Below are 71,729 nucleotides of genomic sequence, written 5' to 3' on the forward strand. Positions count from 1 at the left end.
CTGTTCATGTCACATGAAAACTGAATGTGTAAACTGACACATTTCCCTCATTATTCATAACCTTTGACTCCTGTGTGCCCCTGTGTACAAATAAGTGCTGCAGAGTGAGGATGCCTCCTTGTGGCCAGGTTGGCCAGCACAAAAACAACTTCACTTGAAAGGTCATGTTTAGAAAACTAACATCTATGTGGCTAACAAGGTCTAAAATAACAAAATCTGTCTTACCCAATGCAACAGTTTGTTTCTGAGGAATAGTGCGTTAAAGTTTGTTTGAAATATTGCATCTGGTGGTTGAAGAGAACTTCCCTCTAAAGGTTGACAAATCTGAGGCTGCACTAACATCCAATCTGTTGCTGGGTTTCAACGTTCTGCTTTTTTTTCTTTTGCAGCAACTATGAAAATATGAAATATGGTCATAAATCAGACATCCTTTTAACATCAATCACACAAGATTAAATTAGAGTTCTGATAAAGTGCTTGTCATACTGCAATTCTTGTGATTATACTCTTGTTTAAAATCCATGGGACTAAGTAACAAACACATCACAACCTGACATTGAACATTTCACATATATATCCTTACTCTATGATAGAAGGTTAATATACATATATGGTGTTCAAAAAGGTCAATAATGGCAGAATACTTACAGCATTAAACAAAGTTAAGGCCTAAAGAAAGGTGATGCAGTTGCTTTATGCTCACATTTTCTTTCCTGTGTGGTACTGTGTCTGTATTAATCGTGGTTCTCACTGCTGAAGGTGCTATAGGAAAATATTAAAATAAGACAAAAAACATCACTCAACAGGATTAGGGGAACATGCATGTGGAGACTCCAAAACTGTCTGTTTTCTTTTCAAATGACCAGATCCATAAACCCGATCAATTATGATATGGCCATGAATTTAAGTTTGGATGTTACATTTTTCAGGAGACGATATCCACATTATTATCTCTTACAAATAAACTAAATTCAATATTTTTTTATAAATGCGAAGAAGCTAGAGAAACGGTGTCTCAAAGAGGACTCATATTTTGTAGTTTTTTTTTTAGAAAATAAACAAGTGGAGAATTAATCCGTCATCTGCTCAAGTTTTTATCTCATCAACAAAGTTGTCTGTTCCCTGAAGTCTCTGCCAGGGCTTCAAGTCAAACATGTGCTTTATAAATAGAAAGTGGCTTCTATACCAGAGCTTGTGGGGTTTTTTTTTTAAACAAACTTTATTCAACAGAATATTGTTTTGCTTTATTTTTAATGATACAATTATTGGAATAACTCATTTTTCAGGTTGCTCACATTGTATAAGCACCAGCACACCATCTCAGGATTCAGAGGTGAAGAGAAACTTAGGAAGGGAAATAAATGTAAAAACACTGAAGTTATGCCGATGTTGTTTCAGTGGTGTTTGAATGGGGCTACTATGTTATATCTAGCACATTATTCGTTTGTGGGTTCAAACATAACATTAGCTCTAGGCCTACTTAGCAGAGTGTCTGTGAATCTCAAGTAATTTCTCATATCTCATAAAGAGACTGTGGTATTATAAACAAAATATGAGGCTAAATGACAACATAAGATGTAGGCTATATACACTCATCAATTGCTTACTTTTAATAACAGAAGTAGGAAACAATTCACAAGGTCAGTCTGAAACTGGGAGCTTGTTTTTTGTTGGCAAACTGCAAACTCAAGATATAAAATAGCCTAGATCATTAACACAAATAATGGACTCATGTTTTATTTGGAAAGGAACCTCTTAGTTTGAGGTTTTCTCCCACATTTGTCTGTAGATGCATATGAGGAAGTGTTTACTCATACATTTCTTTGATTACTGTCTTTGATGAGCTATCTTTCATTAATGTCTAATTGCCATTAAATTCCTGTAACTCACGAGGTTTCATTCATTAAGCTGCTCTCCCCTTCTTCTCCAACCCTTCCCCCATTTTACTGCCTGGCAGTATTTGGAAGAGAAATGGACGACTTCCCCACCAAACAGCTCTCATAGAGAGTGGGTGTGCTAGCCAGACATCTTGTTACTCAATAACGACAGCGTGATAACAAGCGAGGCCAAGTAAACACAAATGACTAAAAAAAGAGAGCTGAAATATAAAAATGACACCTCGAGAGAAAAAAAAAACGATTACAGCGGTTAAACACGGGCGCCATATTCTACATACATCCAGCTAAGAATAGAGAAAAATATCACAGAAATTGCGTTAAATTGATCTACAACTAATTTTTAAATGCACGGTTATTTTCTTGTAAGGTCTATAATCACGCAAATGTGAGTAAACTACGAAGAACTAGCGGTTCTGCAGCAGTGTTTCCTCTCATATCGCAAGCTGCCATTTCTACCTCCCCTCTTCTATGGCGTGCATGTAACGTATTCTTCCGCAGAGGGCTTGCGCTTTTTCTTTTGAGGGGGAGGGGGGTTTAGAGAAACGTGCTTCTATAGCCGAGAAACCGTCGCTTAAATTCACCCCGCGGTGTATTCGGTGCTTGGGTATGTTTACGGTCATTTATTTGCAAGGGGAAGGCTGTGTTTTACTTGGTAAACATTACAGCGTGCACTAGCTGCCGCTTTGCGGAGGGATACTCGACGCAGCCGGGACTTCGTGAGAGCAGAGCTGAATGGAGGCAGCCTCTTCCTGGTGGATAAACAGTGACAGCTACAGGGCAGCCACCTAGACCCAGCACACAGGCTCTGCGCTGCCCTGGCAAACAACACCAAAATGGCTTCAGACAGTACACACATCGCGCAGTTGACTTCTGGTGAGTAGAGGAGATCGGAAAATATGTCATGGTTGTTGTAATATCCCCAAATTTCCTCGGTGCCCTCTTCTAACGCAGCTCCCGTCCTCTCTCCCCCTCCAACCATACCAGAACTGTACTTCCTAATAGCCCGATTTCTAGAAGCTGGACCGTGTCAAAAAGCAGCCGAGGTTGGTGTTTATGCATTTTAGGATAATTTATAATATGTCCGAAATTGTCATGGGGTGTAATTTTGTATTTCTATCCTATTTTCAGACCCTGATAAGGGAGGTGGAGGAGAAGGAGGTAAGCAGTCAGCAAGACGAGAGAGATACATCTCTCTGCACTGTACTTTGTGATGTTGCTTTTACTCTGATTTATCATTTAGAGATTTAAAACATCACTTGATACATTTATATACTGGATGGTCACAGTATGCACTATTTTTCTATCTCAGCTTCTACCCATAAGGCTGGACTGGACAGGGCAGGAACACCCCGGGACGTACGAAAATTTGGTAAGGGAGCCCTATAACTGAGGAAAAAGTTTTTAGAGAGCAAAATAAAAATTGAATTTCCCGCAATTTTTAAATCAGGTGGCTGAGAAAAGAACTGAAAAAGACTATGCAGGGCGAGCTGCCTGCAGGTTGGGGCCGATTTGGGGCACCAAGGGGTCGGGTCCCAGCGCCCTGTGCACCGTGGTGTGCGAGTTTGGTGCCATGCATGTCCAAAAGGTTGTAATAGTTGTTGGAAAATTGTGTGTGAAATGTTGATACGTCATGAGTGTTGTGGTGTAGGAGCGCCAGGATCCGGAGGAGGGACTCCCTGCGCCACAAGCCAGAGAGAGATGGAGGCGCTCTTGTCCTGCTAGAAGCATAATTTGTGTGCATGGGTTGAAAACACACAGGGGGGCAAGAGTTAGAAAACAGGACATTTTGAGGAGAATATAAAGAGTATATTCAGTGAAGCTGGAGTTACAGCTCTCGGTTGACTTCAGGCTGCTGCACGCTTATTGTGGAGACATTTTGGAGAGGAGTTTTTAGGGGGATTGTGGTGCAATCTCGAGTGGCAGAGAAGAGATGAGTTTTTGAGAAGATGCGAGGTAATGTTTTTTGCTCATATCTTACAATCGCTCTTATTAATTGTCGCTAATGATCATGTAAACAAACAGGACTCGGCTGAAAGCGCAGTTTACGCATGGGGGCGTGGAGAGAATTAATCACCACAGTGTATGTTTGTTTAGTTTCTTTCTTTTCGGCATTATTGTGCATTGGACACTTTTAGATATTTTACAAGTTTAATTTATATTATTATAAAAAAATACAACCTTTGGCCTATTTCTCGTATCATGCGTGTATTTTTGTCGCTTCTTCCTCTGTCACACACGCAGAGAAACAGATAAACATCCACATTGCACGGGGTGTAGATTTACCAGGGTGTACATTTTTTTTACGTTTAAGAAATAATTGACAGCGTCTCTCTGCCTGCCCGTGTGTGTTTTTCTCCTCTCTCTCTCTCTCTTCCTGCTTTGGCTCTCAGTTACTCCTCCTCCTCCTGCCATACCCGGCCGATCAGCCTGCCTCCTGTCTATTGTGCATAATTTCCTACGATTAAAAAAATATATACTGCAGAGGGTTTTTTGAAGTATTAGACCAAATGGAGACAGCGTTGTTTGGAGGCTCGGTAACAGCGGGTTGACATGTTTATCAGAGGTGTTGTGTAGGTTGTTGTCTGGGTCTGAACAGGAGAGGGGGGGTGGGTGGGGGGGTTGGGCAACAAGAGGATCCGACGCGGATTTCAATGCTATTGTAATAATTAACGATATTAATTACGCCTTATTAATTAAGGCGGATTAATTAAATGTATAATAATTTTAATTTAGCATATATTATAAAATAGGAGGACATCATATTTAAAAGTATGGATCGATTTTTGTCTGAAAATAGCAGCCTATTACAATTTTAACCATATTTACACCAAATTAATTATTTCGATTTTTACATTAGATAATGAACTGATTTCAAAAATGTCTTTTACAGAAGATAATAGTATAATAGTATCTTCTGTTAGTAATAGCCTGGTGATGTTTGCACAGTATGTTAGAATAGAAGGTTTATATGCTTTGTAGATGGTTAGAGGTATGTGCGTTAAGATGCCATGTGCTTTCAGGTGCTGCTGCTGGGACTCGGCTAGTGTTATCCATTACCCTAAGGGAGCAAGTAAAATGAGGCAAATTGTTATTACACATCACTCTGTTTATTAGGGTGTGTGTGTGTGTGTGTGTGTGTGTGTGTGTGTGTGTGTGTGTGTGTGTGTGTTTGATTGGGCTTTGTGTGTCGAGAGACGCTTGTGCTCTGATATGAGCTTAGAAACACTGATCACGTTTCTGAAGCAACAAGGATGTTGAAAGCAATTAAGGGGTCATTAATTGTATGTGTGTGTGTGTGTGTTATCTGTCAGTGCTCAGATAAAGGAATGGGTTTAATGTGTGTGTGAGTGGGTGACATTTCTAGTCTCAGACTTGTTTGAACATTATGTGTCTGAAATAAAGAGGATAACTGCACGTCTTATTATTTAATCAATATGTAGTATAATAATTCTGCATCTTGAAGTAAACACTGAGCAGCTCTTTCATCCTGTGTGTTGTGCTGCTATCACTTGTGTGTGTGTGTGTGTGTGTGTGTGTGTGTGTGTGTGTTTCCTCGGGATTATAGACCCCATGTGTCAGTGGAGTCAGACAACACAGTGTGTTTATAGGAGCGTAGCTTACATACAGCTTCATGCTTGTGTTGCATGCCACACCCCCCTTCTCTGCTGCTTTACTACACTTCACGTGAACTGCATCCATAATCATTCTAAAGACACACATTTAAATAAACAAGGATTTGTTTTGTTGCACAACCGGTTATTATATATTGAATTTCCTAATTTACAACTAATAATTCATATTTTTGTTTGAATGTTTACAATGTGTTTCAGACTATGAATTTTGCTTTGTTTAAAACCAAATATCAAATAAGCAAAGTGGTAGTATCGTTTATTATAATTTTTTTCCTCAGTAGTCCTATTTGATTTATCTGTGTTGCATGTAAACACGCTTTTAAAGGCACACCTTTACTGTAGAAGTTCTATGCAAACAAACAGACATCTTAGGAAGTGAGTGACCTTGTCGTTTGCTTTTCCTCACTCTGCTGAAAATCGTTTTTTGTGTGTTTATGCTTAATAGTTTGAAACTAAAAGGACTCAAGCCAAATAACAAACTTTTTCATCCACATTTCAAATTCGCCTGTAAAAATCCTTCTCTTACTTGGTCTGAATGCAAAATGACCCACTGGAAGTTATTTTACTTATATTTATAGTTGTATAAAACATGTGTTTGTATAGGGAGATTTTCTGAACCTATGGACACAGCTAGTAATTCATGAATAAGCTTTTCGTTAAAAAGGTTAGTTCATGTCAGACTGGTATTTTGTCACTTAAAGCCTGAATACAAGCTAAGATAAATGTGTGTGTTTTCAGGTGAAGCTTTACCGGCACATCAGTGCAGACCACCTGCTGCAGGTCTGCTCCAGAGTTTGTCCGCTGCTGGAGAAGGAGGTCCCTGCCAGCGTGCCTGGACTCAGCAGCTTGCTGGGGGCCGGCCGGCAGAATCTCCTGCGGACCACAAAGAGTGAGTGGAGATCTAACACATGGGCTACTTTAATGTAAACATATTCATGTCTGAGGCAGTTGCTGTATTACATCTCTGCATGTTCATGTTAACATATTCTTCCATGCTTTTATGCAAATATAAGTAGATGCATAAAGAACAGAGCGCACAGATGACACAATCTGTTTAACGTGTGTGCTTTTATGCAACAATCTTGTGTTCACTTTTTCCAGGTTGCAAGCATGTTGTGTGGAAGGGCTCAGCACTGGCTGCGCTGCACTGCGGGCGACCACCGGAGCCGCCTATTATCTACGGGAGCCCACCTAATATTGGTAAAGAAAACACAGGAAACTGGAATAAACAAAAAATAACACTCGAACATTGTTTGTGTTTGTTTGGTCCTCTGATAATCCATTTATGAGTCAGATGTTTTGCTCTATGCTTGCCAAGGTCTTCACCTCCAGTCGCATTTCCTGTGACTTGATTATTGATTTCCTTCAGAATAACAGCGTATTTTTTTGCACAGGGCATATAAACACAACTGTGGCCCATTTTCATATCCTTAAAAGTATTTTATTGCATGAAGTGGGATTTCATTCATTTGTTGCGGATTTCTTCACCCACAATAATGTCTCATGGCTTCTGTCGTCTCTTCTCACCCAGTCGAGACGGGCTTCGGCCGCCGGCTGAATGGCTCCTACCGGCTGCGTCAGCTGGTACCCACTGCTGTATATCAGCACATGAAGATGCACAAGAGGATCCTGGGACATCTGTCGTCCGTGTACTGTGTCACCTTTGACAGGACGGGGCGACGCATCTTCACGGTAGGGATGTCTCTGTGTGTGTGTGTGTGTGTGTGTGTGTGTGTGTGTGTGTGTGTGTGTGTGTGTGTGTGTGTGTGTGTGTGTGTGTGTGTGTGTGTGTGTGTGTGTGTGTGTGTGTGTGTGTGTGTGTGTGTGTGTGTGTGTGTGTTGTCGTCTTCTGGGGCATATCTCACTGCTTGTAATACCTTTATAAACCCACCAAGTTGATTTCAACATCATTGTTGTGATCTATTGTTTCCCTTGTCTACATTTCAAGTCACCTCTTTTATGCTATTTAAGGTCGTTGCATGCTGTGTTGTGCTTCCCTAGATGACCGAGTCTCTGTTAAGCCTGTGGTAACAGATCTGGTAGATGTAATTACTGTTTATCTTACTGTGGTGGTTTGATGCTTTTACTGAGTGACTCACGGTTAGAGCTGAGTTCTTCCTGCAGGTGAGCAATAGACGCTTCTTCAGCACAGTTACTAAATTTGAAGACGAGGAACAGGGTATTCCCCCGGCCTCTTTTAGGGCTGTACCTGAGTCCGAATTATGTCATTTGATTTGGGCGGGCCAATTTAGAGTTTCAACATACGTTTTTATTTTCCCACAGCAAACTCTTCTAGCATCTGGCATTTGTGTCGTGTTTTCCCCCCACTGTTAACTCCAACAGATACAGGCACTCTTTTTGTCCCCAGTGTCATTTCCCTCCTTAATTCAAGTTAAGGGGGGGGGGGGAGATAGTTGTGTTTGTTATGTTGTTGTTACCAAAGATGCTGATGCTATTGTTGTGTTTCAGTTTGTATCTGACCTTGGCCGTGTCGTTTTGGTCTGTTTCTGTTGGAAATGTTGTCAGCAGTTACTTTCTCTCTCATGTATGTAGGCTCATTTTATTGTGGTTTTGTAGTTGACTGTGTTGGAATGTGCACTTTTGTATCTCATTACCAGTGATGAATATTTAACAGTGACCTGTATTCTTGTTGACTCGGCACTTTATTCTGCGTGTAATATAAGCTGCTAAGAGCATCAGTCAAGGATCACTGTTGTTTCTCCAAAATTAAATTTTATTCATCGGTCCTCTTGATCTCACATTTTCCGAGGAACAAGCTAAAGTTAGCAGCAGCTCAGCTCGCAGCCCCTCCTCCCGTTCTGTGTCTCCTCAAAAAATAAAACTGTTCCATTTTTCTGGACAAGAAGGAGACTTCTGGGAATGATAAATCCCTGTTAAAAACCTTAGGAACAATGAACACTGAGGGGTTGTTGTAAGACTAACTTTTTCCTCATTGCAATCCACACACACAAACACACACACACACGAAAAACAGAATACTGCTGTAATACGATTTAAAATTTTGAGGTGACTTGTGATGCTCTAGACTGATGACTTGAATGGTGACTTTTTAGGGGGGCAGTCCTCGTCATTTTCAACAGGACGAAGTTGACTGTTGCCCACTGGATGCCCCTTGTACACATGTGCTTTGTTATTTTTCTTTTCCACATGGTTGTGTTCGAGATACAGGACTAGTAAAGTGTTAAATATTGAAGGAACATAAGATAACGTTGATTTAATGTCGCCGTCCTTCTGTTAGGATTCTACAATCAAACACTGCCTGCTGCTATTCACCATTTCCAGCTTTCACTTCTTAAATCTCCAAAAATGGCTGGCTGCTGAGAGGGAGGGGGTGGAAAGGAAGGAGGGGGAGTTAGATTGACTCTCTGTCTCTTTTCCTGTTATCTCTCTTTCCACCCTTCTTACACTCCCTGCTCTTGCTCTCTATCTTTTTCTCTTCCCCTGTCCTTCATCCTGTGCTGCCCCTCCTTTGTTCCTCTCCTCCTTCCCCCCCCCCTTCTTCTTGCTATTTCTCATCATAACCGGAGAAAATGTTTCCTCTGAGGCCCTGGCTAAGTGCCAAAATTAAAATTCGTTCATGGTCTCCCTCTCTCTCTCTCCCTCGCTCTCTTTTTTTCTCTCTTCCTGCTCTTGTTTTTTTTTTCTCTCTCTCTCTCTCTCTTGCTGTCTCCTTTCATCACAAGATCATTTTTATTTATATATTTTCTTATTTTTGGATCCCTTCAGTCAGACTTTTGCTGCAGTGGCAGGCAGTTTAATTGACAATTTACGGTATTGTTTAGCCTTTACATACATTGAGATCATTTGTGATCAATGAGCAAGTGCATGGGTTTGTTTTAAACCGATAACTGGCAAACAGCCATATTGATTATTGTATTATCGCTTTAGAAATGGCTGCGAGCTCATTATCATGGACACTGGAAGAGACCAATTAGACTGACTGGTATGTGTCATTTGTCCCTGACATGGTTAATAACATGACTTCACATATAAAACAACAAGGAAAGTTGGGATAAGGTCTCCCTGCGCCTCTCACGTCTGGCTCTCATTTTAGTCGTAATTTGTCCTTGAGCTTTTTCTAAGTTGCTTAGAGGACGCGTTCTGTTTTGATCAGTCCCCACGAAACAGCAGCAGCAGTCAGACTCTGTTTTTCTGGTGATGGAGCGGGTGATTATGATTTATTCAAAGGAGGGGGTTGGTGTTCTGTTTTCATCTCACATTTCCTCCAAAATCTCTGCTGATACTGATAGCATGGCGTGTCTTATAAAAATACTCTGCACTTAAACTGTGCTGCTCTGTATTATCTTCAATCAAATCTCTGTTTGATTGAACTATGTAAAGATTGTGCAATCACAAGTTATTTCCTAAGTTACATTTTCATTCATAACCCCCCCTCAGTACACTTCATGTGCCGTTCTCACAAACACGTTAAACAAAAAAAAAAAACTAAAGATCATGTCACACTGTGTTTTTTGGTCTTGACACTAGTGGTTACCTGTTGTTTTTAAAATGATTTTGGCATAATCAGTAATCAAGGCACAGAGGTGTCTGGCAACACGTTTAATCACAGACTCTTTAACCCCTCACAAGCTTGGTCCCATCCCAAAAAGAATCTGAGCTGAGATCGTGTGGGATGCCTCAACGTCTTCATCAAGGGACATTGTGCATTTTCATCCTGAATAAAGACTGCGTAGGAAGCTGCCTCAAGGCTGCAAAACTTTTCCTACGCTTTACTTTATGTATTATTTACTGTCGTAACCCTTTTTTGGGGTTCCTTTCTCTGACTGCATTCATTTTACTGCTATTTAATGTTTAAAAAATGTGCCTGTGTGTCCGTATTCCAATCCCGCTATTCACTAGCTCAATGACTTTTTAGCCACCTTGCCCCTAAGTGCAGACAGATTTAGGGCTGTACCAATGACAACTTGTTAAGTGCATAAATGCTCTTATACAGACTTTTCAACACCACATAACAACCACGAGATCGCATAGATGCAGACTGTCCTATTGAACTTGACCGAGCTTCATGGCGATATTTATGATGCATTTTTGTCGATTGTCCAGCTCCTTACTTGATGTACAATAATGAAAGCATAGACTAAAGGGAAGATGGTGGAGTATACTGGATTTCAGGTGAAATATTCCCATAGATTTACATTTGATCGTGACTTTAAGGCCTCTTGGTAGTTTGGTAAAATGTTAACCATTGTAATGTCACAAATGCATTATGAAGTCTGGCTTTGTTTTAGCTGTGATGATTGCTTTCAGCTAACGTGATGTAATAAAAACGTTTTCCCTTTACTCCCTTAATACCATTTCAAACTGTGTGGACTCAAACATGATCACACTGTACGACCAGGGTCAGTGAAATCTGTGAGGGTTTAGAGTTCAGGCTTCAGGGTGGAGATTGGGATCACGCCTATAGGAGGGATTTCCTTTCTTGAATATTTCCCGTTTCCTAGAAACCCCCCAAAACAGCTCCATCTGATATCTTTGTGGAGTACACAGTGGAGTTTGAGAAGGTTTGAGATAATATCATTTGTCTCGGGTGCTGTTGTAATTTACAGCTGGAGCCAGAGTCCTCACAGAGCTGGAAGCATCAACATAAGTGCACAAACTTGGTTCCCCCAGCAACCCAAATTAATAACATTTGTTTAGTAGCATCTTAATCAAGAGATTCTATTTAGTTTGGACAGTAGATTTTTTTAAAGGTACTTACAAGTTAAGGTTCAATCCATCCATCCATTATCTTCCGCTTAATAAAAGGTCGGGTCAAGTTGGCAGCAGGCTCAGTAAGTCACCCAGACCCTCCCCAGCTACATTTTCTTGCTCCTCCTGGGGGATTCCAGGCCCGACAGAATCTATAATCCCTCCAGCGAACTCTGGGTCTACCCCGAGGTCTCCTCCCAGTTGGGCGTTCCAGGAGGCATCCTAATCAGATGCCCAAACCACCTCAACTGGCTCCTTTTGATGCAGAGGACTAGTGGCTCTACTCTGAGCTCCCCCCGAATGTCTGAGCTCCTCACCCTATCTTTGAGGCATACCCCAGTCACCCTCTGGAGGAAACTCATTATGTCCGCTCGTATCCGCATTTCGCAGTCTTATTCTTTCATACACTACTCATAGCTCATGACCATCGGTGAGGGTTGGACAGAAGAGCGACCGGTAAATCGAGAGCTTTACCTTCAGGCTCAGCTCTCTCTTCACCACGATGGTCTTGTACCAAGCTTGCATTACTGCAGACGCTGAGCCAATCCGTCTGTCAATCTCACGGTCCATCCTACCCTCACTCACGAACAAGACCCTGAGATACTTTAAATCCTTCACTTGAGGCAAAGACTCACTCCCCACCCGGAGAGAGCGATCCACTGATTTCCAGCTGAGAACCATGGCCTCGGGCTTGGAGGTGCTGACCCTCATCCCGACTGCTAAATTAAGGTTTTTCTTGATGAATGATGTCAACAGCTGTATGCTCAACAGCTCTGCATCTGACCTTTAATGTGTTCAGTGTATATTATCAAACACAATATGACTGCTTTATGCTCCCATCACATTAACAGTCTGCTGCCTGTTTATTAAGCAATGCTCACTCTAACTGTCACAGTCGTTTGTCTTATAGCCTGAGTTATTCTTGTGCAGATGTTTACATGACAGCTGTAGTGTGTTAGTATTGACTTTACTGATATTAATCAACATTAAAGCATTCATGTAAATGCACTGAAGTACTCGTGCTGATGAAGATCTAGAGCCTTGAATAGTTTATTGTCATTTTTTTGACACCTTGCAAATAAATCACCTTTATTTCTTGCATCAGAAGGATCTTGTCCCTTCTTCTGTTTGTGTTCCAAGTTTGCCAATCTGCTGGCAGTCTAAGGCTGCAATGTGCCCACTTGTATTTAAAATGTATTTTTTAACTTGGCTGGTTTCATTTGTCTCTCTACAAGTGTCCTCAGAGGCACATGACACTTCTCAAACTGTATTCAAAGTGTGTGTCTGTCTTTTCATTCAATCGCAGGGCTCAGACGACTGCCTCGTGAAGATCTGGGGTACAGATGACGGCCGTCTTCTTGCCACCCTGCGCGGCCACGCTGCTGAGATATCAGACATGGCTGTTAGCTACGAGAACACCATGATCGCTGCTGGATCCTGTGACAAAACTATCCGAGTGTGGTGCTTACAGACGTGCGCCCCTTTGGCCGTCCTGGAGGGCCATGCAGCCTCTATCACCTCCCTGCAGGTACGAGGTTGTGCATGCGTGTTTGTCTTTGTGTGTTTCGTTTGTGCAAAAAGAGGATTGTAAGCTAAAAGCAAATGATGTTAACTCTTGCACACAGGCTGAGTGTCTGTTGAGTGTGTGTCTGTTCATGTAACAGTACGATGCAGAAACGTCATCCAAATTGAATAGTTTAGCAGAACCTGTTAGATTTGAGTTGCAACCTTGCCAATTTGTGTCTGCATATTGCATTTTTATTTATTTTCTGCTTCTGCATATGAAGTATTATGTGTCATTGTATTCGTTGTAGAATTAAGAAACCACTAAAACAACATTAAGACCATGCCAATCACAGCCTTCAGTCTTTGTATGCTCTGCAGATAAGGGCAAGACGAATAGATGTCATGACTGGTTCATATCTAGTACCTAATTAAATTATGTTGTTGGTTCCATTAGCAGATTGTCATCATGCCTGTTGTTTAAAGATAAGGCAGGTGTTAGTCTGTGTTTTTCTCATGAAATCCCATGAAAATAACAGCTTCCTATCCCCATCTATGACATCCAGCCTCGAGCTGTTTGTTGTCTCTGAAGACATCAATCTAGAAAGTTATGTCCTGTAGCAGCTTGGAGATGTAGTTTTAAGCGAATGTTAGTCATACAACAATAAATAGTGCATTTGTTGGTGGCTTGTTATTGACACAATTTAATATGCCATGAAAAGTATTTATGGCAGCAGGTAACGCATGAGTTAATGAAAATGAAATAAATGTCCAGGTTCATTATGGGTCATAATAAAGAACACATCCAGGAGATTATTAACGGCGCCCAGTCATTGGATTTAACTTAACATTGTTTTAGTAGATCAGTGTTGGCTTCAGTCTTTTCATTTCTTAACAATAAGAAGAATACATAATATTGCCTGGCTTTATATATTTATCCCTGTATATTCATTTAAGCCAGCAGGCTAGCCTCTGCCTACATTATCATGGTCGTTTCTTTGTCAGCACATGGGATAATTGTCCTTATTTCCCTGCTCTAGTGTTAGCAGCATGTTTCGATTACACATTGTACTGAGCTGGAACATTTCATTGTTTGTGTTTGCAGTTTTCTCCCCTCTGTAGCGGCTCCAAGCGCTACCTGTCCTCCACCGGAGCTGACGGCACCATCTGTTTCTGGCAGTGGGACGCGCGCACGCTCAAGTTTGGGTGAGACACAATGCACAACCAAGGATACACACAGTCTCACCTGCACAAGGGCCACTCACACCTTTTGCTGTGTATGTCATTATTTATTTCCTATGGTTGTATGTGTATTTGTTATGGTCGTAGTTAATCGTGTTATTAATGTGCAAACGCTTTCGCTTTATGCAGAGCATTTCAATGAGCTTAAAATTCAAACTTAAGTCCAAATGGTTCATTGTGTATTTTTTGCAATTGTCCTTTTCAACTATCATCGTTTGTTTGAACTGATTGCCATTTTTCTTAGTGCTAAATTAATAGATTTAAAAGATAAAAAAAACAGTTCTTCAAGTAGGGGAAGCAATAATGTAGCAAAGCTGTTTTATTAACATCAATACTGATAGTTCAGTGTTTCATTTTGGATTAAATTGTCTTCTTGTGGGGCGCTGGATAGCCTAATTGTTATGTTGCCACATGTGCAGAGGCTATTGTCCTCACCGCAGCGGCCGTGGGTTCGAATCCGGCCCTTCTATTTACTGCATGTCATCCCCCTCTCTTTGCTCCCAAAATTTCCTGTCTCTCCTCAGCTGTCATATAAAGTAACGGCAAAAATGGCCCAAAAGATACCTTGTAAAAAAATACATCTCTGCTTGTGTTTGTGTCCAGTCAGAGGCCCAGTAAGTTCACAGAGCGTTCCAGACCGGGTGTCCAGATGATCTGCTCCTCCTTCAGCGCAGGTGAGCACAGCTTGATTTTGCAGATTGCTCAGATGTTTTGAAACTACCAAAGTGGAACTAACACCAGATCTAAAAAAAAATCTCACAATTATCTCAGATTAACTGGAGAGCCATCCCAGCAGAGCACACACTAACACTCGAGTGGGTTTGCTGCTGTCCATTAAATGTGGAATAAGTGTGCTTCACAGTCTCTGAGATTATATTTCTATTTTGGGCTGCTGTTGACCTCAAACATTAGATGACTTTAAAGATGCCCCAAAGTTTGCACTCACATTAGAGAGACACTTCACCATCACCAGAGTTTGATCCTCAAAGTTGTATGCTATTTATGTCGACTGGAAAATATCGATCCTGTTACTCTGACGCTGTCTGTAAATGTGTGTGTGTGCAGGTGGGATGTTCCTGGCCACAGGCAGCACAGATCACATCATTAGAGTTTACTACTTTGGATCAGGAGAACCAGAGAAGATCTCTGAACTCGAGTCTCATACAGTAAGTCAACACAGTGCTCACTCATTTAAGTAACTCTCTGTATGTTCAAGGAAGATGTTTAAACTTCACATTCATAACTATTGTACAGAAGTGCATTGTTTTAACTTCTGAATTAACAAGTATAACCTAAGAATCTGTTTGGCTTGGCTTGTATCATTGTAGGAGCATGCATAAATAAATAGGACATATTTAATGTGCAACAGTGAGCAGGTGGTTTCTGAGACCATGATTTATAAATACATTTTTTAAAGGTTTTTGCCAAAATAATGAAATGATCATACAACAACAGTAATACATCTGTCATAGCTTGGAAGATCAGCATGGGAAATGCTTGTTAATCACAGCGTTATTTTTCACTTTTCTTCTGTTTTTGTCTCACCCAGGACAAAGTTGACAGCATCCAATTTTCACATTGCAGTGACAGGTTAGTTCACACAGACTGTTAGTGTGTGTGTGTGTGTGTGTGTGTGTGTGTGTGTGTGTGTGTGTGTGTGTGTGTGTGTGTGCGCGCGCGCGCGTGCGTGTGTGTGTGTGTGTATGTGTTTGTGGAGCTACATAGGAGGTGTATTTAATGTTTTTTGTGTGCACTGCTGTTTGCTTTTATAGAACCTCAGGGTGTTGTAACTGTAACTTGACGATTCAGCAGAAACACAAACTTCACTTTCTATCAGATACATGCTTTAAAACACATCTTCTCACGCACACACACACACACACACACACACACACACACACACACACAGACGCACGCATCAAACACTTAATGGAAGTTAAATTGCATGTGTCTATGAGGAGTTTGCAGAAAAACCGGCTCAGCTGTAATTCCCCTGAGTTTTCTGTAATCTCAGCAGTGAGGGAGGCGGTGTGTCTGTGCAGAAAGGAGAGACAGAGGAGAATAGGAACAAAAAGAGGAGGGGCTGGGGGTACATGCAATTAGTGTATCCTGATGTGTGAGGATGAAAGCATTCGTTGTACTGCAGAAAGATGAAATAGACCCAAGTGTTTTATTTGCAGTTTAGCTGCTGCATAAATCTGTGTTCACATAAATGTGTGTGTGTGTGTGTGTGTGTGTGTGTGTGTGTGTGTACACCTGTGTGTGTGTGTTGCAGGTTTGTAAGCGGCAGCAGAGACGGTACAGCACGAATCTGGCAGCTGCAGCCTCAGGGTTGGAGGAGCATTCTGCTGGACATGCAGACCAAATTACCCGGGTATGTGTGTGTGTGTTTGTGTTTGTGTATGTGTGTTTGTTTGAGTGTGTGTACGGCTGACAAAGTCTGGCTCATCCACCAGCACTGCTGTACTCAGAGCTCAGAGTCGTGGGTTTGGATGAAAACGGGTTATGACATCAGTCTAAATCTGACCAAAATCAATCATGTTGTTACAAAAGTCCCAAACCTGTAGTGCATGAAGAATACCGTGTTGAGAATATTGCATTACTTTTGCAGCAGTGTTTTCTTGTTGTTGCATTTATCTATGAAGATAATAATAATCTGCTGCAAAATCTAAAGCCAATAAGCCGTATATTAAGTCAAAGAGAAAAACAACACTGTGACACCTGTGGCAGAAAGTGTGACACAGTGATTGATTACCTGACTGCTCCCGGACAGAATATAGATTTACTGAATGGAGCTGACAATGACAGACTATTAAAGTCTTTATTGCCTGAATGAACACAAAAAGCAATAGCAAAAATAAAAGATTCAATGTTAACATTGTTATTTATAAACAATCTGTATTTAAATGAAGCTGAAGCCAGATGTTCAGTATCAACACAACCACACACTGGCACAATATTTACTCTATTACTCTAATTAAGTCCTCATATTATTACTAGACTGATACTAAGGCTGCATGTGAAATCACAAATACAAAAGGAAAAGATGTTATACAAACAAGCTATGCTTTCTCACTCAGCATGGGTTCATTCGGCCCATCTGATGGAGACCCTCAAGCTTTCACACCATTTTCATGCAGACGGATGAAGCTAGAGCTAGCTATCAGCGACCCTCAGATTGATTGGTGCACATTAAGGGATGGAAAAAAGCTTTCAAGGTTTATTTTGGATTGAGGACGTTGCAGACCAAGGAGTTGTGTGAAACATGAGTGTCAGCAGATAGACATGAAGCTGAGTTATAGCTAACATCCTAATTGTAATTTGATTCTTTATCTCACTTCATATAGTGAAGAAATATTCAACAATATATTTTGTGTCATGTCAGTGAGACAAGAAAGTGATGAAATGTTTTGGAGGTGTTTTTTTCTTTAAAATGTTAAAAAATGACAATAGCAGACGAGTTGAGTAATTATGCTAAACACTGAAATGTTTGCAAACTACCTGACTAGCTCCTTTAAAATAATGATTATTATTAAATCCATTAATAAGAATGACGAGGTGATAATAGTTCATTCTGGGATCAAAAGTCAAGTAGCATTTTATCTGTTTAATACCATATTTTCAGTTTGCTCTTTTTTGTATTCATGGTGCAAACATGACGTATATGTATCAACGTCTTTCTTACAGGAAGTACAACCCTCCTCCTCTGGAAGACAAGGTGACCAAGCTGAAGGTTACCATGGTAGCATGGGATCGCCATGACGGTACAGTGATCACAGCGGCCAACAATCTGACGCTGAAGGTGTGGAACTCAAACACAGGAAACCTCGTCCACGTCCTGATGGTATGTAGTGATTTAACACATTCATGCAAACACTGTTACAAAATATTAAATGTGAAGGCTGGTGTGAGTTTAACAAGCATTGGAATGATTTTGTTATGTTGCTGTACTGAGCACAATGAAGCACAATCACAGCTCATGATTTATGTGCTCACTGTACGGTCTGGACATGTTGGAGCATTGACAGTTGTCAATAACGTTTCCTTTCAAAACTGCCACAGAGGGGAGTTGAAGTCAGGTCCATGTGAACAGCTAAAATACAAACAGTGTCAGACATGCTCTTGCTCGCTCACTCACATGCACACACAAACACAAACACACACACACACACACACACACACACACACACACACACACACACACACACACACACACACACACACACACACACACAGTATCACCATCAAACACAAGCTAAAGAAGCAGCTATCATAAAATCATACAAAATTTCATCCAGAACATATTATCTTAAATCAAGTGATTTTGTGTCACCTGGTTCTGCAGTTCTCAGCAGTGATTGTCAGAAATTATCTCGGTGCATTCAAGGATATAGGACGTTTGATATTTGCTGAAAAAGCAGAGCTATCAAACCAAGAAGAAAAAATGTGCAAGTAAATGAGCCAAAGTATTGTACCTTAAAAATAGAAGGCCTCTTTTGTTAATGGGTTAAAACTGTGAAATCCAGCCTGAGTCTTGTGAATCATACACTTAAGAATCAAACACTGGCATCTTTGTTCATTTCTTTGTGTGTCTAAAAATGTTCTTTAATGGCAGGGTCATGAGGACGAGGTGTTTGTTCTGGAGCCACATCCTTTTGATCCAAGGATCCTCTTCTCGGCGGGGCATGATGGGAACTGTATTGTGTGGGACCTGGCTAGAGGAGTCAAGATCCGCTCTTATTTCAACATGGTATGACTCAACCAGTATCTGCATGTCTGTCTCTTTTCTCATGCCTCTCACTCTGACCTCGTTTGGCTAAAATCAGACAACACAATCTGATCAGATCCTCACATTTTTCACTTCACATGTAACACAGATGCTTAATTTTTTTTTATTCAGTGAATCAGCAAAAACACTGAATATCATTTTTTCTCTCTCTGTTTTAGTCTTGACTCTTTTCCCGCTTCACATGGTTTCCTTTTCATTTCTCTGTCTCCCATTTCTCCCTTCTCAACCGCTTGATTTATTCCCCTCCCTTATTGCTTTCCCTTTCTTTTTTGCTTCCTTGCTCCCTCACCTCCAGGCTGGCATGTGGTGTATAAACTGTGTGCGACTGTATTGATGAGTCAAAGGTTAAGGTTAAGGAGTTAAACAATGACATCACACTGAGTAAATATGCCCCAGTACTTATTCATCTGATGTGTAGCCACCGTCAGCGTAACCACTGTTGTATATCCTGCTGCGTCACTATGGTAACCAAGGACAGCATTAATCCGGACTCAGACCAAGTGAGTCACTCAGCTGATCAGTCGGGAAAGTTCTTGCTGTTGATCAAAGACAGTCAGTGAAAGGTTTTGTTTGGTAACACAAAGTGTGTGATCATGAAATGACCAGAATTGTATTTTCAAACTAAGAGGGAGATTACGCAACTTTTACAAAAGAACAGACGAAAAGACAGAATGAGAAAATGGTCTATTGGAGGAGAGTTGTAAAATGCTAAAACATTTAGTGTAACTGTAGTACAAGCAGAAGAGATTCATAAAGTCAGAGATCTGAGGCAGGAATGTCAGCACACAGTTAGTATCTGAGATAAAAAAAGAAGCGGTGCTAACGTGAGCACACCATGCTCAGTAGAAGAATTGAGTCATGTTAGCAAATATTAGCAGACATTAGCCAAGTTAGACTGGAGTAGCAAAGCACCTAAAAGACTAATTTACAAAACATGGATAGTGGCCACTGATAACATTATGAATTTATCACAACTCTCTGATGCTATGCACTCCATCTCTTGGCTTGATTCTTAATATTACAGCACAAACACGTCCGTAAAGATTTGTGGCTCAGTGCAGCTGGTTCTTGATATGTGTCTTGTTCTGAAGGAGAGATGTCAGCATCTCGACTGTCTGGGCTCTCTGCTGTGAGAGATGCTCACTCATGCTGACGGAGTTCATTTCAACCCCTAGTCAGATGATGAGCTGGATGGAGAGGCACAGCTCTTTTTACAATCTATGTATGAAGCCAAGACTGAACACATGTGATGCTGGAAGAAAGTTCAGGGCTTCTACTTAAAATCAGGCTCTTGTTCCTCTCTTCCATAAATGCTCCAGAGCTGCGTCCACACATGTGACAGAGGTGTGCCCTTAATTTCCAGGGGTGAGCCTCTGACAACCCGAATCTGGAGACTCACTGAGGAGTTTGAGTATCATATCTCTTATTCTTACTGAGCTTTAGTCATCCACAACTCTGTGAATATGCTCATTGTGTTTCTCTAACTGCATGTGGCATTCAGCACTGGTGTTTGTGAATTTATTTATTTTTGTTGCGAGGCTCCTTTTCTCAGAGCCAATTTACAAAAAGTGCCAAGTGTACCCATATTATCTATTATTTTAATGTGCAAACAGCACCAGAGTACGGAGATGCTAATTCCTTGGCGGTGCATTTCAGCCTTTGTGAATACGTAAAGAGACAGTTTGTTTTAGTCTCCTTTGTACAGGTTTTTATTTTCAAGAGGGACAATCATTGTTTCCTTTTCCTCTTCTGAAGTCATCTCACAAGGAGTAAAATTAGTACTTTTACTTTGGCATAAAGAGCAGGGCAGTGCAAAAAACAGCAGACTGAGGCAGAAGATGTGCCCGCACACAAAAACGTTTTGTGGCATTTGTTCCAGTGTGCAGGCCTATCTTCTTCCTCAACATATATCAATATATATGTGTGCAATATCACCCATTTTTACTTTGCCACCATGACTTTCCCATTTTTAGAAATTGGCTGTGTTTGAAACCACTTACTTAACATACTACCTGCTACATCATACAGCACACTGCTCACTCACCTACTCACTAAGTTGTTAGCAACATACTAAACTACAGGTCATGTGACGTATTTCTGCTCCTAGCTGCGGTAAATAAGATAGCATCAAGATAGCAAGACTGTCGGTCCATAAATAGAGTTCAACAACAAAATCAATCTGTTCATTTCTCAGACAGCGACGTAGTCATTTCAATATATTTTGACAACATGTAAAATGTTTTACAGTACGGTTACTTTTATTTGTGTACCACTCATTGACTGGCTGGTGAGCGCCACCATAGGATAGTCTGAGGGCCGCAATGCATTTTGGGGCTCTTTAGTACGACCAGTGTGTGGTTCGGTTTCTTACTTGAGAATTCTGGCAAATGAAGTTTACATCCAGACATTTATGTCATACACAAAATTTAATACCAAGATTTCGGCTCATACTACATACCCAATGTGTCATCATATGAAAGTGTACCAGTTTCTGTTTCCTGTATTCAAAACATATTTTTTTTGTCTTTTAGTTTGTAGTTTTCTAATATCTTGTACTCTCCCTTATTATTAGTCATGTTTCCTGTCTGTAAAGATAACAGCTAAACTGAAGTGAAAGCCGACAGAGGAGGATGCTCTGCAGTCTTGTCTTTCACAACATCTGCACATTTATCTGTTAACATCACCAGTCAACTCAAGGTGTCAGAAAACATATGCTCCTTTTCTACATATATACCTCAGGACAAGGTAGCAGAAAAGGCAGTGCTTCAGTCTTAGTTTGGTTATCTGTGTGAGCTAGTGCTTTTGCAAACACATTATTTTGAACAAAATTAGGAACAAAGAGGCAACAACTCGTCTTTTATCCCCTGATTTAATGGAGTTATTTTAAGAGTGAAGGAATACCCACAGAACAAACTGAAGGCAACAGAAAGCTGATGGTCTGAACAGCGTCTCTTCTCCTTTCTTCTGATGATGTTGCACTTTCTGCAGGTGGTGCTTGGTTTTGATTGACTCGTCTTTCTGTTGTCAAACTTTATATTTGTTGCACTTTTGCTACAAGAAATAAGAAATGTTGCCTACTGAGGGTTTACCCAAAAAAATCCACACACAACAGTTTCTTATTCTGGATATTGGCTGATTCATAAATGTGTTAGTTGTATGTATTATTCAAGTATAATATTGTCAGTCAATGCTTGTTAGTACTGTTCAGGTGGTTTATGGATTACCAGTAGACATACAACTCCCCCGGCTAGTGTAATAATATGATTTACAGTGTGCATCTATTTCCACTTCTTCCCCCCCTCTCTCTTTCTCTCTGGGTAGATCGAGGGCCAGGGCCACGGAGCATTGTTTGACTGCAAATGTAGCCCAGATGGACAGCACTTTGCAGCCACAGACTCCCATGGACACCTGCTCATCTTTGGTTTTGGCTCCAGCAGCAAGTACGACAAGGTAAAGCAACACGCTCAACTAAAAATGTTGATACAGACCTGCGCATGACATCCAGGAACTCAAGCAACTGCTACCAGCAGTAAAACTGAAATACCCATATTTGTGTAGCCCAAAGCAAGAAATCCCATTTTACACTTCTAGAAAGAATCTTCATTTAGAGTAGTGCCAGTGAAAAGAGATGAGGGTGTGATTTTTGACACCAACCTGACCTCCAAGTAGAAAAAGAGCTGCACTATCCTTCTTGTTCAGTTCTTAAATGTGTCAAAAGAATCAAATCATCTTTAAAATACTAGAAAAGTATATAATAGAGTGGCAGCGACCGCGGCGTGCACAGAGTATGTTTGAATTGGGGGTAATGGCTTTGAAAAATAATCATGTCCCAAGTTTTTCCAAAATAAAGCAGGAAGAATTTTAGCTTGCTTTAACCTTACAGACCTCATTACTCCTGTCTTGGCTCACCTACACTGGCTACTACTTGTATAGATAAGAACTGATTGGACACTATTGTTGTGTTCTCGTGCAGTGTGTTGAAACTCTGACTAAACTCAGAGTTACACCAATGTCAACATTTCCTGTCACTCATCCTTATAAAGATGTTGGTGGAAAACTGCAAGATAAAAACAATGAAACATACAACGTCTTTGTGCTAGCTTAAGAGTTACATTTACATGACAGGAAACTATTAATTAAACAACATGTTCTTAAAATAACTACTGGTAGCATTTCTTTAACACCTCTATGATCTAATTAATAACATACAGCATTGTCTGTCTGATGCTTCTCAGTGGATGGCAGCAGATTAGCTTCAGAGCGTGCACAGTCTGGCCAAGCCCACTGCAGGTCCAATATGAGCCCCAACAGGAAATTACATCATCATGTTGTGTCATGAAATTTATCTCTGAAAATGTAACAAATGCCATAACATGATTATAACTTTGAAAGCTCCTGTGAGACATTTTCAGCTGGTTTAGGCTGTAACAAGAAAGCAGGATGAGATTTCCCATCAGAAAACATGACATACAAAGACAGGACAAGATCAGACAAGATATGAAAGCTTTGTCCACTGGCGAAAACCAAAAATTTACACAAACTTTCAAGTTCCTTACAAGAGCTTTAAGGCTCAGAAAAATCCACCAATTCTTTCTGACCTTTTAACTCTTTATGAAACAGAGTGTAGCCTGCGGTCCTGAAAGCAAGACTTTTTTATTTGTTGCACAGTCTAAGCTCAAAACTTAAAGTGACTGCTTTTCTCTACCAGGGTGCCTGTACTGTGTAATATTCCGCAGTGGAATTGAGCCATGCTTTAAATCTTTTCTTTAACTTACTTTATAAACTGGCTTTAATGTGTGGATCACAAGTTTTAAGTCCCCGTGAAACAGAACTGACTAGAATACCTAACGGCCATGTCGAGACGTATTTCTGAAACAAATCACAAATAGAAGGCGGAACCTAACGTTGGGATGAATATGATTGAATCATTAGCTTCGACAAAGAACTTTTAAGTGGTCAAAAATTTGGTAATGTCCCGGAGTGCAGGATGAGTCATCAGACATTTGGAACATTTTAGAGGAAGAAAAAATACATGTAAAAATACTCAGAACATGCTTTATTGAAAAAGATTTGGCCCATAATGGCAGATAAATGAACATTTATCACATGAACGCTGGATTAAAACTGGGAAAATGTATTTTTCATTTCATCAGGACTTGAAGTTAAAAAAATTTCTGAATCATTTTTTCATTTTCCTACCTTGTATATTTTTTTAATTGGTGGCAAGAGTAGTCTTCTTCATGTTTAAATCTGTTATTATTTGTATCTGTGGTTGTCGATGTGTCTCTGAAAAATATATTTAGCCGACTAAGTGTACCATGTTACCTTTCAGATCGCGGACCAGATGTTCTTCCATACCGACTACCGGCCGCTGATCCGAGACGCCAACAACTACGTGCTGGACGAGCAGACTCAGCAGGCGCCTCACCTCATGCCCCCTCCCTTCCTGGTGGATGTGGACGGGAACCCCCACCCGCCTCGATACCAGCGCCTGGTGCCCGGCAGGGAGGGCTGCAGGGACGAGCAGCTGATCCCACAGATGGGAGTCACCTCCTCAGGTACAGAGTTCAGACCCCCAGGAGTGTGCCTTCTCTTCATGATCTGAGGCTTTGAACTCAGATCGTGTCCTTACCTGAAGGAGATGCTGTTGTTTTCTGTCTCATCACAGCTTGTCTGTCAGCTGATCAAAGACCCTTTATTCAAGCTGATGATACTACTCTTGTAGCCTAACAAGAACATTATCTGTCCCTAAATGTGCTTAATGAGAGGCATTTAACTGAAACTACACCAGCAGTGGCAATTACAAACAGAATTAACAAGGCGCTTTAAGGTCTCTGCATGAATATAAACAGAAACAATCAGTTGTTAATGAAAAAATGGAGAAAGAAGTAATTCCAGTGTGACTCTCTATGCGCTCTGAGATTTTTCGTTTAGTGGATGATGTAAACCTTGCACTGCTGCTGTTTTGTGGGCTGCAGTAGCTCAGTCTGTAGGGACCTGGATTTGAAACCGGGGGGTTGCTGGTTCAAGTCCTGGTGTGGACCAAATCTGGAAACTGGTCTGGTGGAGAAGTGCCAGTTTACTGCTGAGGTGCCCTTGAGCAAGTTCCCAACCTCCCCCTGCTCAGGAGCGCTTACTGTGGGCAGCCCCCTCACTCTGACATCTCTCCATTAGTGCACGTTCATAGGATCCTGTTTGTGCATGTGTGTATTTCAGCCTACGTGTGTGTAGCATGTCTCAAAAATGAATTTCCCCTCGTGGATAAATGAAATCTTCTTCTATCTTCTAAGAAGCATGCTGGGTATTGTGGTACTATGCAAATTCTTTTTGGGGGAAAGAACAATTTTCGTATGTGAAGGAGTATTGTGAAATGCAGAGTACAGGATTGTAAATGAAAGCTATGTGTGTTTGTGTGTTGTTCAGCAGGAGGGGTCTTCTTACTGTTTGAAATTGTTGTTGAATTTCAGCTTTTTATCAGCAGAACTCTTTGTGTTTCTCTTTGACATTCACTTTTGAAGTCATTCTTCTTCTCTCTCTCTTATCTGTTCCTGTCTGAGTCAGGCTTGAACCAAGTGGTGAGTGAGCAGGCGGTGGACGGTTCCAGTCCTCTGGATACCATGATTCAGAGGCTGCAACAGGAGCAGGACCAGAGACGGGGAAACAGTGAGATCCCTGCTTCTGCTATTGCAAACACCAGAGCAAGCAGAGGTAAGATCGCGTCATGACAGGACAGGCCGACTCCTTCTATATATGTGATCAGAGCCTCTGACACTTAAGGCCAGATTTACTAAGCTCCCAATTAAAGAGTACTAAATTGCGTGTTCACTCCAAAAGTTTGCATGTTTGGTTGGTGGGCGTTTGTGGGTGATCTACTAAGAAAATTTGCGTGAATGACAACAGGAGGCGGTACTATTTAAGTTAGGCTTTTGCGTGTTTTACTGGTTTACATCAAGGAGAGTTTGGACAGAGAGCGGGATGACTGCAAGCGCAAAATAGGTATTAGTGGGAGAGGCAAATAAACGCACAATACTTTCGAGTTATAGCAGATAAATCTGAATATTACAAAGAAAATGTTTGTTATAAGAAAACCTCGGCATTAAACAGGGCCTCTCTTTTCTTCCCTTAATCTTAAGAATGAAGTGTCATACATTGCGCAGGAGGTGCGAGCTGTGTCCTCTGTGGACCGTGCACTCTACACACGGGCCGTTGCTGCGCACCAGACAGCTGGCCAGCGCTGTGTCTGATCGGACATAAATGCCCTGGAAAAAGGTATCGAAGACGGGGTTACAAACAGTGGTGAGGTACCCCAATCCAAGCGTCCTACAGAGTAGCAGCAGCGGGCTTTAGAGGGAGGAGACGAGCGCATTATGGAGAGGAGCGCACCGGAGGGGACGAGCTGGGGGAGAGACGCGCAGCCCGAGAAAAAGGAAATCCCTGTTTAAAATATAATGTTGGCGAAAAGAGGGAAATAGGAAGAAATAAATATCAATGTTGAAATTCTATAGAATTCAGAGGCTGTGAATATTCAGTTCTGTTTGGATATATGGCAACAATAGCCTGTAGTTTAATCATGGTGTTTCTCTTCCTTAACGATTAGAATATTGAATCAAATTAAAAAATAAAGGCAAGCCATTTATTTTTCTGTCATTTGAAACATGTAAACACATGTGGGGAAAAACGCGATCTTAATGCCTTCTTTTGTTGTGCCTATGTCTCCTCCTAACTACAATAACAGCAGTCTGTTGCGTGTAACACTGGCCTCCTGGGTTAGCACGTTCCTTTCAAAGGTGTTAAATACAGACACCGTCACAATCACCGCAGTTTTTGTCAGGTTTGGTAAATCACAATGCGTGTACTAACTTAACTTGTTTGCATTTTCTCCTCCCAGTGTTTTGCACGTTAGGGCAGAAACGCCCCATATTGCATATTGCGTGTTGTTTTGCTCATTTGAAAGACGCAATCCTCACTGCACGCTGTTAGTAGATCAGATAGCACTTTTTTTACTGGTGGTATCAAGTTTGCACAGTTTTAAGACACGCAAACCTTTAGTAAATCTGACCCTTAGTTTTTAGTTTTTGTGGTCATATTTTTTAATATTATTCAGATTCAGTATTGAGTTTAAAAAATGCTTTTATGCTTGATACTTTGGCACATTAAATGAAGAACAACATAGCCACATAAATACATCAGAAATCAAGTGTATCCTCTGTAAATATCTCACTGAATCATGAAGGTGGCTGTGAGCTGTGTTTACATGGATGGGTCAGCCATCCATGTAAACTCTCCTTGTGTATAAAAGCTGTTTTAGTCAAGGACTAGAGGAAAGAAGAATAACATACACACTGCTTATTTGGATGTTATGTAAGTGTTTTTAGATCATGGTCATTCCATGTCAATTTATATGTAATATGAAGCTATGAGCTAACTAAAGTGTGCTAACATTAGCCCGCTAACACAAAAATACAGGCCACAGGCAATTGCACCTGCAGACAAAAACAAGGGAGGCCTCAGTATAGCAGAGGTGACGGCAAATAGCAGTTTGTTTTGGTTTCATGCTAGTGCTCAAGGGCGATATCTACTGGATCAAAAAGTCGCACATTCTTCCTTTAATGTTGTAGTCGCCTGTCTCTGTAGTGGTTAGAACAATCTAGCTATGATTTATTTGTATAATTAGGAGTGCAAACAGTGCACCACATACAATAAACTTCTTGTATTATTCATACTTACAAATAATTACTGTCTAACATTACGTTTGGAATTAGTGTTTTGTGAAATGAAAACAAGTTTCAAAGACATCACATCTGAAATATAGAACATATGAGAGGTCCTATTATTCAAAACGAGTATTTACAGCAACTCAGGGAGATTTCTAAGAGAAAATAAAGTTCAGTGAAACACACACGGTCTCACATTAGCACAGAGAACTGATCTTTTCATACTATATCAGTATCATTAATGGGAGATTTGCCTCGTAGTTATCAAAGGTGATGAAAACATTCAGCAGACCCTTCTCATCCAGGTGCTCGATCCTTACATTTAAGCTACATAAACAATGCTTGCATTCTGACTGCTTTATTTAACAAAAGAAACTGCAGTCTGTAGTTTGTTTGCTTTGCAAACTAAGCTTTCATAAATGTACATTATGTTGTTTGGCCTTTAAATGCCCCTGTGGCTGTTTCAGTCATTTATTTATCCTCCAGTCTTTCTAGTATTTCTGACTCAGACACTTAAACAGTCGTTTTATGGATTAGTCCATCAAAACAAAATCCATCACAAACACTGTCAAAGTGTATTTTTCATAATATGTCGCCTTTAAAGTTTGTGTTTGTTTGTTTTTCAAGCAAAGTAACCACATGTTGCTGGTTTCTACCTCTGCAATGGGATGCTGCTTGTCTTTGTTGTTTGAATGAAATAATCAATCATCACCTTTAGTTTTTACAAGGATGCAGTGGAAGTTTTCACTTATTTCCAAACTGTAATTGACGATATGATTCATGTGTTAATCTAGAAAATTCTAAGAAGATAAAGTGACCATAAGAATCTTCAGAGCCTCCTGAGATGATTTGAGTCATCTTCTTTCTCTCTGGTGGCACTCTGAAGTGTTAGCATATATAACACCTGAGTGAATGAACTACTGGAACCACAGGGATAGTTCTGTGTCTTCATCTTTTATCCAGTATGTTAAGCAGGGGGACACTTCCTCACAAAACTGCTTTAAAATTATATGTTGCTCATAAATTAAAGCCACATTTTTTTTCTCCTTCCTCCCCTCAGGATCCGTGGGTTCCCCCACAGAGGTTCACTCCCCGCCCAACGTAGGTCTGCGTCGCAGCGGGCAGATTGAGGGGGTCCGCCAGATGCACAGCAACGCCCCGCGCAGCCAGATGGCCACAGAGGGAGACCTGGTGGCCTGGAGCCGTAGGGTGCTGGTCCCTGAGCTGGAGGACGCCTCTGTCGGGTAAAAAAAAAACACACACACACAGAACTGGTTTGACTCGCAGTTACCTGATTTAAGAAATAATAATATTAATACATGTCTTGACTCTGTGTGTGTTCCTTGTGTAGGAGACAGGTAAACTGGCGTGAGGCTAAAGGGGAGGAGGAGATCAATATATATCAGTCAGAAAGGAGGAGACGAACAATCCACTCACTACCCAAGGAGAGCAGGGTAGGTGAAAATCTGAAAACTAAAAACAGCTTTTTCATGAAGATTCTTTGTTGCTTGTTTGGTTATAATGAACCCTGTCTGCACTCTTGTGTCTGTCCTTCATACTCTGTTGTTGAAGGTTCATCCCACGTCAGAGGGTGTAGTTGACGAAGGAAGGAGGAGCCAAGGTAACCACGGCTACCAAACTCGTGCTGCCATGGAGGAGACGAGCCGCCAGAGCGCTGAGGGTGCTGATGACGACGAAAGCATCTCAGAGGTAAAATAAATCTTTAACTGCTTGGTTTAAATGAAGTTTCAGTTTGGTTTAGTAAGTTTTATGTGGGAGCAACAGTTGAAGCTAAATCCTCCTCGATGCTTATCTAAACACAAAGAACATCTGTTTTTTAGTTGTTTTTTGGCATCTTCAATAAAAATGAGTCACTTTGTTTTGCAAGTTTATTTTACTTATCTCTGAGGTATGTTCACAACAGTAGCAGATTTCTTTTCCTTGTTAGGCGCTACCTTTTCATTTTTTTGTCTTTGTGTCTATGTGAGTGCCTTTCTTAATAAGTTGTGTGTTTCAGGGAGAGGTGGAGGTACGTCAAATTAACGGACATTCCTCCGAGGAGGAGAAGGAGGAAGAAGGAAAAGAGCCCTGGCCCGATGACCACAGCAGCTCAAGGTAACATCCAGACAGTATATTACATTATCATACAGCGATCTTACGTATACATCAAAACATAAACACAAGTACACAAGCACAAGAGACCTCTGCATCAGGATCCTTTCTCCGCTTTGTTTTCACAGCGACTACTCCAGCGATTATTCCGACTGGACGGCGGATGCAGGGATCAACCTGGAACCACCGAAGAAGAGCGTGAAGGTGAAAAAGAAAAGCAGTAGCTCAGAGGAGGACGTAGAGAAGAAGAGGGACGGGAAAAAGGACAAAAAGAAAGACAAACCAGACAAAGACGGCGCTTTACCAAAGAAGACGAAGCCAAAGGAGAAAAGAAAGGTTTGTCAACAGTAATGACCTTTGACAAAACTGTATTTTCACCCCTGGTGGCTCCAGGACTGACTGAAGAGTCACTCCGATGTGAAGTTATTACCCATCAGCCTTTTGTACAGAGGAGTGTTCAGATTGACTGTAATCCTACTGACTGGTGTACACCTGGAGTCAACTTTTTCTCCGATATAAGTACTCTTTAAAACATTATTTATATGTATTTGTCTCTTTTTGACATAATGTCATTGTTGGCTGTAATAATGTAAAAAAAAAAAAGTTTTTTGCAGAGTTTTCTGCATTTGTGATGCTAAAGTGACAGTTTTCAGTTAGAGCATCAAATTTGCTCACCTTGAGTAAGGATTGTAAGAACAAAGAACTACGTGTTGATCCTTCTTTATACCTATTTATATCAGTAGTGTTACACAGTACAGAAAACCTTTATTGTGTGCGAGAGCTGTCCCTGAAAGTTTGTTGTGTTGTCCTTCAGAGGACAGAGTTTGAGGAGCAGGGGCTGACTCTGGAGGAGTGGCTTCCCGCAGCCTGGATCACAGACACAGTCCCCCGGAGGTGTCCTTACATACCCCAGATGGGAGACGAGGTACGCTCAGCATGTTTCCATTTCACTGTCCACAGCACATGTGCACCACATGTCTGCTCACACCAAAACACTGGCTCAGGTTTTACATAGCAACAAGGCTCTAAGTCTGCACTAAATTTAGCGGCCCCATGAGGCTGCAACGACCATTACAGATAAGAAAACACTCACTGACTTGGACTTCTTAAGTTGTACTTTCAAAATGTTGACACATGTTTCAGATTTTTAAGCAGTCATATGAAAGATGAAGCTCTTTGTTTGTTGGGGTATATTTGAATGGATTGATGTATTTGCAGGTATACTACTTCAGACAAGGACATGAAGCCTATGTCGAGATGGCCAAACAAAAAAAGATTCTCGGCATCAATCCTAAGAAGCAGCCCTGGCACAAGATGGAGCTACGGGTAAGAAACACCCTGACAAAGAATCATTTAAGAGCCTTCAAAGATAGATAGATATCTTTAGATACAACACATCTAGATATTTATACTTTTTCTTTTTGTAAGCCTAAGTTGAAGTTCAGATTTAGTAAAATATTTTTTTTTTCTGATAGAAATGTTTAGAAAACCAGAAGCCTAATCCACTTCAGTAACAGTTCTCTTTTGAGGACACTGAATTTCCAGAGTAATTGGTAAAAAGGCGACAGTAGTAGAAATAAAAAATAACTAACAGCCTGTTTAAAATAGTTTAGTATTTTTTAGAAAACACTGCATAGCTTACAAACCTCTCACTGTATGAGCCACAGACACTTCGGTTTCACTTTCATTTTGTTTGATTTTTGCAGTGAAGGAGGCGGGGGGGCTTTGGGGGGGTGGTTATACCTTTATTTGTTAGGACAGTGGATAGAGTAGGACATCAGGGACACAGAGTGGGAATGACTGGTAGAAAAGGAGCTACAGGCTGAACACAAACTCAGGCTGCCCACTTGGAGGACTATAGCCTCCATACATGGTGCGCAACCTAACCGCTAGTCCATCTGCTCTCCACTTTCATGTGGACTTTATTCCCTTTTCCTGTTCTAAAACTGAATCCTTGCTGAGAGAAAAATGTCTGCAGAGAATAAAGTTTTGTGCCTCTTGATGAAACTTCCTCTAAAAGAAAGACAAAAAAAACACTGGAACACTTGCAGGCAGAATGTATTGCCTGTAAAGTGTGAAAGCAGGGTGCTCTTCTATATATATATATATATTTGAACAATCCATTCTTACAGTAGCTGTAGCGCTCACACTCTCTCTGCTTTAATAATGTATGACGCAGAGAAGAAACGATATCAATATGAAATGAAAAGGAGTGCATTGCACTGGTTTTGACCTAGCAGGGCTCTGTTTAATGTAAATAGCTTTTTTCTGTTATAGAAAGTTATAGAATGACTATAACAGTGTTTAACTATGTTCTTTTAGGAGCAGGAGTTGATGAAGATAGTTGGCATCAAGTACGAGGTCGGCTTGCCCACACTGTGCTGCCTGAAGCTTTCCTTCTTGGACCCCGACACTGGAAAACTAACTGGAGGATCCTTCTCTATGAAGTAAGCGACAACTGTCTCTATCTGAACAGCTCCAGCAGCTTGAAGATGAACCTTTAAAAATAAGGGTCTTATCTGACACCCAGTGCAAAGTGGCAAGAGTCGTTTTCTACTAACGTGGTTGTTTTTTTCACACCTATTGCCCATGTTGTGCTGAGGCAAATGTGCTTACACACAACTCGACAAAAAAAAATGCTGGTGTAAAGTCAAAGGCACATCCTGCACATCCGTTTAGTGTCTTTGCTTTTATGAAGATATGTTTCAGATAAATGCCACTTCTATCATTATGCAGCCTTTCTGTTGATGTCAAAAAACTGGGGCAAGCAAACGCTCATCTGCCTCACCACGGTGAACTTTGCTGGAATCCTCCTGATAAAGCCATGAGGGACCGAAACTTCTAGCCAATGCCTGAACTGGCCCCAAACACATCAATATCTTTCTGCTTTGTGCATTATAATATAACGCTTTAGTGCTGAATGTCAAGTGTCCGTTATGTATGCATAAGACAATATGATCTAAAAACAATGAAGGGCCTACCTTTCTTTAATATTAGGCACACAGAACATGAGTTAACATCTGACCCATCCTCTCTGCGCGTCTTAAGATTGAAAGAATGATGTTACTCTTCTCTGCGTAAGATATGCTGTGTCTCTTTTAATATGGAGATGCATCTATCCTTTCTGCTGCTGCACATTAAAGGGCAACCCATGCAATGAAATGTGTGTACAGTAGTCTCTGTACTCTGTGTGTACATGGGGCAAAATGGAAGAAGACATTTGAAATAAGCCTGAGCACAGTCAATTCAATAGAAGAACCGCCTTATAAACAGCAGTAGGTGCAGACACACCTGGCTTCTTTGGGGAGTTAAATATGAAACTCTGATGGTTTCATTCTTGGTAAAGTTCAAAACACACCTACACTAGTTTTTATTTACTGATTTATTTTTAAAGATTTGTTTTGGGGCTTGTTAAGCCTTTAATTAGAGATAGAACAGAGTCAGAAATCAGGGAGAGAGAGGAACGGGGAACGACGTGGGGGAAGGAGCCACTGGTCGGATTTGAACCAGGTCGTCTATAACAAGCCACCAGCCCACCTACAATTCTTTGTGTCTTAATACCACCCCTTAGTATCTTGTGCAATTATTTGCGACCAGATTATGCACAATTGAACTAACAGAAGGGTGTTGCCCTTTACACCATGCACATAAGATTGTTTAAATAGGGCCTCAAAGTGTTGATAGTAGTAATAGTGATGACACTCTACCTCTCAACAATATCCAGATTTTAGTTCCTACAGAGCGTGAAACTATTCTCCTGGATTATCTCTGTGCTTCTCCTAAACGAATCCTCATCTTGACTCAAGACAAGAAAGAACTCATAAAGCTTTTATTGGTTTAAGGTTGACTGACGTGGTAAACAGTCAACATGGTCGTTTTTTTATTTTATTCTAGCTGCCTTGTTGTAGTGTTTGACTCATCCTGCTCATTTTTGTTTTGATGCAGATACCACGACATGCCTGATGTCATCGACTTCCTCATACTGCGGCAGCAGTTTGACAACGCCAGAAAGAGGCAGTGGAGTATAGGTCAGCCTATTTTAACTTTAAAGTCTGGCATGGCAATAAATGTGCAGAACTTGAAACAAATACTAAATATCTGACAGAAATATCATCTGGCTCAGTTTTTTTTTTTAGGTCAACTGTCCATGTAAAGATCTAAGATAACTCCTGTGTGTGTCTGTACAGGTGACAGGTTTCGGTCAGTGATTGATGATGCCTGGTGGTTTGGGACCATTGAGAGCCAGGAGCCCTTCCAATCTCAGTATCCTGACAGCCTGTTCCAGTGCTACAATGTCTGGTAGGATCACTGACTGGATTTACACACAATCAAAACTGTAGTTTCCACCAAAGCTCAATACAGTCTCATTTTTTACCGGATGTCGTTGCATCACACCTAGAAATCCTGAAGTCTCTCAAACAAACAACAAAACCCCTTCACCCCTCGCGTGCACAGATTGAGAGAGTGGCAGAAAGTAACACTAATATAACTTGGTGTGAAAAGGAAGGGACGGGAGTGTGTCACACTTGTGCTCAGATTCTAAGATAAAGATGACTTATTGATGTACTTAGCTAATAATAGTTTTCTATTGCAGCACTGCAGGTTACTGCAGAAAAAGTGTATTGAACCCCTTAAATGTCAGTGGAAATGAAACATGATCCATTTGATACTGATGTAATAGAAACAACCACTATAGCATGAACCTTTATAATACAACTTTTACAATACACTTTATTTTTAATGTTCTCAACAAGTACTTAAAGGTACAGGAGGGTAACAGAAGAAATCAATTAGGCGAATCTGTTTATGAACAGTTGTGCAGCTCTAATTAACTACACTAAAGGGACATATTCACTGAAAGTAAAATAATAATGAAGGGATTGATTTTCAATATATTCACAGCTGGGAAAATAGTAGAAACTTTGACCCAGTTTATTTGTGTCTTCTCTACAGTTAGTCTCTTGGCATCTTTCCTAGGATTGATTGAGTTTGAGATCCGTCTTTAACCGCTGACATAATGAGAAATCAAATAATAGGTTTCATTCAAATGATTTACATGTAACAAGAACTCGTCTTCTTGGACAAATCACTGATGAGTATAGACAAATGGCTCGCTGTGATTGTGCCGCTGACGCCTCCTCTCAGCTAACTCATTAACACCTCATGGCCACTTGATGAAAAAGTCCTGGGTGACAGTTTGAATTTGATGTTTGCAATGACGCTGGATAGCATTGATCTTTGTTTTGCATTGCTAGCCTGTCATTGGAGCGACATTTCAGTTACAAACGTTAATCAACAAAGAGTCTGTTTGAGTTATTTCTTCCTGTCAGCGGCGGGTGTCTATGGCAACAAATGATTTGAAAAACCTTGTTAGAGACTGACATCCACTTGAGGCACAGATACATCATGTATTAGGAGAACAAAAATTACAAACACAATCTGATGATTCTTCATATTGACTCTGTTACGTGTCTAGCTGGGATAACGGAGACACAGAGAAGATGAGTCCATGGGATATGGAGCCCATTCCAGATGATGGTAGGTCTCTAATTCACCCAAACTACTAAAAACACATACACACCATCCTTTCTTCATAATGTCAGATTTACTTATTAAATGGATTTCATTTTGCTCCTTACTTGTGCAGCCACGTTCCCTGATGAGTTGGGCACTAGTGTCCCTCTGGTGGAAGAAGAACAGAAGGAGCTGCTTTATGTCCCACTGGACGGCGAATGGGGCAGCCACACACGCGCAGATGAGTGCGAACGCATCATCAAAGCCATCGACCAGCTCTGCACACTCGGTATGACGTCATCCAGCATGTGTGAAAAAAAACAAACCAAAACACTCCCATTATGTCAGCAAGCAGGATGATGAAGTAGAGCCATGACGGCACATTTCTGGTAAAGCAGCATGACTCTACCCCACATGAGTCACTGCTGCCCTGAGCTGGACAGCTAAAAGGAATAAACAGCTAACATGTTGAACACATATTGAGCTGCTTGCCTGAATTCATGTTAAATGATGTAATGTCATATAAGGCCCAGACTTTGTTTTTCTGCAATCCTCCCAATGAAAATCTGGTTTGAGAGCTCCCCCTTGTGACAGTTTGTGGAACAAATACCCTTAAGTACCACTAGACAGCTTACTTAATCCTTTTAGATCTTTTTTTTTTTTTTTTTTTTTTACTCCTACGCTTCACGCTACAGCAGGATTTATTTGAAGTCTTTCATGTGACTCTAAATTTAGGTATGTATATTTAGAATAAGTGGGATCGTCTTTCGCAAAATGTATTGAGGAGTAAAACCATCATTACTTATGTGTTACTAGTCAAGTCAAACTTCATTACACATAGCACGGTTCATACACAGGGCAACACAATGTGCTTCACAATCAGGGAGAGAACAATTACAACATCACTATAGTAAGAGTGCAAATCAAGAAAATGAAGAGAAGAAATAAATACAAATATGAAAATATACAATAGGTACACCACACATACTCCTACTAAGATAAATATACACACACAAACACACACACCCAACAAATTCACAGAAACCTAGCCATAGGTAATGCAAAAAGAAAGGTTACACCTTCATGATGTAAGCGCTGTCATTTTTTTCTCTGTCCATCTTTTTAGTTTGAATTCTGAACACAACTAAGTGCAAGTCCTTTAAAGCATTTGTTTTCCAATCTAATCTTTTTTTTTTTTGCATTTGCCCTTTTTTCTATCCATCCGCCTAAACGCCACTCCTCAGATGTTGCGGCGCCGTTTGCCTTCCCCGTAGACCTTCAGGCTTACCCCACATACTGCACAGTGGTGGCCTACGTCACTGATCTCAGCACCATACGCCAAAGGCTGGTGAACCGCTTCTACAGGTACCCGACACCACGCTGTGTTTGTGTGAAGAAGATGGCAGGAGATACAGAGTGTACGAGAGAGATGGGACACACTCAGCATGTTTGTATTTCTCTTTCAGACGGCTGTCATCTCTGATGTGGGAGGCTCGTTACATCGAACACAACGCCCAGACGTTCAATGAGCCCGGAGCATTCATCGTCACCACTGCCAAGTTTGTCTCTGACCTAATGCTGCAATTCATTAAGTGAGTGTGCTGCACCCTGTAATTCATTCAAAAGCCTGAATGTTAGAGAGAGCAATTTACTTACTGTCATCAAGTTCACTTATTCTCTTAAGCATGCCATATCAAAAAATCATCCTGATCTAAAAGTTCTGGTAAAAAAACAAAACTATTATTTCAGCTCCCACTTGAATGTCCTACAACATTCTCACCAAATCTCTGCTCTCTTCTTCTTTTGTCGTCCTCAGGGACCAAAGTCTGACAGACATCATGCCGCTTTACAAAACCATGAAGAAAGCCACCTTCTCCGACTCTGAAGATGAGGTGTGTTTTTATATGTTGTATAAAACAGAACAGAAAATACTTGGTCTACTTTTCTGATTTTGTCTTTGACTTGAGTTTGTAAATATATACCATTTAAAACACAGGGTACCACCTTTACACTAAATGGCACATTTAAAAACGGATAAACAAACTTAAACCCAACATGCATGAAATACAAACAGACACAATATAGCTACATTAAGGGAGTGCACCAGGTTCTACATGGTGATTATTGCAGGAGTGTTAGATGCTATGTGCAATAGGAGGTAGCAGGCTGAATGTAATGTGTCCTTACTGGTTAAGATGTTTTATGGCAACAGGTTCAAACTGTTTTCAGACGGCCTTGTTCCCTTTAAATTGCATGTTATTCTAAATAATATTATGACATCAATACAGGATGTCCCACTCACTCAAATCATACTAATTGTATTTGTTACGTAAAACACTTTCACTATTTCACACCTTGATTGCAAAAAAACTTCAGATTGAATATTGTAGTGTATAAATCGCAGATAAAAACTAAAATAAAAAGAAATATTCTTTTTTTAAAACCCTGTTGTGATAAACGCTGTTAATAATCATATTTGAACTCTCAGTTGATCTCGTTCGGTCGGCTGCTAAAACGTATCAGTCTTAACAATTGTGAGTAAATACAGCAGCCTGTAGCACAATATGCATCACTGGCTTTATTAAATTATCCTTTTCACAACTCTCTAGGATGATGAGGAGGAGGATGAAGATACTAATACTCCTGGAACATCTACGAGAAACCACAAGGTAACATATTGAAGATTCCAGACTGCATCCATCATGTATTTTGTATCAACATGTGCATCACTTTATCTACTTAATTCTTTTTTTGCACAGGGTCGTCGACCTATGCAGCGCAAACTGCGAACCCGACCGCCTTCATACGACCCTCATGCGTGGAGGGGACGCTGTAAGGAGCTGCTGGATCTCATCTTTCAGTGTGAAGACTCAGAGCCCTTCAGAGAACCTGTGGACCTACAAGAATACCCGGTACCTACGCAGAAAACCCCTTTGTGCTCTGAATTTAATGCTTTTTGTGAATTTTTCCATAGGGCTATCTTTAATTCTCATTTTCAGTTAGCTCTTCTTGTCCTTGAATCTGGCTCTACAGAAAGTCTGTGGCGCAAGTAGCATACATTCAATTACACAAGGAGCGGTATTTGAAGCTGAGAACAGAACAGCACTCTCCATTCAGCGAGTGACGTCTAAATCCATTGGAAAAGTTGTGAAGGAGAAACCACGTGAGCCGACTCAAGGGTTCAATTCAGCGGAGCTCTCTTGTTAGCTAAAGAAGAGTGGAATTCTTCTGCTGTGGGTTCACTCCGTTCAAAGTGAAAAAGCAAATCTACCAATTTTCTGACGTCTTTACTTTCTTTCTCTCTGCTTTTCCCCATTGTGGTTTCGTCTTTTGAAGCTTATTGCTGAATTGTCCCAACTTCTCCCTCCTTCTCCCAGGACTACCTGCAAATAGTCGACTCTCCCATGGACTTTGGCACCGTTCTCAACATGCTGACGGAAGGAAAGTACCAGTCTCCCATCGAGCTCTGCAAAGACGTGCGGCTCATTTTCAGCAACTCCAAAGCTTACACCCCTAGCAAGAAGTCTCGGGTAAGACAGGAAGATGACACACACGCACACACATGCTTAAAGACAATCTGTCAAAGGGTTGTTAATTAAAAAAATAAATAAAATAGACACCCCCCACACACCTTCATACTGTAGATGGTCACACTAACTGATTGAACCCAGGCGCCCGCTATAGCCTCTGTACATGGCGCACACAATTTAACCTCTGGGCTATCTAACGCCCCAAGAGTTACTTTTTTATAGTAGTACCATGTTGACTTTTAAACCCCAGGTATTGTGACAGCCAATTTGATATACCTGGAATACCTCGTGCTCTTATATTTTCAGGCTTTGATGAGTACATGAAATAAAATTCTCTTCCTTTCTTGGCTGAGCATGAGAGTTAATCAAATCCATCTTTTGTGTCTCCAGATCTACAGTATGAGTCTGAGGCTCTCTGCGCTGTTCGAGGAGCACGTCAGCTCCATCCTGTCTGACTACAAAGCCATCCACGGCCTGACGGATAAATTGACTCGACAGGGCACTGACAGACAGACACGACACACTACAGACAGACAGACACGGCACGCCATGAAGAGGAGGAGGAGGAGGAGCGAATCTCCAGCCAGCAGCACTGCATCCAGGTAGAAGAAGAGACATTTTATTTGAGGGCTTTTGTCTCTTCCTCTGCAATTAGATGTGATCTTAATTTCTGTCCTCTCATCTTGCCTCAGTCCAGAGAGGAAGAGACGTGTGTCATCCAGGGTCACCGGGAGGAGGGAGCCATCACCACCTCCTCCTCGACCCCCCTCTCTAAGACAGAGCATCCCCCTCAAACAGCCCCCCCAGCTGGTCAACGGGAAGGCAGACACGCCGGCTGCAGCGCGTACACGAAGCTCAGCTCGCTTTTCTACACACACTCCATCCTCATCCTCCTCATCTAACACTGCAAGCAACACTGCGAGCACTTCAGGTAAGACCACACCACAGAAACAGATGGTAGACATGTCCCTCAAAGGGCAAGGTTTACTTTTGTAATGTTAAAACATTACTTAGACTATAGCTTTTAAATATGACTTAAGGAATTAACTCTGTACTTCTACTTTTAATAATCTTTAAACTTTTACTTGAGTAAGCTTCACTGACGCTTGGATCAATTCTTAATGTCAATTTACAGAGCAATGGTCTTTCTAAAGGAATAGTTTGACATTAGCTCTTCCCGCTCAGAGTGAGATTAGATGAATCATTCATTTATGTTTTTATGCCCAGAATGAAGCTTCTGCCAGCACTAAATTCCCTTTAAACTAACAACTTGTTTTCACACTTTTGTTATTGATTAAATGGCATGTTCATTAGTGAGTTTTAGAGGTGCTATAAGATATATTTAGTTATGCTACGATAAAGCCAAGTTAGCTGTAAACCTCTGTTTCATTTCTTGATGCTAAGCTAAGCATCAACTGACTTTACATTTGCTGTAAAATGATGAGGTTAGTATCAATTTTCTGGTATCCTTTTTCTTATTGAACCCTTGACTTGCAGCTAAGTATGTTATCAAGAACTGAACCAGAATGTAACCTTTATTATAATGTGTGTTTTTTAAAAACTGTGTTCATTTACATTGACAGAATCTACTCGCTCTCTGAGGGCTCATCACTCTGTGTCAGCTTCAACACCTCCCGCTCCTGAAAAGGTGACTCCCTCTCCAGCCACAGAAAGTAGCAGTGGAGGAAACACCCGGAGGAAACTCAGGCCTCCTGTACGACACACACCAGGTAAAAGATGACGGAGACGTGATCTTTGGATATCACATTCACAAGTCATAGCATTTAGTTTTGCCACCATGTTATTATTAAAGTTTTATTTAATTATGCTTTTGTCCTGTAAATCTCTGCCCTTCTCCTCAGGCTCTACTGTCAGCCCTGCCTCTCAGAGCACAGTCCACCTGAATGGCCACAGCAGTCATGTGACCCTCGGTGTTGGGAGGAGGAGTAGGAAGTCCAGACCGGACCCTCCACCGAGTCCTCCTGAAGTCGTGACACCAGAGAGCCCCTCCAGACCCCGAGGCCGGCCGCCAGGGAAGAAGAAAGGAAAAAAGAATAAACAGGAGCTGGAGGAGATGAGAGGGAGCAGCACCCGCAGGAGTTCCACCCCTGACGATGAACTCGACCACTCAACAGGGGACGAGGGCGGGACATCTTCGGCACAGGAAACATCTGTGTTGTCGGACTCTGGCATGTCGTCACCCAGACGGCGAGGCCGGCCCCGAGCGGTAAGAACTGATGATGCCAGTCCTCCCACTGAGTCCCCCGAGCCCTCGCCTCTGAGGAGGAGCAGCAGGAGAACCAACGAGGAGGTCACACCTCCTCCACAGACTGCTCCTCAACGATCCAGTCGGAAGGAGCCAGAGGAAGATGCGGGAGGGTCGATGCAAACTCGAAACCAGGGGCGGCGGTCTGCCTGGTACATGGAGGAGGATTCTGAGGAGGAGCAGAGGCAGCTGTTGTTTGAGGACTCATCAATCACCTTTGGCACCTCGTCAAAGGGGCGTGTCCGCAAGCTGACAGAGAAGGCCAAAGCCAATCTGATTGGATGGTAGAGGAGACATGCAGGATTTGAGGAGGAGGCTGCCAGTACAGAGATAAATCTGGTTGAGATTTCTGGGCTTGCCAGAGGAGGATTGTGGAGTCCAGGAAGTCATGCTTGATGTCTGGTTGATTTATGTACATGTTTGTCGTCTGAGGAGCTGCTAGCTGCTATTCAAAGCTGTTTTATGGACTGTCCACACGTCCTCCCTCTTGGCCCGGTTAGCATATCTCTAGGCTAACAGACCAAGTTCATTCATTTTGACTCCTCCTACATTATGGTCCATGTTGGATCCACAGGAGCTCAGTGACTCCTACACTGGTGGTCTTGCGCTTCTCCCGTCCAGTGAACCACTCCCTTACCTGTTGGTCTCGGACTGGGCAACACAGTACTTGAAAGAATCACAAGGAGAGCTGGATGTATCTTATGCCACTGTTATTTTGGAGGACTTCAGAGCCCCTTCTGGTCGGTTCAAAGACGCCCACTGAGCTAAAGGTTAAGTCTGTGTCGGATCACAGGACACTGGCGTGAACAAAAGTTTTTCAACCCCTTCTCCACCGATCCCCCTCTTTTTTTATATAGCCCCCTCCTCTCTTTTATAAGATTTTTACGTGATGACGCGCTCTCTGTTTTGGAAGTCTTACACATTTGCTGGCCTGAGCGTGTCTGTCTGCGCTAAAATACCAAATGGTGTACCCTCTGTTGGTACTGTAGATCTGTAGGTTTTGTTTACTGTCGGTGTGTGTGGGTGTTATTGTTTTGTTTCTTTGCATGTTTATTAGAAGGAAAAGCATCTCTTTGTTTATAGAAGCTGTTTTTACTGTGAGGAGGAGATAAAAAAAAAAAGGATGCATGGGTGAGAGAGGTCATTTAAATGTTTCGATAGATCATGTTTCAATGCGTCCTCGAACATTAGCAATACCTTGTGCCTTTATGTCTTTGGTGTGTGTGTGTGTGTGTGTGTGGGTGAGTGTGTGTGTGTGTGGGTGGGTGTGGGTGCATGTGTGTGTGTTTGAGTGCGTGCATGTGTGTATAGGTGTGCTTGGCCTGTGCCCTGCGAAGTAAAGTATGTGCCTGTATGTGTGCAAAACCAAGTTGTGACTCTGAGTGTGTGTTTGAAGGAGAGTGTGTGTTTTTATAACACAAATGAGTGTGTCATTCACTTTCGGCGTGCAAACAGTGGCATACAGTCTGATCGTTGTGAAAACTCTCAAAGAATTGTATTTATAGCAGTTGAAAAAAAAAGAAGACTTATTTGTTGTTGTAAAACCATTATTCACATCAATATATTATCCTATAACCAACCTATTGTCAGTTTATACCTAAGGTACAGCCAGAGGAGCTTTGGGTGACTAGCTTTGAGATGCACTTACCACAGACCGGTTATCAATGCAGTCGTAGGAAATAACCTGGTGTGTTTTAAAATTGATAACATATAAAAGTTACTTTCTAAATGTTGATATGTTTCTATGGTCATGACAACACACACAAACACACACACAAATCTGTTTCGCATGTTCTAGCACTTTCTCATGCCTGGAGCGAACAGGATCGAACCAGATCAAACTGGATCGGAATGAATTTGGACAGAAAGCAGAGAGAAAGAAAAGTCTCATATTCATCTTTCTGATTGTGTGCCTTTGCTACTCTGGCATATTGAATCCTCTGTTGTCTGCTTTTGGGGCCTTTCTTCAGTTTTCTTTTAGTCTTTGTTTGACTTCCTGGTTCCACTGGTTGCTGGGTTCAGAGGACTGGACTTTGGAACTGTACTTGACAAGACGGGATTGTACGGAGGGCTACTGAAAGATAAAAATCTGTCTAGAGACAGAAATACCACGTCATCCTCTCTCTCTCTGTTTGTCCTCTCACGCATCTAATGGGCTGAGTTTTGAAAGATGGCCGCCCCCACTTGTTTTAAGATCTATCTGTTTTCACCCAGCACAGAGCAACTGAATGCCAAAATCAGCCACGTGTGTTGTGGGTTTCACTGGACAGAACTGGACAGTAGCATCACCTGGGTTCTTTCAAAGCTCTTTATATCACATATTGTTGAATATTTATCTATCTCAAATGTTTACCTTTGGTTTTCCTTTTTTGTCATGGATATGTCAATGCCAAATTTTCGTGTTGGGCACTGAGGTTTTAGACCATGCGATTGAATGTGTTTATTTTCAGAAGCAGTTTTTAAACACACTGAGGGTGTTGAGCTCGCTTTCATTTTATGTGTGAACTTCTTTTTCCGTCTGTTTCTGCCATACAGGACAACTATTTTAGTCACACCATTAGTGGAGTTAGAATACAATTAACAGCTTTTTTTCAAAGTCAGTCGGGCTTATATTTACTTCATGGAAAGGTTTGTTTATATTGTGTATATGAAGAGATTTATTCCAAATTAAGAAAGCCTAAACCTTCCTCTATGAATGACTGTTGATGGGAACAATATCTTATTGAGGGGGTTCTATTAGAGATAGAAAGCTGACCTTTGCACACAAGACAATGAATTTTGTGAGCCAAGAAAAACTCTTCATAGCCACATAAAGTTACATTACAAGTAATCATTATTACATTGACAGATTATCATGAGTACACACTTTAGACCCCGGGCTTTTTAAATCTAAGGTATGATCTGACTTTTTAAACTGATTGAACGTACAACACAATAATGAAGAGCCATAAATGTTTGGATAGATTTTAGTGTCGATTAACCAAATTTGAATCAGGAAAAATGATTGGCTAACCTTGACCATGGCCTGCTGCATCGCAACAGTTGTATCCACAGTTAAAGGGATGGGTTCAGATTTATGTGAACTCAGATTTCCTGTTGAAATAAACTTAAAGTGAGAATGCAGCGATCATATCAAACTTGATTATCCTGCTGTCGCCACTTTTACATCAGATCATCCACACTACCTGTTTAAGTAAATAGCTGATTTGTTATTGCTTGTCCAATTATCTCGACCATGTTAGAAATCAATCACGACCCATTGTCACTTCTGGGGGGCCTCTGGCCGGACATCGCAGGTCAGACGTTGAGTGTGAGTGAAGTGGCTGCATGTGAGCCACTGGAGAGTATTTTGGGATGATATAAATTGTAAGGAGATGTGGGATTGCAAAGAACAGAAGGGGAAGGGAGGGGAAAGGGGGCCTGTTTCATGTGAACCAGTCAAAGAGGACGTCTTTGTTAGTTTGGATACTTTTATATATAAAGGAATTAAAGCAAAAAGAAGCATAAAGCTAGAATGTATGTTTTAGGGGAGTACTGCTGTCCTGTTAGTTCATACCAATATTTTAAGTGAATAAACTGTTGTGTTTCCATATCTACTTTTCCTTAATGTTGTTGATTGTGTCAATTTAAGATCATCACTTTTTCACAGATATTTGTTTTGAAAGTAAATTTTTATTATTCAAGTTGCAGTGTGCGGGATCTTCTTTAAATAAAAAAAAGGGTGTTTTCTTTTGACTGCTTTGTTTGCTGTGTTATGTATATAAAGAAGGTTTGATGGAGAAAGTGAGGTCAAATCCGTGCAGCTTGTTGCATACATTACAGACATGTTGAATGAATGCACAACTCTCCCACCTCGCGTTTCCACAGAGTAACTGCGTGACGCACCACACCACCCGCCCGGAGTGAACGGGCTCGGCTCCTCCTGACGTGGCGAGCCGCTAAAGGTCGACCGGTTCCTCCGTGGGCTCCTGCGATTGGTCAGATTACCTGTTTGGCAAACTTTACGAAAAATGTAAATACACAGGTGGTGGCGGCATGGATGTACGAGTGCTTTATGCAAATAAAACAGAAGTGAAACCGCGTCACACTGCTCTGGTTACCAGACACAAACAGAGTCACTGCGGCGCAATGTTTAGCAGATAGTTGGAGAGAAGAGCTGGATTTTAAGACGAGGTAAGGGTCATTATTACTAGAAGGAGAAGGTTTTGACAGATTCATACACTGACAGCTTTTGCAGAGCCATATGTCGCTTATAAAACTTTTACTTCCCAAAGGTTGAGGTTGTATCAAATTACGATACAGATAAATAAAATAGAAATGCGTTTGCCCTCAAGTCTTGTGCCGTATTTTTTTTTCTCCCCAGAAGTACAAAATGTAAGTGAAATATAAATTACAAAGTGTATTTAAGCAACAAGAAAAGAACATATGTTGTCAACAAGTCATGTCAGCGGTTTCTCCACATGACTTGTATGATTTTTTTCCCCCCAACACCTGCCAAATCCACCTGACGCGCGTTTCCGTCCGCAGGTGACGGCTGCGCAGTCATGCCTCAGTTGACGTCGGCCGCGGTGCTGCAGCTCGTCCTGCTGCTCTCCGCGGTGCCGGCTCAGTACCTCATCTCCCAGTGGAGCGGCTCTTCAACAGCACAGCGATTCCACGCCACCACGCGGTACGGTCTGTGCGTCAAAGTGCTTCTGTGCGTTAAATGTGCCCGCTTTCTTGAGAGAAGGAATAGTGTGGATCTCTAATAGAGGCTGAAATGTGCCCAATAATGAAATTATTATGAAGTTATCTGGTATTGAATTAATAAGCGTTGTATTTCAGGATGCTTAGAATTTGGAAAGATTGGAGAACATCTTACCTCAATGGCACCATATGGATGGACTGGGCCAGCCAGCAGATTTCTAAAGTCAAGTGAGTAATATATCTGACTTGTGTTATTATGGACACATCAGTTTGTACTATCTTTTCCCATTCTATCAAAAACTATTTCCGGAGTATTTAAAAGGGACTTGTAAGGGTTGATTGTCTTATATCAACAGACACATGCTGTAGACTCATTTGTATTATATGTGAATAACATATTCTTCTTGCTTTCTGAAGGACTTCTTTAGGCTTGAGACTGGAGGAGGATGATGAAAAAATGTTGCATGACATGGAGAGCATGATGGATGACAATGAACTGGGGTTCTTTGGAGGTTTGTATGTACCTCATATTTTGAGAGATTTTGGTCAGAAAGAAGAAATAATCAATCAATTCGAGGCTTTTGTTGTCCTTAGTGCTCAGTAAGCCTACATACTGCCACAATATTAGAATAAACTTATATTTCAGCTCCCTGCACTGAGTACTTTTCAAAGGGAGATGAATCCATTTTTATTTGTTTTAGAAATGTTTCTATAATAATCTTTAATTACTGGTTTACGTGTAGTTCTTCGTAAGAAATACGTGGATATAGTTGCACTTGCCCACCCCTGCAGTACAGTCACCAACCAGCTTGTATGAAAGAAGTGTTAATTCTATGGACAGTGCAAAATGTACTACTTTAACTTCTAAAGAGAATACTCTTACAAAAACCTCAACTCTCATTTCTCTTGCATGGAACCTCGATAAAGTTTGTGGCACGTTTTGTAGTTCAGTCATTTGTAACTGTTCATTTATGAAGATAACTGTAAACCTAACGTATTTGGACAAACCATATGATCATGCATATCATGAATAAGTTGACTGCAATGAATGTGGCAAAAACAACTACGTTATCTCAAGATTTTGTTTCCTCCTCCCTACAGCCTCAAAGACAGCGCGCAGACCTCGTCCTCTGTATGTTTTTCTGCGGGTTGGAGACGTGGTGATGGAGAGGAATCGTAACATGGTTGGGGTGGTGGTGAGCTGGGACCCTGAGCTGCGAGCCCCTCCTGAGTGGATTGAACGAATGTATTCCAACCCTCAGGTTAACAGCCACAACTCTATTGCTTTTTTAAGCTCTTAAAAAAAAAAAGTCTTTCCCAACTTCATTAACGCCTGTCTGACAAAGTCAGAGTACACATGGACACTCAAGTAATAGTAAGTTTAAAAAAAAGTGAGTCAGGTCAGTGCAGTCTGTGACTGTGTGTGTGTGTGTGTGCAGGGCCACAAAGCGGAGAAGACGCCCCATTATAAAGTTCTGTTCAACGGGCCTACGTCATCCTCTGTGTTCGTTGGTTACCTGCCTCAAACAAGACTGGAGCGCATCACTGGGATGAGGGTATGTACTGAGAATCACAGGATATAAACGCATTCACAAATATTCCATAATTCTTGGACTCACTCTTCGATGTTTCCAGCCGGACATTCCCTCTTTGGAGAAATACTTCACACACTTTGACGGTGAGCGGTTCGTCATGCAGCCGTGGCTCAGAGAGATCTTCCCTGAGGATGAAGAAGAGGACTTCTGACATCTCGGCTTGGACCCGTTTCCTGTAGAAATATTGACCTTGAAATCGTGGAGGTCAATATTTGGGCACTTCAAGAGCAACTTAAATCCCTCTCTGCTGGATCTGAATTTGAGGGTGTCTTTTTGGGATGTGGAGTAAATCTGGGACTGTATGAAGTAAGATGCAAATACACAGTATTTTAAATATGATGTGCTAAGAAATAGACTGAAAAGGAGAAACCTTTTATTTTAAGGGTGGCTTGATTTTTAAAGACAACTTTAAACAAGAGTTTATTAAGAGTGATCAAGAAAATGCTAAAAGGCCAAAACCTGCATTCAAGATGTATTTAGGTTTTCCTCTAAATAGCCCTCACTCTGTGTAGGTTAGGGTAAAAAAAGCACTTTATACAGCCATCATAAAAAAGCAATAAAATATGTTAAAACTGTGAAAGTCTGTTGGTCTTCCTTGAGTCAATGAAAAATTCAATCTTCAGACTTTTTTCCTGCCTCTGTCTCTGAGGCTGAAGGACACAGACACCTGGGAGGAGGCGGTGATTGTGGGTGTACAGGGGAGGTGAGGAAGGGATCCAACACTTTGACCTCTGCCCTCCTCCTCCTCCTCCTCATTCCTCCACTCTTTCGTCTCCTCCTCTCTGATCAGTATGGGGGGTCCCAGAGTTTGCCCAAGGAGCAGACTGACTTCACAGGCCTTCTGTTGAGCATTTTCTACTGCTACCACACATGCTCGCCGCCTAGAGCACAAACAAACAAAGGCAAGTTGCAATTGCAGCTTTTCATTAAAATAATGAGTCGGTTCAGATATCAATGTGCTATTAGCATATATGTATACCTCATTTGGCTCAGGCACTCAGCACTGTGGTAGAACTGTGGTGTTCCCACACACACACTCTTGTCCAGCTTCTCCAGCAGGACACTACACACTTGCTCCATGTTCTCAAAATCGGAGAAAGTGACCATGACCTGTGGGAACATTGTGTTAGTTACATGCATCTTTCATGAACAACAAAAGCTGTAGGGTAATTGATGTTTAATAGTCATGATGACACATTTGGATCATTAGTGCTTGTGCAAATACTCCACCTCTGCATTCATGTTGTACTGGTCTGCCTCTCGGTGGAGAAACCTCCTCACTGCGGTGTCTTTGTCACTGCCACCATGTTGCCTGTGAAGAATAAATGATTGAAAAAGGATTTACTTTAGGAACAACTACAGAACAAGTTGAAATTAAACTTTGATCGTTGAGTCTAAACCCAAAGCTGTATTTTAGGCTACTCCCTGGTAACACAACTATACGTGGTGGAAAATAACTAAAATAAGTTGTGAACCGGTATAATCTTTACATAATTAAACATGGCTTTTTGCATTTTCAGGAAATTTTACGGCACAGGGAAATGTGGTACTTTTTTACTCCGCCGTATTGATAGTTGCTTGTTTATTGAAAGTAAAGTCAAGACTACCTCTGAAATACTTAAACCTTACTGCATGAGTTCATATTATTTTAACACTTTGAAATGGAAAAGTATGCTGAGAATGTCTCTGACTATGGTTAGTCAACGTTTTCATGCTACTTTTATTCAATTCAAGACTGCGAGGTTTTTACCTCAAAGTATTTGGAAAGTTTTTAATTGAGATAGAAGTGATTTGTTCTCAATAATTCTTCTAGTTATCGTTCAAGAACTTTCAGGAATGCCGGCGATGAGATAACTAACCTAAGTTTGTTCATATGATATACATTCAAGCATAATCAATGTTTACACAAGCTTTAATTACATTTATCTAAGGTAGTTTTATAACCACGTACTTTTATGCCTTGATGAGCAGATATTGTTTGTAACATTAACCCACATTAGAGTTGCCACAGCGGACATCTGTTACCGACTGTTTGTTCACTTCATTTGTCTGTCTAATAGTCTCTGCTGATAACATGTCTACACTCCTGCACTTTAACTTATAGTATCACTGATTTCACATCTCCCTATGTCAATACTGTCCATTTACAACTCTGTTTTTGCACATTTACATTTAATCTTTCATATTTTAGACTAGTAATGCTAAATTAAATCCTGGTTGTATATATTCCCATTCTTAGTTTTGATATTTTTTGTGCTTATTTACTTTGTATTTAATATTATATTGTGTTTAGATTTGCTAACATTGTGTTTTTTGCTCATATTGTGTGTTTGGACAACCTGCTGCTGTAACGCCACAATTTCCCAGTTTGGGATCAATAAAGTAATTATATTCTATTCTAAGATTGCACATTGATGAAAGTTAGATACACTTTTAACAACACTAGCATTAGCCTACCCAGCTATCGTAAAGTTTAACACTGAAAACTACATCTTTTACGTCACTTGTCCAGAGTTAATACTGAAAACTACATCTTTTACGTCACTTGTCCAGAGTTAACACTGAAAACTACATCTTTTACGTCACTTGTCCAGAGTTAACACTGAAAACTACATCTTTTACGTCACTTGTCCAGAGTTAACACTGAAAACTACATCTTTTACGTCACTTGTCCAGAGTTAACACTGCTGGCTGTGTGTTGGTGTTCACCTGACAGTTTGTAGGATGTATTCAAGCCTCCGTGAAACGCTGTTGGTCACCTCGTTAACTGAGTCTTTGCTGCTGCCCACGCTGACCCGCACAGACACCCGGTCTGCCGGACAGCACACCTCCGCTGCTCCTGTTACCTGGACCTCTCTCAACCGGTTACCATAGTTACCAGGGCTCTGACGGTGAACTGCTCGCACCTCAGGTCCCTGCTCGTTCACATTACCGACATATTCCCGTCCTGCAGCCGGCTGTGTCGCTGCAAAGACTCGACTCTGCCTGTCCATGTTGGGAGCAGATTGGGAAACACAAACTAGCTTCCCGCTGCTATGGTAATGGCCGACTTGCTCGTCGGGACTTGTAGGCTACTTCATGAAAAGAACTACAAAGAAGGCGTGTTGCCAGATCCTGTCTCTGTAAATGAAGAAGAGTTTTAAAATGGTTATGAGAGTAAAACCATGACTGATTTTAGACTATTAAAAAAAAAAAAAAAAAAAAAAATATATATATATATATATATAAAATAAAATAATAAAATTAATTATTAATAATAATAATAAAATAAATTAATAAAAGAACAAGTTAATAAATCTGGACTTGAAAAAATCTCAGCCTCTCTATAAACGTAAGTGCTATAGATATTTGCCTTTACAAAGTTAAACAAAATGAATAACGTTTATAGAAAGTGAAAAGCCCTGCATGGTGAGGAATAGAGGAATTCTAAAGGCACCATAGTTTGTGAGGGAATAGTTAATAAAAATAGGCCTAGAGCTGAATGTCATTATACTTACTTTTCATGAATTCTTTCAAGAGCAAGTGCATATTTTTCTAATTTGGTTAATTTGCTTGATGAGCATATTTAAATAGTGCACGTTAAATTAAACCATATACTGTATAATAATAAATTGAATTTTTGTCAACATATAGTCTTTCCAACACTGTCTCAGACGTCATTCAGTGGTGCAGCATTTTGGTCCTCATAATTCACATTTAATGCAGCCTCTTCATCTCTGCAGAGGGCAAGGGGTCTCTCTTCTCCGCATCTTTTTTTTTTTTTTTACATCTTTCGATTTGTCTAGGAAACGTTTTTTTCTCACTCATATTCTTGACAGTCCACTGCAATTAAACAATTGTTGTCACATACTCACTGCACTGGTCTTACTGGTGTCTGACAATTAGAGTCCTCACTTGAGGTGATGTGTTGTTGCAAACAGAATAGTGTGTTTTGAATTCTAAGTAGTTTTTACAAAAAAAAATCTGATTAAAAAAAACAAAAAAACATCCCCATGTTGTGTAGAATAAACCAGCCCTGCAAGAGAGAGATGGGTATGCAGGTGAGATCATTTTGTTAAGTTTTGACAGAAAACATGAATTTCTCCATCACAACCCCAGGACAAAATGTGCTTTTGGCCTCAATCTCTTCAACCTAAGCTAACATCTACTGCACACTGTGTCCACATATTGCACAGCAGTCTACAAGGCGGTTTTCATTTGTTCAGACACCTAAATATCAATCACTTTACAGGGCTGCAATTTTTCCTTTATCCTTAAACAAGTGACGATTTAATTGAACACATGATTTATAATATCAAGGTATGCATAATTTTTGTGACTACAAAAAAGGGTCTCAAAATTATACTTTAAAGCAAATCAAGGCCTCTAACATAGTACCAGCATTAGTATTCATTGGTAAAGTAGGTGTATCTTTTTAAACTTTTAGATCTTGAGACTGTAGCAGGTGTTTTATTCCCTTGCTCTGTTACACCGTACAAGAGTTTAAATCCAAGGGTGGCTATGTACATTTTAAAATAACTAGTCCTAATTATAAATTTGACTGTTGCATTGTTCAATATTGTCATTGATCTGACGACCAAAAAGTATTCCTATCAGGTTAAACGTTTACACGGAGTAGCCCATCTTTATTATTAGGTTTATTATAAAGCACAGTAGGGTTGTTTTTTGTCTCTTAACGTGCCAAATTAGCCTAAATGTTTATATAATTTTTTGAAAGTTATATATTTTAGGCAGTTCATCTTGGAAATATAGTTAAACTTATATAGGCTACAATATAATAAAAAGCCCTATATTTTGTTTGTTTAACAATAATGAACGTGTTTGGGAACACGAGTACATTATTTTTTCACACCTGTGATTTGTTCTTCGAATAAATTTATGCGTCTAAACTGCCGGAATATTTACAAGAAGAAGATTTGTTCTGATTAGTCCACCTGATAAGTCATCATGACGCATGCGTGAACCGCCCCACCGACTCACCTACGCAGCGAATTTCAAATATCGAGTAGTTTGCGGCCTTCCGGCCTGGAGGCGAAAGTTGGCGGGGCATTTCCCAAATGTGTCCTTTAGGCTTACAGGTTGTTTTAGTTTCAACCTGCACCCGAGCTAGATTATCAAAGCGGGACAAAAATCCTTAATATTGCGTGAAAAAATATTAAACATATTAAACACTAAACAAGCTGGCTTCCTTTAAGACCAAACATTGCTCCAAACCAAACATTTGTCCGACCTTGCTGAAAGACGCCCTCGACCCTAAACATAAAATTACAGGTAAATTATATTTTCATTACGCTATTAACTTACTTAATTGGTTGAAAGTGTTATTCCCACTTAGGCCTACCTTCTGTTTTCCTTTCCCAGCTGCTAGATAAAAAGAGGGTCGAGGACTTGAGAACACCTGACCGTGCTAAAGGTAGGTAACTGTTGCCGTACGGTATTATGACTCATATGGATAATTCATTGAGGCAGAGACTAGGCCTACTTTATATTATCAATGAACCCTGTGATTTCTCCTGACTACAAAAAGGGGCTACGTGTTGTGAAATTAGCTTTCTATTAGGTTCATGCAGTTTTGTGTGTTTTAAGTGAACTGTCACCACCGAAATGCTTCAAATCAACAAGTTTGTAAGCAAATGAAGCAACTCAAGTCGAATTTGAATTTTCCGTTTAAGATCAAAGTCTTGGTTTGTAGGCTACACTGAGCGTGTTGTTTATGTGGTTTTCAGTATGAGCAATCAGTTAGATGGTACAGACTGGCATTGAGGCGCTCAGAGTTTACTACATGGTTTAAAAGACTCAATGCAACAGTTTGTTTTCCAATATCGATGTGGGATTGCGAGACATAATTCTCTAGGTTCAATGTGTGCTTTTGGTTCACATTTGGAGCAAGTTTCATGCGAACAGTTCTGAATAATTTGGGCCAAACATGATTGTAAACAAGAGTTTTTTTGATTAGCAAAGAAGGCCTCCTCAATAACTACTGCACAGGGAACAAACCCCTCGTTGAAGAAGATGTGGATGCTCTTTTTAAACAGACTTTTGTCAATAAAAGAAGAGGATAATATCGTCTAATATTGCGAGTGTTGACTAGGTTCAGTACCTCTTTCTGGCCAGCAGATGGCATCAAAGTAAAGTCTAATGCGTTTTCAAAAACATGACAAGTGAAGATGTATTGAATATAGGTCGTTACAAACACTACAGATGTTACTTTAGTCCAAACATGTTGATACTTCTGAAATATTCATTTTTCTCATTTGAGATTTAGAGTAAGAATTTAAGATTTGATTTAATATTTACACTTTAATTGTATTGTTGAGACTTGTATCAATTGTTTATGTACTAAATAGGAAGAGAAGACTAATACTAGCAATATAATAATTTTTTTCAGGATGTTTTATATTTCAATTCAACATTTACATATTTGAATAAGTAATAAATACAGTTTCCTTTTGTCAGTTTAAATGCTTTAAAGATGTTTTAAATTACGCCTTATAGCAGTTGTATATTAGAATAGAGGTATAATAAAGGGAACAAAGTAGTATTTGTTATAAAAAAGAGGTATACTTTGTGAAATAATCTAACAGTCTTTACTTTCAGTTTATCAAGAATTATTGTAGAAGAATTTGCATAGACGGACGACATTGGATGTAGTATATGTCATTACGAATGTCATCTGTGAGTGTGAAGCCGTGTAAACTGCAGTCCCTCCATGCACTGTCGACCCCTCATGTGGCCCCTGCTTTCATTTTTCAAGGAAATTTGGAAACGGCAGAGAACTGATCCAATTCTGGACGCTGGTTACTTTAGACAAAAGAGTTTGTTTGGTTTCCCCGGAGTATTAAACTGTGAAACAGGCTTTATAATCACAACCTAAAAATACAAGGCCATATTTGTTGTTGTTGTCTCTGGTTTCGCCGGTCCCCTGGTACGTTCTGTGAAATTCTAGATCTGAAGCACATTTCAGGCCAAGAAGGATGCAGCACCCTTCAATATCCTATTTTCATCTGAGCGAAAATGAGGAAGAGAAGAGACGTCTTTTACAGTTAAATCTCTGTTGAAGTCCAGAGTACTGTTTTGCATGGCCTGCAGACTGTTTTCATTCATCTGTTGCTTGAATTACTTCAAAGATGTAGCTCTGTTCCCTCTGACGGCTCCATCACAATGATTTTAAAAGCTTTGAGTGGCTGTGATGTAGTGGTATATAAAGATGGCTGTTAGTTATTTGTTCAACATGCGATCATGATACGGTTACATTTCACTCTTAAGACCGTTCATTCTTCAATTTTATCACTAAAGTTTTTAAACTACCATCCATTTAATAGTTCTAACTGTGATGCCTGCCGTGAAATTAAGTTGTAAAAAAAAAGGGTGGTTGCATTAAAAAATGCAGAGTGAAGGGAAGGGTTTTGCCCTCCACTGTGTCCCTGGATGTTGGGTGAAAAGGGTCTGGGGGTCCTTAGATGGAGTCTGTGGCCACTTAGAGAAAAAGATTTGACTATAATGGTCTCTGAATCTGTTGATGTCTCTCTCGCTCTCTCAGATGAAGTAATAAAGTTAGCTGTGTTGGAGGCCGTCCATGTCTCTCCATAGACCACAATCAAGGCCCGTGCAGTTTTATAGCACTTTTATTTTCATATTGTCCAAGAAATCTCCAGACTCCCTCCGGTGCATGGTGCCATAAATCGTATATTTTGAATGTATTTCTTCCACTCTGCGTCTTTTTGATTTATGGGAGAAGGCGATAAAACATGCAGCGAGCACCCTGTGTGTCCACAGCTGTCATCTGTCTTGGACTTTATTGTGAAAGTGAAAAAAGAAAAGAAAAGAAAAGTGAAGTCTCATTTTTTATTTCCCTTCACAAATCTCCCTCCCTGTTAAAAAACAGATGTTGATAGAATGAGAGAAAACAATAAATGGATAGTTTCATAGTTTACGTCTCCAGACTCTTCCGATGAAGAGTTTTATTTGCCTATAAAACCAAAAGCATTCAACAAAGGGTTCAGGTGGTGATCATTGTTTCATTAGCAGGAGATGCTCTGGACTTGTGTGCTAACACTGTAAACATTACTCTAAACATCGTCAGTGCTCAGAGAAAAATATTGTTAATCTTATGTATCCATCATTCCCTACGTTGATGTCTTATTTGGTTTTTATTATTCTAAAGAAAGTTAAAGTTTGGACAGGTGGCTTATAAAATCATTCGCGTGAACAGGGTCATGACATTTCTTCACAGTGACCAGCACCAGCATGGGTTGCCTATGAAAGAAGGGGGACGTTGCATAAATAGCCGCTTTATTTTTGACTTTTCAGGAGAGAATTGTTGATGAGATATTCTATTCAAATGTAACATTGCATTGGAAAAGACATTTTCAATTGTTACAGTTAGGAACACCAGACAAAAGAAGGCTCGTGGTTTGCGTATGTTTAAACATGCGTAGTCCAACAATCGGGATACATCCGGTTTCAAAAATATAAACTATATCGATGTCTGTGATTGCTCGATGCTAACGGAAGAGGAAAAAATTCTGGTGGCATGACCCAAGTGTCCTCAGTGGAGGCTTCGACTGTCCCTGTTGTGGAGTCACTCAGAGGTCAACAGTTGAAGACCACAGATTTATAGGACTATTTCATTATGTGAATCTACTGAACTGTTTGTTTGTTGAGCTGGATAATACTGCAAAAAAATACCACTCTGCTTACTTTTCAGCCAGCTTGCTTTCGCATGCAAAAGATAGCACAGTTTTAGTGAGCAGTTCTCTAAACTCTTGATCAATTTTTTCATGGGTTATCTGTCAAACCTCAAAAAATATTTGATCTTGTAAAGACATCACATACCATGTTCAAGCTATTGTTAAAAAGGAGCACAAAGTTTGATAATTATATCAGCTTAGATAGCATAGCATGTATCCCGCGTAGCATGAAAAGGTGATGTCCTGTTGCAAAATGTGCAAAATAACTGCAAAAGCTAGACAGGTTAGACATATTTTTAAGCGATGTTAAAGAAAAGACCATTATTGAAATCACTTGTGAGACAAAGGACGAGAGTTTGCCGCTTACTTCTCTGCCTGTAAGTCTGTTATCAGAGGTATTTTCTCATGCTGTCGCTCAGCTCTGCAGCGTCTGTCTCTGTAAACAGCTCATAGTCAAATAAACAGTCCTGTCCACTGCCACTCTCATTCCCATCACTGAAGAGACCTTTGTGTCAGCAGTTATTTGACCTAACACAGGTGGAATTAATTTCATGAATAACAATGATTTGTGTTTTTGGTTAATAGTTCTATGGTAATGTATGGCTCACTGACATGACTTACAAAAACAGGAAAATTGAACAAAGAAACTGTTATTGTCACAAGTAACACCTGTGCTGTTCCTGCTATGACAAGTCAACATGTTTTCTGCATAAAAAAGTAATTATGACTTGAAGCGACATTAAAATGGCTCTTATGATTGGTGTAAACATTTCCTCTTAATATTAAATTAGGTTTGCTTGTTTGTTACGATGGTATCTTATTATATTATATCTTAAAAACATCAGACAGGCATCGCTGGATTAACATTCAGGAAGAATGCCGCCCCTTTCCTGTTCATTTCCATTTGTGTCCCTTTTTATGGTTCACTGATGAGAGGTTTCCATGTTAAGCTTATGTATGTTTAGACTGACACACACACACACACACACACACACACACACACACACACACACACTTGGGGCACCGCTGAACCTGTTGTAAAGACCTCATAAAGCTTCAACATCTGTTTATTGCAACACATGCCAGAGGATTCTGCAACACAGACACGCACCCAGATACCCACCCACCTAAACACAACCACACAGCTTTGCATGTTTTAATTAGTGTGGCCCTGGCACACACACACTCACAGGTGCTTGTGCTATGCTGTGTCCTTAATGAAGATAATGATGACTGTATGTGTGCCAAAGAGTATTTAGAGATATGCCAATAATGATATGGTATGTTTTTCTGCCCACTGAAAGAGAGTGCAACAGGTGTGTGTTTTATATATGTTGTGCTTCATTGATATTAACGGTCTCTTTGTTGACATACTATACATTTTGTGACTACAGAGTGTAACAGTAGCAGTGCTTTTGTAAATGATCTAGTTTTTAATGCAGCTCTTTGTCTCACTCTTTCCACATGTGCATGTATATACATCTAGTGTCATTTATTTCCACCTCTTTTCTTTCCTTTTTCCCCTTTTCCTGCAGATCTGTGCTTTTTAAGGCCTGGTTGAGTTTCAGGGCTCTATTAAAAGTTCAAAGGCAGCGTTTACTACTGTAACTGGAGCTAGTCTGTACTGAGGCTTTCCACTAATGAGTGCACAGCCTACACACACACACACAAAGATAAACACACTCACACTCAAACCCACTCAATTGCACACACAGCAACACATGTTCCCCTCATGGAGGCTGCAGGGATATTCCCCTGTACAAAGTTTGTCGTTTCTACAAGAATTGTGTCTTTTTGTAGAGCTTAAGATCTATCACTGGCTTAACAACCCTTTCAGCACCCTGTCCTTGTTTGTCCCCTCTTTCCTCCTCTCTCTTCTCTCTCTTTCAAACAACAGAACACACTGTGCTTTTCTGACAAAGTAATGGGAAAGTGTGATTTTTATGAGATCTGTGTCCCCTCATCAAATATTTTTTAATTGTATAGCCAGAGCAGGATTTCTTCAGACCATTTCTTTTATGGTCTTTTGTAGAGATCACTGGGCGGCTTGAGTCAGAAATATTTTTATTTTAAAGTATGTAATCAAACACATAAGAGACAGTTAATCAATCATCTTCTTTTGTTTGAAAGGTTTCCGTTCAGTCATTAATTGTGTATATAAAATCTTGTCATTTAATAGCATTTTATCACCCCATTTCTGACTTCCTAAAACTGTGTGTTTGAGATCCGACTCAAATGTCGACCTCTCTTTCTGTGACAGTGCGTAGTAGTGGTGTGTACTTTAGATTGAAAGTGCATGGACACATAAATAACCAATGAATTCGTTAATGGTTTCTCTGCACTAGTTTCCACAAACCTTAAATAACAAATTAGAATTTAATAATGTTTGTTGAGTCTTTGCAGCTCTGCGGTTTTGACCTTCCTCTCCGCTGTGTCCTCGGATGTCTGACATTCCAGAGTAAACAGAAAAACAAACAGGCCAGACAGCGAGGCCTGGGATTAGACGCCTGGTATAGAAATATTTCCACGATGCCAAGACGCGTGTGTGTTCTTTGGCATATCTCTATTTCTGTTTGTTTTTCAGGTTTTTTAATTGTTGTCTTTGTGTGTGAAATTTGTGGTTCACTCGAATTGATCGAATTTCACTTTTGTTTGTGTGGAATTTTCATTCACAATATGACTTTTAAAGTCTGACTGCGTAGTGATATTCATTGTTCTATAAAATATGTTGACCTCAAATTCATTTTCAGTAATTTGCCAATTTGCAAATGTTTGGTTCAAAGTTACCCAAATAAAATACTCCAGATTCTACTTAATTCAGCCTAGCTTCACATGAAAGCAAATACGACATTTCCCACAAGAATTTTTGGATTAAATTTTCAAAAACTAATGCTGGCTCTTTGAATGAGACATTAAAAAGAAGCTAACAACACTGAGTCATTTGACCCATGAAACCTGACATTAATTCAGAGTTATCTAATGTACGGTAAAACAAAAAATGTGAAATACTACAAAGCAAGGTTCAAAGCTATGTCAGTTCAGTGTTTAGTATTCTTTTATCTTACAGTAAGTGTACTTTTTTTTTATAGTGGCTTAAATGTGCGTAAGTCTTTGTTTCGATACAGGAGCTCTAGCTGGTAATGTCGTGACAGAGGGGCGGAGAGGTGGGGTTCAGAAACTCAAAACGCCAAACGTTTATTATTACCCCTTTTGCTGTGGATTTGCCTTCAGGGGAGAATCTCCAGCAGTGACCCCTTGGCCCTGTACCGCTCAACTCCCTCCACATTGCACCCTCCTTTCCTCCCCCTGCCTCACATTTGCGGTCCGAAATGTTGAAAGGAGAATAAAAGAATACAATGGAACAATATCTGAGGTCATCCGAGCTGAAGCGGCCTTTCCAGGAACAGCCAAGTTTTCTGAGGCAATATTCTTTTATTCTCGTATTATGGCAGAGAATGAGACGAGTGAAAAACTTACTTCACAGCTTTTTTCATCCAAGAACAAATCCAGGGTGATAAATGTGGACAAACCTCCAGACTTTTACAGCTTACCACTCTCTCTCTCTCCTTCCTTCCTTCCTTTTCTCAATTCATCCTACCTTCCCTTATTTTCCCCCTTCTCCCTCCCCCGTCATTCCTCTAACCTCCTGGGAGCGGCGGTGCTGTTCTGCCCGTTGGCACTGGGGATGATAAACACCCCACCCTTCCACCCCTGTGCACCTTAGGGCAGGAAAACTCTTTGCATACGCACCTGCACTGGCTGCCATGACAACGAGGACCATCTGTCCATCAAACCATGTCTGAAAGAACCTGTTCTGGGGCAAATGCAGGAGTATAAACACACAGCCACAGAGTGGACCTGAGTCAAAGGTTAAAGAACCCCATTTCCTGTCCAGACAGAGGAGAGGTAAACACCCCTCCTCGCACTTACACTCTATTTCTTTCTTCCATGTTTTTGCCTTTGCTCCCTTTCTCTGTAACTTTCTCTCTATCAGGCTTGGAATTCATTAGTTGCACATACATGTTTTTTTGTTGTTGCTTGTTTTGAATTTGATTGATGCTGCATTTGTGATGCCAGGCTCAACTTAAGAGCATTAGCTAATCTTAGTAATTATTAACCATGTGGACTTTTTCTCACAGGCGCGAATGACTCCAAAATAAAAATGCTGATTGTATTATAGCTGATCTCTGAAATTTCACTTTTTTTTGTCACAATATTCTCAAGAGCTTCATTAAAAGGGCATGATCTTGCGTTACACAAACTTAAAAAGGCTTTGGCAAAAGATTCTCGTTAGTGACGATTGAAACCAGCTCCTCAAATAAATTTGGCCTCTGTATTAAATCAGCAGGATATGTGGGGGAAAAAACTCTTTAAAGTAGTATTTTAGGGCTTTTTAGAGCACACGTGGACAAATATATCTAGATACGGTTTCATGCATTCAAACTACTTGAGGTAATTTATCTTCTGCCGTTTAACCAGCCTCAAAACTGGACACATCCCTCACAAAATGAGACAAACCGAGCAGGTCTTGTGGGTTTATCAAGTATCCAGAGTATATTTGACTTGTATTCTGCACATGTCTGCTGCGGAGCGAGCCTCTGTGGTGCAGGGCTGCTCTGGTAATAGCCTGTGTGCTCTGCCGGGCCGAGATTAATGTGAAGACTTATTGATGTAATGACGGAGCCATGAAAGAGCACTCTGGGTCGTGGTTTGGGCGCTACACATGAGCCTAATGGACTCTGTGTGTATGTTTGTGTGCATGCATCGTGTCTGTGTGTGTGTGTGTGGGAATGTGGTTTCGGGCAGAAACAGATGAAATTAATTGAGAGGTTTTGCGCTCAAAAGACAAGACCTTGTGAATTGAGTCTGTATATTTCTGTAAGATTCCCTTGCTTATAGCAAATACCTTATTTAAGGTGTGTGTTGACATGTTAGTTTGTCTGCACATGTGTGTGTGACCTTCCCGTGCTTTTTTTGAACATGCATATTCTTGTGTGTGTTTTAGGATTTTTATGTTTTCATTGTGGTTCTTAGCTGCCCTGTGTCTTTTCTGGTTAAAGGGCAGAGTGGCTAACGCTGACGCTGTAGGACGGCATGGCTGAAGGCAACTTGGGAGGAGGCTGAGTAAATACGACCAAAATTAAAGTAGTACCTTTACAACCAGAGCCCTGCGGTGTGTATGTGTGTGTGTGGGTGTATCTGTGTCTCCCCAGTTTCTCTGGTGAGGCTCAGCAGGTGCTGACAGGACCCCCTTTATCTCTCCACTCCTCCTACAAACCCTGTTTTTTGTGTGCATGTTGGGGAAAGAGAGAATGTGTATGTGCATGCCAGAAGGCTTGATCTGCTCAGTGTGGGTCTGATGTTAAAGTGATTGACAGCTAAGCAGTCACAAGGGCGATTGAGAGCAGTTGTGGGAAGCAAGGGACCTTACAGCCTCACAGCTTTGAGCCCTGAGGGGGAAAAGAGAGACTAATGCAGAGAAAGACGGAAGACAGAATCTAAACAGATTAACAGAATACACAGAGATGAGGTTGGAATGAATAAATGAACACTAAACAGTTGCAAAATAAGTGTGTCCTACATGTTTGGCTGTTACAGGGAGCTGTTAGCTGTAACACAAATGGACAAGATAAAATGTAGCATACTCTTGATATAACGTGGTCTTGCTGCTCATAATCTGCTTGCCTACTCCCTGATCTCATGCGTTGGAAACCCTGGGGACCCTGGAGGTTTATGGGAAATGGCTAATGCTTGTGGAGTGATGTCATAAGTCGGAGACAGACCAAGCAGCTCTCCCTGGCTGATATGGCAAAGGGAGGGAGAATACGACTTGCAGGATCTGAAAGAACCAACACTCCTTAATTAAGCTGTTACGTCTTTCAGGCCCTTCATATTCCCCTGAGTTCTCATATTTAGTTCTTGCTTAAAGATCTCACAGAGGGCACTGCAATATTTCAAAAACATGTCATAAAGAAGTAAAATCTTTTGGATTGATTCTTGGAGGACTGAGTGAGGTTGCATGTCATTACTAGTGTTCATGAACTACAATTTGGCCTGAGATGTCCATCAACATCCTCCATCTTCCAACCACCTTGGACTCTGCAACTTGTCAGTCTTTATTAATATATATTTCTGTTAAAAGAGAGACGCCTCTTAAACAATCATTAAAATATTGGATCATTTATTTACTTTAACTTTTTCTGTATGACTGCCTCACAACCTCTTCTTGTGCCACAGGCGGCCAGAGTTGAAGCTCCAAGCAGGCTGAAGTAAACCAGACTGGAACAGATATGCATCTCTACAGTCCTTGGGGGGGAAGAGGTGTACTCAAGCAGGTAAGTGAATAAAATATAATTTCTAGATGCCTTTTTGCTGTATATGTGAGCTAGAGGGACAACCATACTCTCTGCCAGAGCAGCACAGGATAGAGCGGGCTGGTCGCCATTTAAAGACACCTCTAAACCCAGATGTCCGAGGTGTAAATCTACTGCCCATGTGCCGGAGGGGACGTCAGTTTCTCTCCGGCCTGCAGACTCGCTCAAAGATCAATAAAGTTAACTCAAAACATTCACACTCTGCCATCTGAAATCAACCATTTAATGAGTTGGTGTTCCTGTAAAAGTGGAAAAGGCCCCTTCAGATTTATTAGAATAGAGAGAGTAGAATTCCAGAGAGGGAGAGGAGGAAGGAGAAGAAGGAAGAGAGGCTGGAGAAAAGTTTTTTTTTTTTTTTGTTGTTGTCTGGATTTATTTTAGGGCAAACATTTAAGAGTAACAGGCTGCATCTCTAACATTGCAAACATTGACAATAAAATCTTGATTCCCCTCTTTACAAGTGAGCAATGCATACTTAAATAGTGTGATTGGTGGCCTTTTAAAAGACAAGTGCGGAAAATGTCCAGACTTCGTAAGAAATATTTAGTCATGTAATTTCACTTAAAACACTGAATGTAATCCAAAAGCTGGGTTGTATTTCACCAGCAGTAAAACGGCTCTCCATCTTGTTACAGCATACTACTAAAACCTCAAGAAAAATGCTATATTAAAAAAAAAACAGTGAAGCAGTTCATTTGAACAGTTGCCTCTAATCTTTGAGCCTTCGAAATATCTTTTACTCCTGATGATGCATAAGAAAATATCTGATAATCTCTTGATGCATTAACAAAGACTTTGAATTAAGTTAGAGGGAGGTGTGGAAAATGGATATTCCTAATGTCGGTATAAAATACTTTGTATCAGAGAGGCATGCAGGTTATGTGAAATGGGTTGAGGGAACATGTATATTATTTTTTAGGATCCGCTGTTGTATTATTTTTGCCCCCCGTTGTTTTATTTCAGCGACTGTATGTCCTCCCGACAGATTCCCCCTCCTGGAGTCTTCTGCTAATTCCTGAATTTTTTGAAACCCCTCCTTATCCGGTTTGAGGACACGGCCAATAAACACACCTTGACATGTCCATCCAAACACCTCCCAGTCTACCTGAAAATCATCTGATGAGTGTTTTATTCTGATAGAGTGCACATGAAGTGTTCCATTTACTCTCTGTTACCCTCAATCTCTCACTTTTCACTACCAGCCAGGCGTGCCCTGGGGGCCACACAGGGAGAGGAAGGAAGGCAGATGAAATCGTCCTTTTTACAGCGATGTCTTTCTTTTGGGGTTTACATTACTTTATTATGAAGTAAATCCCTCTAGCAGCTGCAAGACAAAGCAAGGTTTCTCTGGATTATGTTACTTGCTAACTGTGCTTTATGGTGGCTGCAAAGAAAATCCTACATGTTAACAAGTGTCCACGTAAACGAATAAGATTGTGGGCTCCTTGCTGGGTGCCGTGTCTGTAAAGTCTGTAAATGCTTCCGGATGGGCAGCGTCAATGGTGCTGTCTGCAGATTACGACACAGGTCAGGAGAAAATACTCGTTATTGGTAACACACAGACCAGTTTTTTCCCTCGTTTGTAGACGTATCTAGTTTGCTGTGCTGGATTGTTTGAAGAACACATGACATGTTTTTGCTGGTAATGGGTTGTTTGTAAGAGTGTGTGAGCCTGTGTGTTTATGCTTATAATGGGGTTTAATTCGATAAGCGGAGTATTTGTCACGGCGATGCTTGGATGGCGGTGTAGTGCTCTGTTTATTTTGGGTAAACATGAACAAATTTACTCCAGGTTTCCTCTCTTTCTCTTGCTGCCTATGTATGCCCTAGTAGTTGAACAATGAACATCTAAGTCAAAGATGTTAGCCTTTTTAATGGAAAAAAAGTTACAACATTTTTGGTAATATATTCATGTTCTTTGTAGATGTGGAGATTTATGATGACATGAACACAGTGCTCCTGGATATGAAGACCATCCTTAGCTCAAAACCATTAGGTTATGCTGCTAACACTGTGGAGATGTATCTATTAAACCAAATAGTCATGGATCATTACCCCACGTAATTTATCCTTAAACTGTGACCCGTAAGTGATCATATTTGTGGTGTTGCAGCTAACTTGTCCTCTGTGGCTCATCGTACATGTTTTAAAGATAACCCCAAAGTGACAATCTGTGATCAAGTCATCTCATGTTAACATCAGTCGCTCAGTTGGTGCTGTTTGAAAGCTGTACGAAATACATGGACACTTCATTGTGATATCTTGAGATATATTACATAGCGTTCAGTCACATGACTGATGCTGAGGGCAAAAAGAGCATCCTCAGTGTTCAATGGTGACCTGTAGTATTGTTTAATATGTAAATTATGTAACCTGAAACTAGTTGAACACCATTGAACACTGAGGAGCTGCAGCACAGACTGGTTCATTTCCTATCTTTTCAAAATAACCCATATATACTTTACCTGACAACTGCAATAAGTCTTGAAGCGTTTCTAAAACCTTTAGGAGCTTGATCATAGGTGACTATTGAAAGCCCCTGTTTTTTACCTTGTTAATTTGGACTGGTGTTGGGCATGCTGAGAGGGTTTACTATGGAAGACATATGGAGTGGGGTAGGTGGTGGTGGTGAAGGCGCTGTAATGTAGTCACAACAGAGAGTTCAGAGCCAAAGGAAACAGGGGTCTCTCGCCCCTTCCTAAACAGGATGACGGGACCAGACCACACGCATGGCACACTTTATCCTTTATTTGTATCTTCATAGATCAAACAGGCTTGGGTTTTTGGAAATATTCAATTCCTTTATCTATTCTTGGATTTTTTTTTTTGGTTGATTTTGAAGCGCTTTTGGCTCGCTCTAACTAAACACATACTCTCACACACACACTGTTCCTATCTGTACAAAGCACCATATTCCCTAAGAAACATGCTCTATGAATGGTTCTACTGTTTTTACCCTCTTTATCTTTTTATTCCTCCAGCTCCTCTTCCTCCTCCTCCTAACGAGGAAGTGAACAGAGAGATACTGTGTTATCAAAGATAGGCGCCTTTACTCACTCTACTGAGGGAGAGTAGACATTGAGATACAGATGTGCTTTTTCTACATCTTTCCAGAGTCACTCTTCTACATGAACTAAAGTAAACATTCACTTTCTTCTTATTTCAACACTTCTCTGGTCTCTCAGGCCATTTGCTCCATTGCTGCCATTTGTGAGGGAGAGTAGTCATGTAAAGGAACAAGGGAGGAAAAATGGTAAAATTCTCAATTTAATCTTGCAGCAAATATAAAAATAGAATATTCTTGGATAGTAACTAGCTGACATACAGTTTAGGAAAAAAATATGTTAGCCATAAACTACAAAGTGATGAAGTGCTGAACGTTATTGGGGAAAAAAGTAACATTGCGATATCTTTTCTTTCTACGATATGCAATGTAATAAGATAAAATACAGGAAGTTCTTCCAGATAGATGCAGTGAGTTTCTATTAGAGCAGATTAATTGGCTAACCGATATGTTAGCATATCCAGTGACTGTCGGTATCGGCTAATTTTAAGGCAGATGCAACGATATTAGTAGATTTATTGACCAGTTAAAAAGCGCTTCATTTTAGTTCATAGTTTATTTGAATTACACTAGCAGTGCTCTTTCTGGCTGTCACCAGCAGAGTGTGCTATATGGATTACCGTAAAATTTGGAGTACAAAACGCACTTTTAATACCTATTTTTTCGTGTTAAAAGTTGGCTGCGTCTTATACACCGCTGAGACTAATACACCAGTATAAAATACTGAAACACACGCCGTCAGTACAGCGGGTGCAGCAGCCCCTATCACTGCAACCTGACGTGATTAAAAACCCATCCCCATTCATTGTGTATTGAAAGCTGAGTGCACATTGGGATGGGAAAGACGGCGACTTTTTCCACATCTTTTCTTCCTCACAAAGTGATAATCATGCATTTACAGAAAACAGTGGTAAATTGTTCCGTAAATAAACCTTCTGGAGTGCTTTTTTGATTGAAAGAGTCCTATATTATAGTTAATGAGTGGGCAGCGCGACTCGCAAGCTAGGAGTCTGTGCCTTACAACTTTCCTTGCAGCAGGCTGAGAGCTCAACTACCGTACTGTAGCTAGTTGGAGAACAAACTCCCGAAATTGAAAACAGACGGGACTTTTAGAGCGATACAGCTGCACAGAAACTGCACGTTGTAGACATCGCTGAACACAATATAAATCGTCACGCAGGAAAACTGTTTTAACTTTTTTTTCTCTCTAAGACCTTCAAAACAGGGTGCGTCTTATATACCGGTGCCACTTATATTACGGATTTTACAGTACAACAAGCAGTATCGATCTCCGGAGTGTCAAGCGGTGATGCATGTACATGTGCAGTTGAGTGACTATCTCGTCTACATTATACTGTATATTATTTCCAGTGTTTGATACCTGCATTTGAGGGATCAACACACTAATCGTTTATAACTTTATATCTATTTCTACAGATTGAACATAGATCCAAGAAAGATATCTGCCGAAATTTCATTTTTTTTTTTCTTTCCAATATTGGTATCAGCCCTAAAAATCGGTCTGGCTGTAGTTTCTATAGGCTTAAATACTGGAAATTAATTTTTGAATCTTAAAATCATTAATTGTTTTGAACTGTAAGTATTTTTGTGTTAGGCTGGCACTACATAAGAAAACATGTGAGGTGCAGTCCCATTTTTTTGTATTGTAATACTGATATGAAGGGTGATAATATTTTAATATAAAATAATCTGTATTAGTAGAGATGGGTATTGCCCACAATCTGACGATTCATTTCCCTGAATCGATATTGAATTGGGAAAATGATAATTGCAATGCATTGATGAATCGATATTTTTAACCAGCCCTATGTATTAGCTTTAGCTACTTGCAACATGGTTCTTGTGAATGAAAAATGAATCAAAACATTTTTTTACCATTAAATTTGCAACGATTACTCTGAGGGTAGCTGATAGCTAGCTTGAGTTTGATCTGACTGCATGAAAATGATGCGAGAGCATGAAAAATATACACATGCTGATAAAGAAAGCAGTGCTTGTTTGCAGAAAATATATTTTCATTCTTACTGTTAAGATGTGTGTATTGTAAAAGTTCATATTGTGTTAACTGTAAGATTGCGATTGATTGTGCAGCCCTATAGTGTGATGGGAATTTATCTGCTGGAAGCATGATTAGGAGGACTCTGGTCTCTAAAATGTCAAAACTCACCATAGTGCAGGTATGCTTTCTATTTGTTATCATAATGAGACCACAGCAACCCCCAAAACAACAGTTCAGTTGCGCAGTTTTGATTTGGTTCATCTTGGCCCAACAGCAGAGCACTGACTGGCCACTGTGTGCCAGAGTGTGTGTTTGTGGTGTTATTCCAGGTGTTTAGTCAGGAATGGTGTGTGTGCATCAGCTGGAGACCGGAGAGTGGAGAGGTACCATCCTTCATCACCATGCATGGTTTGTGCAAGTGTGTGTTTGAGAGACAGAGAGAGAGAGAGAGAGAGAGAGAGAGAGAGAGGGTGTACCAGAGAGGGATGAAGAGAGTATTTTAGCTGAGGAAGTGAGGGCGGATTTTCTTAGATCCATAGACACACAGAGATGCTTTGATATATTATATGGAGAAGCAGAGGGGGACAGGAGCCAGACGTGTTGCTGTGTATGCCGTGTTTCAAGTGTATGTTCCCCACCGTGCTGTCCAGCTAAGGCTGTGTGCCAGGAGTGCCCTCACACTGCCACGACCACACTGAGCTAAAAAATGGAGAGATGTCACAAAATCCTTCTTTTGTACTAAAAACACTATTTACCAAGTTATATAATCTGGCTTCTTGCAAAAATACAGGAGCAGTGTTGGACTGATAAATGATTCCTTGTTCAATGTTGTTAAAAACCCTTAAGCTTCATTGCTAATAGCCAGTTCCTTTTCTATTAATGAGAAGAGATTTAAGGACTTTGGCTGTCAGTGAGCCTTTGTGTAACTAATAGTTAATTTAGTCGTGACATGTCTGCAAGATAAATTCTTATGCTATTGAAGAACTGAAGATAAACTTTTTAGAAATACAGCAACATGTTTAAGCCATACTAAGAATACAGTGATGCTACATAAATGCTTTAAAGCCTCTTGAAAAATGTATCAATGCTTTTTGCCTTTTTAAAAAAAAAAATTTGTTAGATAGGACATCTGAAGAGAGACAGGAAATGTTTGGAGGAGAGAGTTGGGGATGACTTTGAACCCACTTCCACAGAGATATTGACCATAGCTTCTGTACATGGGGTGTGCAACATAACTGCTAGGCTAACAGTGCCCTGGTTAGTCAATTTTAAAGATCTTATTCTAAATCATCACATAAAGATGAGGTGAATTGCAATGTTACAATCAATACGTGTTGTGCGGTTATTTTTTAAAAATAGCTCAAGGCAATGTAAAAAACATAAACATATAAGCTTGTTTGTAAGTATTAAAAAAGCCTGTGTGATGAGCTATCCTGGCTGGGAAGTGTCAATGCAGTGAGCTGTAGGTATGTCAGGGCTCGACATTATAACTGGCCCGCTGGCCCGGATGAAAGATAAAAGTTATTCACAAAGAATCTTAGCCCTTAAGAGAGCTCCTAAAGTAAAGATCTAAGGATGAAGAGTTTCTCACAGAAGAAAGAAGGAGAGATTCCAGATCTATCACAGCCTCATATTAATATCAGATTAAGTAGACTCTTACAGTTACCAGCATGGTGAATAAACATGAGCACATCAATATAAGAAAAATACACAATATTTTTATAACTAGAGCTCAACTAATTCAATAAAAGTTGTAATTTACTTTTGCATCAGAATGGTTCAAGAGTAAATTGGTGACTGTTATTCTTCCAATCAAAAGTAACGTTCCTGGGCCTTCGTGGTTACAATGGTCGGGCCAGTGATCTTTGAAAACCAGTGGCCCGGAGGGCAAATTTAGCTTAATGTCAACCCCTGTATGTTATATTAGTCTAGTTCAGCAGTACAGTGCGGCTCCCCTTTGACTTCTGACCGTAAAGGGAAGTTACACCATTTGCTGCTCCTCCTTAAGCTTCTGGTGACCTTCAGCGACCTCTGCCACACATGGAGGCTCAACGACGTGATCTTAAAAAGGCCTGCAGGCAAACTTTTGTACTACAGTGGTGTAGCAATATGGAGAATGAGTAAAATGCTAAAAAAACAGCAAAGCATAACTAGGAAAATGAAGTAAAACTTCTCTCTACCCTTACGTCTGCAGAGCCACCTTGAAAAAGTTGCTTTAATGGCTAATGCAATAATTCACACTGTGACGTGTTCTACATATAGCCTTAGAGATCACACACCGATAGCTCACCTCAATGTTGTCCATTCTGAGCCTTTGAACCAGATGAGCACACACACACACACACACACACACACACACACACACACACACACACACAGTCACACACTATGTCAGCAGGCAGTAGATTTGCAGGATATAGAGAGTGCTGAATCTTGCTGTGACTCCAGGAAACCCTGCACTCACTTCCACCTTCAGCAGGATGAAAGGAGTTCAGGGAGCTAAAGTTCCTCTCCCAACAGTGTGTTAGTGTGTGTGTGTGTGTGTGTGTGTGTGTGGGAGTATAACACAGCTTTGGTGCCCCTATCTCCTGTCTTTGCGGTCCCAGTATAAGCACATTACAAATTCACACATCCCCTACCACCACCCCCATACTCCCAGCCTCGATCGCTCCACATCTGATACAATCACAACATGGCTACAAAGAGGCGGCCAGGCAGGGGTACCGGTGTCTGAGAGTGTGTGCATCCCAGCTCTATTCATGAGGCAGGATGCTGGTTTCTTGCACTGGCAGTTAAATGGTGAGAAATTCCCTCAACCTCAAAGACTTCTGAACACATCGGGCGCCCCTGCTCTCCTTCATCTCTCTATTTTAGGCTATTTTTAAACTCAGACACCCTAAGCCCCTAAAAAGAAAAAAGGGCATTTGATTTTTCACAATCTTCAGCTTTTTTCTTTCTCCATTTCCTCTCCCTCCCCTCTCCTACAATAAGTAGGAGAGTTGCATGCATAAAGCCAGACCCTTTGCAGGTTTTTCTGTCTTACTGTGATGACCTTAAATCAAAGAAACTTCATCTGAAAGATAATTTAAACAGAATGTATTGGTAGTCAGGCTGGTAATCTTTGGGTGTCTCACGATTCGATTTCGATTCTTCGATTCAGAATCTATTTTAGATTCAAAATGATTCTGGATTCATGATTCATGATTCAAGGTCTATTTTTGAATTAGTACATACTTCAGGATCTACACCAATAATCTGTGAGTCTGGCTGAATTTCTTGCTGCTCCATTTGGCATTCTACTGAGTTAAAGAGCTAGCCTTAGCACTTAGCATGGAGTGACATGATAAGAAAAAAAAAAAGATTTTTGGAAGTTATGAATCTATTTAAAATTTCAGAAGATAAGAATCTGGATAAATGTTTTCCCCACCTCTAATTGGTTATGTACATTACATATGATTTTAACCTTGTGGGCAAAATGAAAGACAGCAAATACATCTGACGTAGTACACCGTTGAGCCGGACAATGCCTCACTTACCTGAACTCAACATATTAAATCTGCAAGTGCAACTCGCAAAGAAACCAAATATACATTTTGTTACGTTAGTTGCTGTCAGAATGCTATAGTGGACTGAGGTGGGCTTTTGCGTAATTATGCTAAATAAATCCAACCAACCTTGATTGAAAACAGGGTCATATGCATGTTATCGTACCCCTAAATACACATTTGCACAAGGCTTCCGAGTCGCCGTAAAATATAACTCACCAACAGTGCCAATTCAGTGTTATTACTACATAAAATGTCAAATGAATGGTAAGCAGAGCGTCACAACATTTTAACAATATGCTGAACTCTTGTATCTTTTGCCTTTGTCAATAACAAGGTGATGTCCGGATTGGTTCAGGGACAAATATGTCATCACTCTGCTTCTTATGGGAACTTTGGCATCATGAGCCGTTTTTGCATATACACTCCTGAAAACATCTAGATAATTTCAGGATGACTGCTCAGGATACTCTCCTCACCTGGCTGTTCACATATGCACCTCCTCACAGCGGGACACTATCCCTGTCAGAAAGGAGAGTGGTTGATGGATGAAATCTTTAGGAGCGGATGACTGAAAGACTTCAAACACAATTATCTGTTTTGTGATAAATTATTATTATTTTAGTAGTACCTCTTAGTTAAGTGTACCTCTTTAACACAAATAAATAACCTGTAGTTTTGTTTGCCAGACAGACCATTTCTCTCTGAATGCTGACATACCCACAGAGGCTTGATTGACACACAGTTCACATATGAACACAAAACCAGACAGATTTGTAACACACATACTGTTTCTCACCCGCCCACACACCCACATGTCCACTA

The 71,729-nt window shown here is 40.6% G+C and overlaps 3 protein-coding genes across 4 annotated transcripts; 2 read left to right on the forward strand and 1 right to left on the reverse strand.

The window, feature by feature from the left end:
• The first annotated feature begins 2,618 nt into the window (after positions 1-2,618).
• Positions 2,619-43,612, forward strand: phip (pleckstrin homology domain interacting protein). Its single transcript, XM_061052498.1, has 40 exons — positions 2,619-2,771; positions 2,883-2,941; positions 3,027-3,056; positions 3,208-3,267; positions 6,269-6,419; positions 6,632-6,730; positions 7,062-7,222; positions 12,567-12,788; positions 13,869-13,969; positions 14,609-14,679; positions 15,071-15,171; positions 15,555-15,595; positions 16,281-16,379; positions 17,693-17,849; positions 18,621-18,755; positions 22,116-22,244; positions 24,127-24,352; positions 25,356-25,502; positions 28,569-28,752; positions 28,860-28,962; positions 29,081-29,218; positions 29,526-29,623; positions 29,749-29,956; positions 30,435-30,545; positions 30,839-30,946; positions 31,943-32,067; positions 33,566-33,648; positions 33,808-33,919; positions 35,097-35,158; positions 35,268-35,423; positions 36,379-36,499; positions 36,601-36,726; positions 36,951-37,026; positions 37,744-37,803; positions 37,894-38,046; positions 38,512-38,664; positions 39,055-39,266; positions 39,357-39,595; positions 40,248-40,394; positions 40,527-43,612. Exons 1-40 carry the CDS (start codon positions 2,732-2,734, stop codon positions 41,216-41,218), a joined length of 5,496 nt encoding a protein of 1,831 aa, XP_060908481.1. The 5' UTR covers positions 2,619-2,731; the 3' UTR covers positions 41,219-43,612.
• A 1,230-nt stretch (positions 43,613-44,842) lies between these two features.
• On the forward strand, positions 44,843-47,783 carry si:dkey-261l7.2 (uncharacterized protein LOC569751 homolog). 2 transcript variants are annotated; one of them, XM_061052502.1, is made up of 7 exons: positions 44,843-45,103; positions 45,458-45,599; positions 45,764-45,844; positions 46,034-46,128; positions 46,718-46,878; positions 47,056-47,172; positions 47,252-47,783. In XM_061052502.1, the coding sequence occupies exons 2-7, from the start codon at positions 45,475-45,477 to the stop codon at positions 47,360-47,362; spliced, it is 690 nt and encodes a 229-aa protein (XP_060908485.1). In that variant the 5' UTR covers positions 44,843-45,103; positions 45,458-45,474; the 3' UTR covers positions 47,363-47,783. The 2 variants fall into 2 exon arrangements, with proteins under 2 accessions (XP_060908485.1, XP_060908484.1); XM_061052501.1 differs by having other exon boundaries at positions 44,845-45,103; positions 45,755-45,844.
• On the reverse strand, positions 47,519-50,254 carry irak1bp1 (interleukin-1 receptor-associated kinase 1 binding protein 1). Its single transcript, XM_061052500.1, has 4 exons — positions 49,921-50,254; positions 48,442-48,523; positions 48,191-48,321; positions 47,519-48,092 (listed from the first exon to the last, which is right to left on the reverse strand). The coding sequence occupies exons 1-4, from the start codon at positions 50,202-50,204 to the stop codon at positions 47,831-47,833; spliced, it is 759 nt and encodes a 252-aa protein (XP_060908483.1). The 5' UTR covers positions 50,205-50,254; the 3' UTR covers positions 47,519-47,830.
• Between the last annotated feature and the right edge of the window lie 21,475 nt (positions 50,255-71,729).

Source organism: Labrus mixtus, chromosome 12, assembly GCF_963584025.1.
Source record: "Labrus mixtus chromosome 12, fLabMix1.1, whole genome shotgun sequence".
NCBI classification, from domain to species: Eukaryota; Metazoa; Chordata; class Actinopteri; order Labriformes; family Labridae; genus Labrus; species Labrus mixtus.

Bases quoted from the DNA above. Each gene is read 5' to 3' on its own strand.
- si:dkey-261l7.2 (XM_061052501.1), top strand. From the start codon at position 45,475: ATGCCTCAGTTGACGTCGGCCGCGGTGCTGCAGCTCGTCCTGCTGCTC. The intron at 46,129-46,717 runs GTTTGTATGTAC...TCCTCCCTACAG, and splicing joins TGAACTGGGGTTCTTTGGAG to CCTCAAAGACAGCGCGCAGA. The intron at 47,173-47,251 runs GTATGTACTGAG...CGATGTTTCCAG, and splicing joins AGCGCATCACTGGGATGAGG to CCGGACATTCCCTCTTTGGA.
- irak1bp1 (XM_061052500.1), bottom strand. From the start codon at position 50,204: ATGGACAGGCAGAGTCGAGTCTTTGCAGCGACACAGCCGGCTGCAGGA. The intron at 48,524-49,920 runs GTGAACACCAAC...TATTCTTCACAG, and splicing joins TACATCCTACAAACTGTCAG to GCAACATGGTGGCAGTGACA. The intron at 48,322-48,441 runs GTGGAGTATTTG...ATGTTCCCACAG, and splicing joins AGTACAACATGAATGCAGAG to GTCATGGTCACTTTCTCCGA.
- phip (XM_061052498.1), top strand. From the start codon at position 2,732: ATGGCTTCAGACAGTACACACATCGCGCAGTTGACTTCTG. The intron at 13,970-14,608 runs GTGAGACACAAT...GTTTGTGTCCAG, and splicing joins GCGCGCACGCTCAAGTTTGG to TCAGAGGCCCAGTAAGTTCA. The intron at 36,727-36,950 runs GTGAGTGTGCTG...TGTCGTCCTCAG, and splicing joins CTAATGCTGCAATTCATTAA to GGACCAAAGTCTGACAGACA.